The sequence below is a fragment of the Anolis sagrei genome, chromosome X (assembly GCF_037176765.1).
Source record: "Anolis sagrei isolate rAnoSag1 chromosome X, rAnoSag1.mat, whole genome shotgun sequence".
NCBI classification, from domain to species: Eukaryota; Metazoa; Chordata; class Lepidosauria; order Squamata; family Dactyloidae; genus Anolis; species Anolis sagrei.
In genome coordinates this window covers 3,434,206-3,506,294 of record NC_090034.1, presented here as the reverse complement: position 1 = coordinate 3,506,294, position 72,089 = coordinate 3,434,206, and the positions used below count along the sequence as shown (strand labels likewise).

Here is a 72,089-nt window from a genome sequence, read left to right as displayed (position 1 = left end):
AACAACAACAACAACAACAACAACAACAGAACTATAGAATCCTAGAGTTGGAAAAGAGCACATGGGCCATCTAGTCCAAGCCCATTCTGCCATGCAAGAAAAGCACAACCAAAGCACCTCAACAGATGGACATCCAGCTTCTGTTTAATAACAACAACAACAACAACAACAACAACAACAACAACAACAGAACTATAGAATCCTAGAGTTGGAAAAGAGCACATGGGCCATCTAGTCCAAGCCCATTCTGCCATGCAAGAAAAGCACAACCAAAGCACCTCAACAGATGGACATCCAGTTTCTGCTTAACAACAACAACAACAACAACAATAACAGAACTATAGAATCCTAGAGTTGGAAGAGAGCACATGGGCCATCTAGTCCAAGCCCATTCTGCCATGCAGGAAAAACACCATCAAAGTACCCCCAACAGGTGGCCAACCAGCTTCTGCATAACAACAACAACAACAACAACAACAACTGTTATCGAGGGCATCCCAGACCCCTGCCTTCAAGCTGATCTGACCAGCCGCAGGGAGTTCCACAGTTTCTGAATGCCAAGTTGGGCAAAACCTGATGAAATGTGCCCCAGCAGCAGCCTCAACCCAGGCATGTAGCCGGTGGGGGGGGGGGGGGGGCTCGGGGGGCTTCAGCCCCCCCCCCCCCAAATTCTCATGGTGGTTCATGAAAAGGTCTTACTGGTGCATTACTTAAACTGTTATGTTTATTCGTATCATGATCTGATCACCATACTCAATATATCCCATATGCATGATGGGGGTATTATTGGGGTAAGGATACAAAAGGTTTGCTAGGCTAGACCCTCTTTCACTCAGACTCAGCCCCCCCGAAACTCAGCGCCCCCCCCCCCCCCCCCGAAACGAAATCCTGGCTACGGGCCTGCCTCAACCAGGGACTCTTTGCAGCCGTGTGCTCTCTCCTTTCACTCCTTTTTCCCGGCCCAAACTATGTAACCAATCCCCCAATAAAGACTAATCAAATTGTAACTTCAAATTGTAACTTCAAATTGTAACTTCTCCAGACAGATACTTCGTGTCCCTTTCTTGCCTGAAACTGTGCACATGCATGAAATAACTTTTTCTGGGCTGCGGGAGACTGGGCTGCCTAAGATGCCTTCCTGGCGTCCCGGGGAGGCCGAATCTGCGCTCCTCCAAACCACGAATACGGAAACCCCTCGGGCCCCCGTATCCGCGAGATGGCAGATCGGCTCCATTTTGATGCCCTATTTCTCCTAGCTAAATTCTAACACTATCTGCTATCTCGCTTTTTGTATTTCGGGCCCCTTCACTCAGGGAGTAAGCTTTTGAATTTTAAGAATATAATTTAAGGAAACAGCTGATTGTCAAAATCCAACCTCGCTGCTGCCGCGCTGCCACTACCTTCTTTGTTTCTTCATTCTTCCGATCCTCCTGCCCTGGGGACTTGATGCGGTCACCCCATGGGGCTCCCAGGGAAAACTCTGGCCACCGGGCTTCTGTCCTTGGAAGGAGCTGTAGTTTTACAAGGACCAAGGACTGGCTTCGATCTCAGCACTGCAGGACTCCATCTTTTGGCTCAGTGGAAACCACCAAGCTCCTCTTTGTGATTTTTTTTACTCTCTGCCGTGTTCTTTGGACTTCATTTTTCATCATGAACTTGCCTTAACCCATGAACTTCCCAGGATGAACTCATATTGTGTTATGATTAAAATGACTTTTTATCAATTGCTCTAGTGGGTAGAGGGTGTGTGTGTCTAAATATGATTTTACTTATGATTTTTCTTATGATTCCTCTATGTATTTCCCCAATGCTTCTGACCCCACCCTGACCCTTTTTTGCCCCCTTTCCTTCCCCTTAAAAGAAGTTGCCTTGCCTCTGAAAAAGCAATCAGCAATCATGAAAGAACTCTTATCATAGGACATACTTGCATGGAAAATAGCACAGGAAATCCCTTTGACCTCGGAGTTGGACCATCAGAGAGGATTTTTGCTTGGCCAAGTTTTTAATCACCCAACAATGGGGGGAGATGGCCCTCGAAAGGTCCCTTCTTCCCAAACCTGTTTTTTTCTTTCAAACCCTTCCACAACGGACATCCACCCCAGCCTTCTCCTTTGTGTCCTATCTGATTGCGACAGGAAAACTCGGCTTAAGCAATCACTGCTTATCACAGACCCATCTCAAGACAATGAGAATAGTTTCTCTAGAAGGCCAATTCCAGACTTGAGAAGCTCCAGGACATTGGAATTCCATAATCCACTCAAGAAAGCATTTGCTGAAGCGGTGGGAACCTTCCTATTGGCTCTGGTGCTCCACAGCTGCTTGGCGATTGGCCAAGGTGCTGGGAGGTAGACTAGCCTCCTCCCCAGCTGTTAACGCACCAGCCAATCACAACAAAGACTGGCCAGGGGGCGGGAGCGGGAGATTTGAACCACACAACTCTGTATTTCTATAAAAATAGCATTTATTTCTGTAACCACATGCTCTGCTTGGTGAATGATTGCGGCATTGCATCCTATTGAGCTGAATCGCAAATAAAACATCTTGGTGGCGCTTCTTCAACTTTGGTGAGACTCTTTCTGGGAAATTAGGGAAATAAATATTACTTAAAAATCAGGCTTCTCTTTGCTCAAAGTAGCGTTCCCTCTTTGGTGGGTCCGCGGGGTCTCTCCTCCTGGGGCACACCCTCCTAAAGTTCCTATCGACTTCACAACAACAACAACCACAAAAGAAGGCACTCCATGGACAGTTTCTGGCAAAAATAGGGAGCCAAATTGACAAAGAAAAAACATGGATGTGGCTCCCAAATGGGACTCTGAAAAAGGAGACAAAGGAGGGCCTGATTCTGAGAGTTTTGATCGTAAATGCGGAAATACAATCAAGGCTCTCAACCCCTGGGCCATCCCCGTCATTAGATACATGGCTGGGATTGTGAACTGGACACAAGCAGAGCTGGATGGTCTGGACAGAAAAACAAGACAACTGATGACAATCCACTACTCGTCATACCCGCGTAGTGATGTTGACAGAATCTGAGAGCGTTCAGTAAGATTTGAAGACAGGCCAGCCTCACCCGGTCAAGGCTGTGTATTGTTCTTTAGCAACAAGGGAAAGTGAAACTGAAGTTTCCTGGGAGAAAAAGCCTTGAGAAGATGGGGAGGGCAAAGAGGGCACTAAGGAGTGTAGATTAGATCTCTGAAAGCAAGGCGTGGAAAGGAGGCAGACTAGATTTTCCCAGCGCCTCCAAGATAAGGCCTGGAAATCCAGGTGTTTTCGCCATGACTCCATGAGAGCCTGGACAGGCTTAACTTAGATGTTTTAGTTCCAAGCACTTCAGAGGAGACAACATTGCTAAAGGGGGAAAAAACAGTCCCTTGTTCGTGTTACCAAGTTCCCAAGTCCATCAAGATTCGTGTTCCATGTTCCTGCCTTTATTTATGTACCTTTGATGGTCTTTTTCCCACATGGCAGGGGCTTGGACTAAATGGTCCATGTGGTCTCATAGAATCCTAGAATCAAAGAGTGGGAAGAGACCTCCTGGGCCATCCAGTCCAACCCCATTCTGCCAAGAAGCAGGAATATTGCATTTAAATCACCCCTGACAGATGGCCATCCAGCCTCTGTTTAAAAGCTTCCAATGAAGGAGCCTCCACCACATTCCGGGGCAGAGAGTTCCACTGCTGAATGGCTCTCACAGTCAGGAAGTTCTTCCTCATGTTCAGATGGAATCTCCTCTCTTGTCGTTTGAAGCCTTTGTTCCGCGTCCTAGTCTCCAAGGAAGCAGAAAAGAAGCTTGCTCCCTCCTCCTCCCTGTGGCTTCCTCTCACGTATTTATACATGGCTATCATATCTCCTCTCAGCCATCTCTTCTTCGGGCTAAACATGCCCAGCTCCTTAAGCCGCTCCTCATAAGGCTTGTTCTCCAGACCTTTTATCATTTGAGTCGCCCTCCTCTGGGCACATTCCAGCTTAGAGTCAATATCTCTCTTGAATGGTGGTGCCCAGAATTGGACACAATATTCCAGGTGTGGTCTAACCAAAGCGGAATAGAGCATGGGGAGCATGACTTCCCTGGATCTAGACACTAGGCTCCTGTTGATGCAGGACAAAATCCCATTGGCTTCTAACTCTAGGATTCTATAGTTCTAAGGTAAAGGTTTTCCCCTGACATTAAGTCCAGTCGTGTCCAACTCTGGGACTCTGGTGCTCATCTCCATTTCTAAGAGCCAGCGTTGTCCATAGACACCTCCAAGGTCATGTGGCCAGCATGGAGCGCCATTCTATTATTATTATTATTATTATTATTATTAATAATAATAATAATAATAAGCAGAAGCTGGATGGCCATCTGGTGAGGTGCTTTGGTTGTGCATTTCTTGCATGGCAAAGGGTTGGACTAGATGACCCTTGGGAGAAGAAGAAGAAGAAGAAGAAGAAGAAGAAGAAGAAGAAGAAGAAGAAGAGAAGGCTGAGAGGAGACATGATGAGAGCCATGTATAAATATGTGAGAGGAAGCCACAGGGAGGAGGAGGGAGCAAGCTTGTTTTCTGCTTCCTTGGAGACTAGGATGCAATGGAACAATGGCTTCAAACTACAAGAGAGGAGATCCCACCTGAACATGAGGAAGAACTTCAATGAAAAAGTCATAAAATAGTGCATTTCATGTTAATGTATTGTCGAAGGCTTTCATGGCCGGAATCACTGGGTTGTTGTAGGTTTTTACAGGCTATATGGCCATGTTCTAGAGCAGTGGTTCTCAACCTGGGGTCCCCAGATGTTTTTGGACTTCAACTCCCAGAAATCCTAACAGCTGGTAAACTGGCTGGGATTCCTGGGAGTTGTAGGCCAAAAACACCTGGGGACCCACAGGTTGAGAACCACTGTTCTAGAGGCATTTTCTCCTGACATTTCGCCTGCATCTATGGCAAGCATCCTCAGAGGTAGTGAGGTCTGTTGGAACTAGGAAAAAAAGGATTTATATATCTGTGGAATGATGTCCAGGGTGGGACAAAGAACTCTTGTCTGCTGGAGCTAGGTGGGAATGTTTCAACTGACCACCTTGATTAGCATTTGAAGGCCTGGCAGTGCCTGGAGCAATCTTTTATGTTCATCCCAACAAACAAACATTACATTTTTATTTATATAGATTCAATTCCAAAGCAGCCATTTTAGGTCATAAGTTCGAAGCCAGCCCGGGTCGGAGTGAGCTCCCAACCATTAACAGTCTAGGTTGCTGCTGACCTATGCAGCCCAAAAGACAGTTGCATCTGTCAAGTAGGAAATTTTGCATTATAAGAACTTTCCCATCCACTCCTTTATTGCAGCTGAGCTCAGGTTCCTCTTCTTCTTCTTCTGGTTCCTGGCCTGACGTGGCTTGGGATGGGAACCCAGGATACGGCACAGCCTGAAGGGAAGTGGTTAGGTCCCTGCAGGGGTGGGGTTGCCCGGGGAGGCCCGAGACTGGCCAAGCCGTTTCGTGATTCAACTGAGGAAGGCAGCCAGCCGTGTCGGGGAAGCGGCGCTGCGCTAAAAATGGCCCACCGAAACCCCAAAACACCGAAGCCTCCTCCCCCGGGCAGACACGGCTGGAAACTCCTGCGGCTGAAATGCAGCCACTCAACCGGCTCCAGGTACAGAATGATTCAGCCGCCCCAAAGCCCGACACTTACAGGAACCGGATCCTGTTCTCAGCAGAGGACACGTTGGGAAAATCTAGGGCCAAAAGGCCAACGGTTGGATGTTTTTCCTGTCCCACCTGACTCTGTCCATCACAAGGACCTTACGTTGTCCGAGTAAGATTGTCCTCCAAGATTGGTGTCCTGGCGGTGGATCCGTAGGTGACCGTGAAGCCCTCTTCTTGACCTGCATCTTCTCCCGCAGTGAGGGCATCAGTTTCCAGGTGGAAGGCCATCCTGGTCAGGGTTGGCTTGACACGCCTTCCTCTTGACACATTTCTTTTTTTCGCCCTCCATTCGTGCCTCTTCAAATTCTACAGCACTGCTGGTCATAGTTGACCTCCAGTTAGAGTAGAGGACGGTGTGTCAAGCCAACCCCGACCAGGACCGCCTCCCACCTGGAAACCGATGCCCTCAAGGGCCAGGGCTTCCCAGTTCTCGGTGTCTATGCCAGAGTTTTTAAGGTTGGCTTTGAACCCATCGTTCAATCTCTTTTCCTGTTCACCGATGTTACTTTTCCGTTCAGAATAGAGAAACTGCTTTGGGAGCTTTTTTGTTGAGTTCCAGGACCAGAGAAGCAAATGGCGGAAACAGAAGAACGGCCTACCTCAGGGGAGCGTGCTTGCTCCATCCATGTTCAACATCTACACAAATGACCAGCCACTGCCAGAAGGGACAGAGAGCTTCATCTATGCTGATGATCGTGCCATCACCACCCAAGCAGGGAGATTTGAGATGGTAGAACAGAAGCTCTCCGAAGCTCTAGGTGCTCTTACTGCCTATTACAGGGAAAACTAGCTGATCCCTAACCCATCTAAAACACAGACATGTGCTTTTCATCTTAAGAACAGACAAGCATCCCGAGCTCTGTGGATGATCTGGGAAGGAATCCCACTGGAGCATTGCAGCGCACCCAAATACGGGAGTCACTTTGGACTGTGCTCTGACCTACAAGAAGCACTGCTTGAACATCATGCAAAAAGTGGGCGCTAGAAACAACATCATACGAAAGCTGACTGGCACAACCTGGGGATCACAACCAGACACAGTGAAGACATCTGCCCTTGCGCTATGCTACTCTGCTGCTGAGTACGCATGCCCAGTGTGGAACACATCTCACCACGCTCAAACAGTGGATGTGGCTCTTAATGAGACATGCCGCATTATTACGGTGTGTCTGCGCCCTACACCACTGGAGAAATTACTCTGTTTTGCTGGTATTGCACCCCCTGACATCCACCAGGAAGTAGCAGCCAATAGTGAAAGGACCAAGGCAGAGACATCTCCAGTTCATCCCCTGTTTGGGTATCGGCCAGCACAACAACGACTTAAATCTAGAAATAGTTTTCTAAGATTTACAGAGACACTCGCTGGAACACCCCAGCAAGTGAGAGTCCAAAAGTGGAGTCTCTCAATCAAATGAGAGACTCCCCCCTGGGCACACAGAGGACTGGCTGACTTGGAAGGCGCTGATCAGACTTCGCTCTGGGATCATGAGATGCAGAGCCAACCTTCGGAAATGGGGCCACAAAATGGAATCCACGACATGCGAGTGTGGAGAAGAGCAAACCACTGACCACCTGCTGCAATGCACCCTGAGCCCTGCCACATGCACAAGGGAGGACCTTCTTGCGGCAACACCAGAGGCACTCCAAGGGGCCAGATACTGGTCAAAGGACATTTCATCAACTACCAAGCTTGCAAACTCTGTTTTGTTTGTTTGTTAAAAAATTGCTAAAAATGTAATGCAATTGTCTGGTTGATACTGACATGATAAATAAATAAATAAATAAATATTTGGGAGATGGTGGTCAGACATTCAGACAACATGACCTTCAGTCCAGTGAAGTTGATCGCGGAGGACCATTCCTTCAATGCTGGTGGTCTTTGCTTCTTCTTCCAGCACTTGAGAGGCTTCAGCCCCCCCCCCCCCCGAAATTCTCATGGTGGTTTGCGAAAAGGCCTTCCTGGTGCATGATTTAAACTGTTATGTTTATTCATATCATGATCTGATCATCATACTCAATATATCCCATATGCATGGGGGTATTGGGGTAATGATACAAAAGGTTTGCTAGGGTAGACCCTCTTTCACGCAGACTCAGCCCCCCCCAAAAAACCCCCCTGAAAAAAACTCAGCCCCCCCCCCCCCCCCAAACGAAATCCTGGCTACTGGCCTGCTATGTACCAACAGAGACCGGTACAAGTTTGTTTGGGTTCATCTCTGCCTGCGTACCGGCAGAGACAGCTATATTAATTGAGCAAGTGTTTGCTATCAGCCTTTGTTTTATATTCTGTGGCTGAGTGCTATCTTTGTGTTTTATATTTTGGACTATGAAAATAGCCAGACAGTAAGTGCTGCTTTAATTAAACAGTTTGACACGAGCTAGGTGTTTGTTTGGGTTCATCTCTGCCTGCGTACTGGCAGAGACTGGTACATGTTTGTTTGGGTTCATCTCTGCTGGCGTACCGGCAGAGACCGGTACGTGTTTGTTTGGGTTCATCTCTGTCTGCGTACCGACAGAGACCAGTACGGGTTTGTTTGGGTTCATCTCTGTCTGCGTACCAGCAGAGACCAGTATGGGTTTGTTTGGGTTCATCTCTGCCTGCATACCGGCAGAGACAGCTATACCAATTGAGCAAGTGTTTGCTATCAGCCTTTGCTTTATATTCTGTGGCTGAGTGCTATCTTTGTGTTTTATATTTTGGACTATGAAAATAGCCAGACAGTAAGTGCTGCTTTAATTAAACAGTTTGACACAAGATGGGTGTTTGTTTGGGTTCATCTCTGCCTGTGTACCGACAGAAACCGGTACGTGTTTGTTTGGGTTCATCTCTGTCTGCGTACCGGCAGAGACCGGTACAGATTTGTTTGGGTTCATCTCTGCCTGTGTACTGGCAGAGACCGGTATGAGTTTGTTTGGGTTCATCTCTGCCTGCATACCGACAGAGACCAGTACGGGTTTGTTTGGGTTCATCTCTGCCTCCGTACCAGCAGAGACCGGTACAGGTTTGTTTGGGTTCATCTCTGCTTGTGTACCGGCAGAGACAGCTACATTAATTGAGCAAGTGTTTGTTATCAGGCTTTGTTTTATATTCTGTGGCTGAGTGCTATCTTTGTGTTTTATATTTTGGACTATGAAAACAGCCAGACAGTAAGTGCTGCTTTAATTAAACAGTTTGACATGAGTTAGGTGTTTGTTTGGGTTCATCTCTGCCTGCATACCAGCAGAGACCGGTACGTGTTTGTTTGGGTTAATCTCTGCCTGTGTATCTGCAGAGACCGGTACGTTTTTGTTTGGGTTCATCTCTGCCTGCGTACCAGCAGAGATCGGTACGTGTTTGTTTGGGTTCATCTCTGCCTGCGTACCAGCAGAGACAGGTATATTAATTGAGCAAGTGTTTGCTATCAGCCTTTGTTTATATTCTGTGACAGAGTGCTATTTTTATGTTTTATATTTTGGACTATGAAAACAGCCAGACAGTAAGTGCTGCTTTAATTAAACAGTTTGACATGAGTTAGGTGTTTGTTTGGGTTCATCTCTGCCTGCGTACTGGCAGAGACCGGTACGGGTTTGTTTGGGTTCATCTCTGCTTGCGTACCGGCAGAGACCGGTAGGGGTTTGTTTGGGTTCATCTCTGCTTGCGTACCGGCAGAGACCGGTACGTGTTTGTTTGGGTTCATCTCTGCTTGCGTACCGGCAGAGACCGGTAGGGGTTTGTTTGGGTTCATCTCTGCCTACGTACCGGCAGAGACCGGTAGGGGTTTGTTTGGGTTCATCTCTGCTTGCGTACCGGCAGAGACCGGTACGGGTTTGTTTGGGTTCACCTCTGCTTGCGTACCGGCAGAGACCGGTAGGGGTTTGTTTGGGTTCATCTCTGCCTACGTACCGGCAGAGACCGGTAGGGGTTTGTTTGGGTTCATCTCTGCCTGCGTACCGGCAGAGACCGGTAGGGGTTTGTTTGGGTTCATCTCTGCCTGTGTACCGGCAGAGACCGGTAGGGGTTTGTTTGGGTTCATCTCTGCCTGCGTACCGGCAGAGACCGGTAGGGGTTTGTTTGGGTTCATCTCTGCCTGCGTACCGGCAGAGACAGCTATATTAATTGAGCAAGTGGAGAAACTTGTGGGGCTCCTTTCACCCTCATTTTTACAGCTTTTGGGGTGAAGTTTGCTATGATTATAGAACACATTGACCACTGTTCGCCCATCAAGTTTCAGAATGTTTCATTTATCCATGGATGTTAGAAGAATTTCCAAATATTCTATACACAACATTAAAAGTGATCTCCTTGAAGTATCTACACAATGACAAGAAATTTCAGCAATATTCATATATCTAATAATGTTAGGGAAGTTTTTAAGGTTTTGATAAAAACTTGAATGTCTCCCTCTCCTACTAACCAATAGAATTCCAATCGAGGGATTTCTTCCCAGCCCAACACAGAGATTGACTTCCTCCTCTTTGCAGATTCAACCATTCATTGGAACTCTGGCTGGCTACTGCAACGGAGGGACACATCTCTCCCCTTTCCTGATAGGGCTTCTTGATGCTGAGCAGAATTCTGGGAAATGTAGTTCAGGACAGGGCCTTTAGAATTCCCCAGTATAGGGCTCCTCACCTTCTTAAACTACATTTCCCAGAATCCTGTGCTTTCTCCATCTCTTTCCCAGCTAACTCTGCTTTCTCCTTGCTGCTTCCTTCTCCTCGTGGTGAGAGGACATTCCTTTAAAGAGGAAAGGCAGCCTTTTTGGCTTTGCTTTGCTTCATTGCACTGAACATGACTCTGGGAGGCTTCCGAGGTTGACAAAATGCAAACAGAAAAAGTATTGGGCAAGTTTCGATTCTTAAGTTTTTCGCACGTGTAAGATATTGCGCTGTAAATATGAATTTAATGAATTTGATACGATTTATGATGACTAACAAAAGAATTGCACATCCCTAATGGCCAATCACCACTGAGTTCAAAGCCAGACCGGTTCAGAGTAAGCTCCCGACCATTTGTCTAGTTTGCTATTGACCTTTGCAGCCCAAAAGACACTTGCCTCCGTCAAGTCGGAAATTTAGGTTCCAATTATGTGGGGAGGCTAATTTAACTAATTTACGATGCCATAAAACTCTCCAGCAGCGTGCAAAAGAATGAGGAAGTACTCTATTGGTGTCACAAATGGATGATGAAGCGACAGCTCCCCCGGTGGCCAGAATTCAAAGCATACCCTTATGAAGCTGGAATGTTAAATAGCCTCTGTGTGTCTGTCCATATATGTTGTGTGTCTATGGCATTGAATGTTTGCCATTTATATGTACATTGAGTCCCTTGCGGGGTGAGAAGGGCGGAATAGAAATACTGTAAATAAATAAATATTGACTATGGCTGCTGGGAGTTGCAGTCCATCAACAAGATTGTGACATTTCCATCCCACTGCCTTCACCTTTCAGGTGGCCTCTTCCAGTCCTGGGAGGCCCCAGTTAAACCGCTGAGCTGCTGAACTCACTGACCAAAAGGTCAACAGTTCAAATCCAGGGAGAAGTGTGAGCTCCTGCTGTTAGCCCTAGCTTCTGCCAACCTATCAGTTCAAAAACGGAGCCCTCGGTGGCACAGTGGGTTAAAGCCTTGTGCTGGCAGGACTGAAGACCGAAAGATTGCAGGCTCGAATCCGGGGAGAGGCAGATGAGCTCCCTCTATCAGCTCCAGCTCCTCATGCAGGGACATGAGAGAAGCCTCCCACAAAGATGATAAAACATCAAATCATCCGGGCGTCCCCTGGACAACGTCCTTGCAGACGGCCAATTCTCTCACAACAGGAGTGTCGCTCTTCACACAACCAAAAAAAAAAGTTCAAAAACATGCAAATGTGAGTAGATCAATAGGTACCACTCCGTTGGGAAGGTAACAGTACTCCATGCAGTCATGCCAGCCACATGACCTTGGAGGCGTCTACGGACAACGCTGGCTCTTCAGCTTAGAAATTGAGATAAGCACCAGAGTCCCAGAGTTGGACACGACTAGACTTAACGTGAAGGGGAAACCTTTACTTTTACTACCTTCCAATTCTACAGTTGGAAATGGAACGAAGAGAACTCTCCGTGGTAGTTGTAGGTTTTTTTTGGGTTATATGGCCATGTTCTAGAGGCATTCTCTCCTGACGTTTTGCCTGCATCTATGGTAAGCATCCTCAAAAGTAGTGACGTCTGTTGGAACTAGGAAAAAGGGTTTATATATCTGTGGAATGACCAGGGTGGGACAAAGGACTCTTGTCTGTTGGAGGAAGGTGTGAATGTTTCCACTGACCACCTTGATTAGCATTTGATGGCCTCGCAGTTGTTTGGTGTGGCTTGTTAGTGCCTGGGGCAATCTTTTGTTGAGAGGTGATTAGATATCCCTGATTGCTTCCTCTCTGTTGTTTTGCTGTTGCCATGTCAGGCTACACAGAGAAGCCACTGAAATCCACAAGAAGTATGTGGACAATTTCAACAGAAAGGAGGAAACCATAAAAATGAACAAAATCTGGCTACCAGTATTAAAAAACTCTAAAATTACAAGAGCAAAACAGCAGAGAGGAAACAATCAGGGACATCTAATCACCTCTCAACAAAAGATTGCCCCAGGCACTAAAAAGCCACACCAAACAACTGCCACGCCATCAAATGCTAATCAAGGAGGTCAGTGGAAACATTCACACCTAGCTTCAACAGACAAGAGTTCTTTGTCTAATCACCTCTCAACAAACGATTGCCCCAGGCACTAATAAGCCACACCAAACAACTGCCAGGCCATCAAATGCTAATCAAGGTGGTCAGTGGAAACATTCACACCTAGCTCCAACAGACAAGAGTTCTTTGTCTAATCACCTCTCAACAAAAGATTGCCCCAGGCACTAACAAGCCACACCAAACAACTGCCAGGCCATCAAATGCTAATCAAGGTGGTCAGTGGAAACATTCACACCTAGCTCCAACAGACAAGAGTTCTTTGTCTAATCACCTCTCAACAAAAGATTGCCCCAGGCACTAACAAGCCACACCAAACAACTGCCAGGCCATCAAATGCTAATCAAGGTGGTCAGTGGAAACATTCACACCTAGCTCCAACAGACAAGAGTTCTTTGTCTAATCACCTCTCAACAAAAGATTGCCCCAGGCACTAACAAGCCACACCAAACAACTGCCAGGCCATCAAATGCTAATCAAGGTGGTCAGTGGAAACATTCACACCTAGCTCCAACAGACAAGAGTCCTTTGTCTAATCACCTCTCAACAAAAGATTTCTCCAGGCACTAACAAGCCACACCAAACAACTGCCAGGCCATCAAATGCTAATAAAGGTGGTCAGTGGAAACATTCACACCCAGCTCCAACAGACAAGAGTTCTTTGTCTAATCACCTCTCAACAAAAGATTGCCCCAGGCACTAACAAGCCACACCAAACAACTGCCAGGCCATCAATTGCTAAACAAGGTGGTCAGTGCAGACATTCACACCTAGCTCCAACAGACAAGAGTTCTTTGTCTAATCACCTCTCAACAAAAGATTGCCCCAGGCACTAATAAGCCACACCTAACAACTGCCAGGCCATCAAATGCTAATCAAGGTGGTCAGTGGAAACATTCACACCTAGCTCCAACAGACAAGAGTCCTTTGTCCCACCCTGGTCATTCCACAGATATATAAACCCTTTTTCCTAGTTCCAACAGACCTCACAACCTCTGAGGATGCTTGCCAGAGATGCAGGCAAAACGTCAGGAGAGAATGCCTCTAGAACATGGCCATATAGCCCGAAAAAACCTACAACAACCCAGTGATTCCGGCCATGAAAGCCTTCGACAATACTCTCCTTGGTAGTCCAAGTGTCGGTGCAACATAGATTCATCTAAAAGGAGTAGAACATTAGCAGCTTTATTAATTAAAAGGACTCCAGGTGGAAATGACTTTTTCCCCAACGATGGGGTCCAGGTTTTTAATCTCCCTTGAAACCTGGCCAATCATCACCAACTCAAACCTCAGCCATGGATCTGTGAGATGAGAAGTCTTCCTCGCTTGATACTCATAAGGATCTCCGTTGGCTCCTCACGCATTCCTTGAGGTCTCTTCTCCATCCTTGCTCCATTTAACCCAAAAGCCCAACAGGAACAACAAAAAGCCCACTGAGGAACAAAACACTTATCTCAGCAGACATCTTCTCCAGAGGCACCAGATCCTGTCTGATCTTTGGAAGCTAAGCAAAGCTAGCCCTGGGTTAGTATTGGATGGGAGACCACCAGGCACCGGCGGAGACTATATTTCAGAGGCAGGAACTGGGAAAAGCACCTTCGAGTCTTCCTTGTCTAAGAGACCTTTTTAAATTCATGGGGTCACCATAAATCACCACAATTCAAGAGAGATATTTACAAGCTGGAATGTGTCCAGAGGAGGGCGACTAAAATGATCAAGGGTCTGGAGAACAAGCCCTATGAGGAGCGGCTTAAGGAGCTGGGCATGTTTAGCCTGAAGAAGAGAAGGCTGAGAGGAGATATGATAGCCATGTATAAATATGTGAGGGGAAGTCACAGGGAGCAGATCAAGGGTCTGGAGAACAAGCCCTACGAGGAGCGGCTTAAGGAGCTGGGCATGTTTAGCCTGAAGAAGAGAAGGCTGAGAGGGGATATGATGATAGCCATGTATCAATATGTGAGAGGAAACCACAGGGAGGAGGGAGCAGATCAGGGGTCTGAAGAACAAGCCCTACGAGGAGCGGCTTAGGGAACTGGGCATGTTTAGCCTGAAGAAGGGAAGGCTGAGAGGAGATATGATAGCCATGTATAAATATGTGAGAGGAAGCCACAGGGAGGAGGAGGAGGGAGCAAGCTTGTTTTCTGCTTCCTTGGAGACTAGGACGCAAGGGAACAATGGCTTCAAACTACAAGAGAGGAGATTCCATCTGAACATTAGGAAGAACTTCCTGACTGTGAGAGCCGTTCAGCAGTGGAACTCTCTGCCCCGGAGTGTGGTGGAGGCTCCTTCTTTGGAAGCTTTTAAACAGAGGATGGATGGCCATCTGTCAGGGGTGATTTGAAGGCAATATTCCTGCTTCTTGGCAGAATGGGGTTGGACTGGATGATGGCCCATGAGGTCTCTTCCAACTCTTTGATTCTATGATTCTATTCTATGACTTCACTATGAGAATTGTCCATTTACGCTCACTCTTGGCTTTGTTGCTATTCCATAAGAAGGTCCTCTCCTCTCATTCCTTTTTGGGACTTCACATTGCTATACAGGACATTGTCTCACGTTGGCTTTGGTTTCATTATCGGTTGATGCTTTGCTGGTGTTAAAAACAGTTTTGGGGACGGAACACAAAACACTTGGGGCAAAAAAACAACACAAAAACAAATCCCACTTGCAATGGGTTTCTTTTAGGAATTTGGACACAGGAATGGGTCTCACCTTGCTCACCTTATCCCATGCATTCAATAGCAGAGTATACATTTCTGCTCCCTTGGCAGCCACCTCTCCGCAAAAGTCAACATTGACACTGAAACGCATCACCGCCTGAGCTCTGCGAGTGCAGCATTTTTCCGAATGAAGCAGAGAGTGTTTGAGGACCAGGACATCCGTAGGGAGCCCAAGGGGCTTGTTTAGAAAGTCATTGTCATCTCAACCCTGCTATGACAGCCACATCTCCACAAAAGTCAACATTGACACTGAAATGCATCACCGCCTGAGCTCTGCGAGTGCAGCATATTTCCGAATGAAGCAGAGAGTGTTTGAGGACGAGGACATTTGTAGGGAGACCAAGGGGCTTGTTTAGAAAGCTATTGTCCTCCCAATCTTGCTATGCCTTGATAGCCATGTATAAATATGTGAGAGGAAGCCACAGGGAGGAGGGAGCAAGCTTCCTTTCTGCTTCCCTGGAGATTAGGACAAGGAACAATGGCTTCAAACTACAAGAGAGGAGATTCCATCTGAACACAAGGAAGAACTTCCTGACTGTGAGAGGCGTTCAGTAGTGGAACTCTCTGCCCCGGAGTCTGGTGGAGGCTCCTTCTTTGGAAGCTTTTAAACAGAGGCTGGATGGCCATCTGTCAGGGGTGATTTGAATGCAATATTCCTGCTTCTTGGCAGAATGGGGATGGACTGGATATCCCATGAGGTCTCTTCCAACTCTTTGATTCTATGATTCTATGATTCTATGCCTGCGAGACGTGAAAGCCAAAGCCAAGGTCACAACAACATATGTTATACAACTCCAATATGCTGATGACAATGTCATCTGTGCGCATTCAGAAGAAGACCCACAAGCCACTCTAAACATCTTCGCAGAAGCATACAAGAAGCTCAGCCTCTCATTGAACATTGAGAAAACCAAAGTGCTCTTCCAGCATAAGGCACCAACCAATCCCTCTCCAATGCCAGAAATACAGCTTAATGGTGTAACGTTAGGAAATGTTGACCATTTCCGCTCCCTTGGCAGCCACCTCTCCACAAAAGTCAACATTGACACCGAAATACAACACTGCCTGAGCTCTGCGAGTGCAGCATTTTTCTGAATGAAGCAGAGAGTGTTTGAGGACAGGGACATCCATAGGGATACTAAGTTAAAGTTACTTGTTTACAAAGCTATTGTCCTCCCAACCCTGCTCTACGCCTGCGAAACATGGACTGTCTACAGATGTCAACATTGACACAGAAATGCAACATCGCCTGAGCTCTGCGAGTGCAGCATTTTTCTGAATGAAGCGGAGAGTGTTTGAGGACCGGAACATCCGTAGGGATACCAAGGTGCTTGTTTATAAAGCTATTGTCCTCCCAACCCTGCTATAAGCCTGCGAAACGTGGACTGTCTACAGATGTCAACATTGACACAGAAATACAACATCACCTGAGCTCTGCAAGTGCAGCATTTTTCCGAATGAAGCGGAGAGTGTTTGAAGACTGGGACATCCGTAGGGATACCAAGGTGCTTGTTTATAAAGCTATTGTCCTCCCAACCCTGCTCTATGCCTGCGAAACGTGGACTGTCTACAGACATCATACACAGCTCCTAGAATGATTCCATCAGTGTTGCCTCTGGAAAATCCTGAAAATCTCTTGAGAAGACAGGCGGACAAACGTCAGCGTGCTGGAAGAAGCAAAGACCACCAGCATTGACGCGATGGTCCTCCGCCATCAACTCCACTGGACCGGCCACGTTGTCCGGATGCCCGACCACCGTCTCCCAAAGCAGTTGCTCTACTCCGAACTCAAGAACGGGAAACAGAATGTTAACAGGCAGGAAAAGAGATTGAAAAATGGGCTCAAAGCCAACCTTAAAAACTCTGGCATAGACACTGAGAAGTGGGAAGCCCTGGCCCTTGAGCACTCCAGCTGGAGGTCAGCTGTGACCAGCAGTGCTGCAGAATTCGAGGAGGCATGAGTGGAGGGTGAAAGAGAGAAACGTGCCAAGAGGAAGGCGCGTCAAGCCAACCCTGACCGGGACTGCCTTCCATCTGGAAACCGATGCCCTCACTGCGGGAGAAGATGCAGGTCAAGAATAGTCACCTACTGACCCACCGCCAGGACACTGATCTTGGAAGACAATCCTATTCAGACAACGAGGGATCATCTAAGTAAGTAAGTAAAGTATACATATAATGTCCACTGGATCATCCCCTTATTTACCTTGACTCCTAAAAGCATTGATATTGAATGCAATAGGCATAGTAGAAGCACATTTGTCCTGTTTGGTTGTGCGTGTGTCTCTCTCACTGTGTGTCTGAATGGGACACCCAAAGGCATGTGCATGGTCCAAGGTCTACGTTATAGGAGGGATTCCCCCAAAAGGCCAGTGTTTTACGCAAATGGCTTCATGGGGCACGATCCTCAGTCCTGGGGAACGGCGCAGGTCATCTGAGGCATTGGCCTCAGAGTGAAGGTGGTCTCAGGGACGTTGAGGTCCAAGTCCATCTCCGTCAGTCCCGGCGGAGGCCGGAAAGTGAAGTTCTGCAACAGGCCGGTCACAAACAAAAAGAGCTCCATTTTGGCCAGGTTTTCCCCCATGCAATTGCGGCGGCCTGAGGAAGGAAAGAAAGTAGGAGAAATAGTATTACACTCAATGTGTTGTCCAAGGCTTTCTTGGCTGGAACCACCGGGTTGCTGTGAGTTCCAGAAGCATTCTCTCCTGATGTTTCACCCACATCTATGGCAGGCATCCTCAGAGGTTGTGAGGTGTGTTGGAAACTAGGCAAGTGGGGTTTATATATCTGTGGAATAATGTCCAGGGTGGGAGAAAGAACTCTTGTCTGTCTGGCCCATTGCAACATTCACACCTGCTTCAAAATAAAAATAAAAACAAAAATATGTAAATATATAAATATAAATAAAAATATATAAATAAAAATTTATAAATAAAATATATAAAAATAAAAAATAAAAAAAATAAAAAATATATAAATATAAATATAAAAAATAAAAATTAAAAATATTTTAAAATAAAAATATTTTAAAATAAATATACTTTAAAATAAATATACTTTAAAATTAAAATATTTTAAAATTAAAATATTTTAAAATTAAAATATTTTAAAATTAAAATATTTTAAAATTAAAATATTTTAAAATTAAAATATTTTAAAAGTTAAAAAAATTAAAAGTTAAAAAATTAAAAGTTAATTAAAAATTTAAAAAGTTAATTAAAAATTTAAAAATTTAAAAGTTTAAAAAAGTTTTAAAAAGTTTTCTAAAAAGTTTAAAAATTAGTTTAAAAAAAGTTTAAAAATTATTTTAAAAATTGTTTTAAAAAATTAGTTTAAAAATTGTTTTAAAAATTAGTTTAAGAATTGTTTTAAAAGTTAGTTTAAAATTGTTTTAAAAATTATTTTAAAAATTATTTTTAAATTATTTTAAAAGTTGTTTAAAAAGTTTTTAAAAAAATTTAAAAGATTTTTTAAAAATTATATATATATATATATATATATATATATATATAATAATAAAATAAAAAATAAAAAATAATGTTCGTTTGTGGGATTAACATAATTCCAAAACCATTGGATGAATTGACACCAAATTTGGACACAATACACTTATCGGGCCAATGTGTGACCATCACTCATAAAAACACTGAAAAACACAGCGGAAGGGACTTAAAAAGCGAAAAAACACATTACAACACATGCACAAAATCACATATATACACAAACACACACATATACACAGAAATATATACACACATATATGTACACACAAAACATATACACAGAAAGGGGGAAGGAAGGAAGGAAGGAAGGAAGGAAGGAAGGAAGGAAGGAGAACAGGAGAGAAAGAGGGGAAGAAGGAGAGAAGGAAAGAGAAGGAAAGAGAAGGAAAGAGAAGGAGGGAAGGAAGGAGGGAAGGAAGGAAGGAAGGAGAGAAGGAAGAAAGGAAGGAAGGAAGGAAGGAGAGAAGGAAGGAAGGAAGGAAGGAAGGAAGGAAGGAAGGAAGGAGAACAGGAGAGAAAGAGGGGAAGAAGGAGAGAAGGAAAGAGAAGGAGGGAAGGAAGGAGGGAAGGAAGGAAGGAGAGAAGGAAGGAAGGAAGGAAGGAGAGAAGGAAGGAAGGAGAGAAGGACGGAAGGAAGGAGAGAAGGACGGAAGGAAGGAGAGAAGGACGGAAGGAGAGAAGGACAGAAGGAGAGAAGGAAGGAAGGAGGGAAGGAAGGAAGGAAGGAGAGAAGGACGGAAGGAGAGAAGGACGGAAGGAGAGAAGGAAGGAAGGAGAGAAGGAAGTAAGGAGAGAAGGAAGGAAGGAGAAGGAAGGAAGGAGAGAAGGAAGGAAGGCGAGAAGGAAGGAAGGAAGGAGAGAAGGACGGAAGGAGAGAAGGACGGAAGGAGAAAAGGAAAGAAGGAGAGAAGGAAGGAAGGAGAGAAGGAAGGAAGGAGAGAAGGACGGAAGGAGAAAAGGAAAGAAGGAGAGAAGGAAGGAAGGAGAGAAGGAAGGAAGGAGAGAAGGAAGGAAGAAGAGAAGGAAGGAAAATGAAAGAAGGAAGGAAGGAGAGAAGGAACAAAAGAGAGAAAGGGAGGGAAGGAAAGGAAGGAAAGAGACAAGGAAGGATGGAACCAAAGAGCAAAGGAAGCGTGTAAAGAAACAGCTAGAGAAGGAAGAAAGAAGAAGGGAAAGAAAAAGAGGGAAAGAAGGAAAGAGGGAGGGAAGGTTGGCCACAGCAACGCATGGTGGGTACAGCTAGTATCTATATAAATAAAAATGTAATGTTTGTTTGTGGGGTTAACATAACTCCAAAACCACTGGCCGAATTGACACCAAATTTGGACACTACACCCCTATCAGGCCAAGGAGTGACCATCACTCATAAAAACACAGCAGAAAAGACTTTAAAAGCCAAAAATTAAAAATTACATTACAACGCATGCACAAAACCACATATATACACAAATATATACACACATATCCACATACATACACACACAAAACACATATACACAGACTGGGCCACAGCAACGCATGGCAGGGGATATCTAGTATGTATGTGTGGATACATACCTACTAGCTAGGTATAGGTATGGATATCTATATCTATATCTATATCTATATCTATATCTATATCTATACCTATACCTATACCTATATCTATATCTATATCTGTGGAATAATGTTCAGGGTAGGAGAAAGAACTCTTGCCTGTTTGAGGCAGGTGTGAATGTTGCCAAACAGACAAGAGTTCATATATATATATATATATATATACACTAGCCGTCCCCTGCCATGCGTTGCTGTGGCCCACATGGGGGTTCTGTGTGGGAGATTTGGTCCAATTCTATCGTCGGTGGTGTTCACAATGTTCTGTGATTGTAGGGGTACTATGAATCCCAGCAACTACAACTCCCAAATGTCAAGATTCTATTTTTCCCCAAACTCCACCAGTGTTCACATTTGAGCATATTGAGTATTCATGTAGAGTTTGGTCCAGATCCATCATTGTTAGAGCCCACAGTGCTTTCTGGATGTAGGTGAACTACAACTCCAAAACTCAAGATCAATACCCACCAAACCCTGTGTTTTCTGTTGGTCATGGGAGTTCTGTGTGCCATGTTTGGTTCAGTTCCATCATTGGAGGAGTTCAGAATGCTCTTTGATTGTAGATGAACTATAAATCCCAGCAACGACAACTCCCAAAGGACAACATCATTTTTTTTAATTGAAGGACATACATTGGATTGTTAGATGTCTTGTGTCCAAATTTGGTGTCAATTCGTCCAGTGGTTTTTGAGTTATGTTAATCCCACAAACGAACAGAACATTTTATTTATATAGATATATATGGCATGGTTCTAAAGTACTTAAAAAACTAAAGTTCTGGTGGTGAACACTAGGGGGCACTGATGCTTTGCTTCTACAGTGTTTCTAAAGTTCTGGTGGTGAAAATTTCAGAACTCTAACAAAACTTTCAAAATTTAATTATTATTTCATTATTGGTGATTTTTATGACAGAACCTATTAGGAACTGCCATTTATAATGACATTTTGAATGTTGTGTTAGAGTTCTGAAATTTTCACCACCAGAACTTTCGCAACACTGTAGAAGCAAAGCTCCAGCACCCCCCTAGTTTTCACCACCAGAACTTAGGTTCGATTCCGGGAAGCGGCATGAGCTTCTGCTGTCAGCCCTAGCTTCTGCCAACCTAGCAGTTCGAAAACATGCAAATGTGAGTAGATCAATAGGTACCACTCCGGCGGGAAGGTAACGGCGCTCCATGCAGTCATGCTGGCCACATGACCTTGGAGGTGTCTACGGACAACGCTGGCTCTTCGGCTTAGAAACGGAGATGAGCACCACACCCCAGAGTCAGACATGACTGGACTTAATGTCAGGGGACTACCTTTACCTAACACACACACATACTAGCCATCCCGTGCCATGCATTGCCGTGGCCCAGTCTGTGTATATGTGTTTTGTGTGTGTATATATGTGTATATATTTGAATGAAAAAAATAATTATTTAATTATATTAATGATTATAGTTAGAAACAATTTGCTGCCCCCTCCAACCTAATTTATTCATTTATCGGACAGGCCTACTAAAAATGCATCTACAACAGGCTAATTGATGCTATGGAATCCTGGACTTGTAATTTTACAAGTGGTGTCAAACTGCATTAATTCTACAGTGCAGGTGCACACAGCATTTTCTGCTTATAATAGTTCCAAACACGAATACTGTTTTCTGCGCAGAAAATTCAGCAAAAAGCAACCAAATTCAGCAAAAAGCAACCAAATAAAATAAGTCTCAAACTGCTTTCAAGGTCTGGACCTTGAGTCCTAACCAAAGAGGTCTGATTTGTATGCAGAAATCCTCGTTTTGATACCTAAAGAGAAGGTGACAAAGGCGTCCCGCTTGACAAACTTCCCGTCGGCATCAAGGAAGTGGTTCGGGTTGAATTTGTCTGGCGTCTCCCAGTGGCTTTTGTCAAGGAGCACCGAAGTGAGCGAAGGGATGATCATTGTCCCCTGGAAGACATAATACAAGAAGAGAAATTTACTTTCATCATGACTTATTTTCTTAAAATACAGTGATACCTTGACTTAAGAGTTCGATTCATTCTGTGACTGAGGTCTTAACTCAAAATGCTCATATCTCAAAGCAAATTTCCCCATTGAAATGCTATTAATCCATTCTAGGCACACACACCCCCCCCCCCCCATTTTTGTTACATGTATTTAAATAAGAAAATGCACTTTAAAATGTGTCCAGAGGAGGGCGACTAAAATGATAAAGGGTCTGGAGAACAAGCCCTATGAGGAGCGGCTTAAGGAGGTGGGCATGTTTAGCCTGAAGAAGAGAAGGCTGAGAGGAGATATGATAGCCATGCATAAATATGTGAGAGGAAGCCACAGGGAGGAGGGAGCAGATCAAGGGTCTGGAGAACAAGCCCTATGAGGAGCGGCTTAAGGAGGTGGGCATGTTTAGCCTGAAGAAGAGAAGGCTGAGAGGAGATATGATGAGGGCCAAGTATAAATATGTGAGAGGAAGCCACAGGGAGGAAGGAGCAGATCAAGGGTCTGGAGAACAAGCCCTATGAGGAGCGGCTTAAGGAGCTGGACATGTTTAGCCTGGAGAAGAGAAGGCTGAGAGGAGATATGATGAGGGCCAAGTATAAATATGTGAGAGGAAGCCACAGGGAGGAGGGAGCAGATCAAGGGTCTGGAGAACAAGCCCTATGAGGAGCGGCTTAAGGAGCTGGACATGTTTAGCCTGGAGAAGAGAAGGCTGAGAGGAGATATGATAGCCATGTATAAATATGTGAGAGGAAGCCACAGGGAGGAGGGAGCAAGCTTGTTTTCTGCTTCCCTGGAGACTACGACGCAGTGGAACAAAGGCTTCAAACTACAAGAGAGGAGATTCCATCTGAACATGAGGAAGAACTTCCTGACTGTGAGAGCCGTTCAGCAGTGGAACTCTCTGCCCCGGAGGGAGTGTGGTGGAGGCTCCTTCTTTGGAAGCTTTGAAACAGGGGCTGGATGGCCATCTGTCAGGGGTGATTTGAATGCAATATTCCTGCTTCTTGGCAGAATGGGGTTGGACTGGATGGCCCAGGAGGTCTCTTCCAACTCTTTGATTCTAGGATTCTATTCTATGATTCTAAAAAACGTATAAAGGCAAATACAGATGGAACAATAACAAACGAAGTGTGCCGTCGCACCTGGGGGCTATAACTCTTAATGAGAGCGGCATGGACGTGGCATCTTTCCCCAGGGGATTGCTTCTTGCCCTCCTATAGGAAACTGGAACTCCCAAAGACCAAAACACAACAGATAACTCGAAATGGTATTTATTGTTCACAATGAGTTATCTTTCTCAGGCATAAGCCTGATGTTTCAACAGGGATAAAGGAAATATACTTTACAATCTCTGGAGTCCAAGGAATTTGCAGCTGAGAAGCTTTTCCTGTTTCCTCTTTCCTCAATGGCTGTGAATATCGGAATAAACACAACCCCAGTCCAATGGTCTATGTTGAAGGGACAAGGCCTTCCTCTGGTGCCAAAAGAACCAGTTTGAAGGCGCTTGGGTCTCCTCAATGTTGTCCAGGACGATCTGGACATAAAGCATGAGTCCCAAGGGTAAAAAACCTTAGAATTGGTGCTGAGAGGTAATTTAAGCAGGGGCTTTTAGAGCCAAGTCTCTTACTCACGTCCATCCGATAGAAACTCTGATGACAGAATGAAAAAAGAGGGAAGTACTCCCCTCCTCCAGGAAGAGGTGGGGCCAAACAATTGAGTTTGAGAAAGCAATTCAACTGGTGCAAACAACACCAATTGACAGTCTCTGGTTGTCTTGGGTCCAAGGAGTTTTGCAACTGAGAAGCTTTTCCGGGTCCCTCTTTCTCAATGGCTGTGAATATCGGAATAATCACAACCCCAATTCCAATGGCCTATATTATGAAGGCACAAAGCCTTCCTCTGGTGCCAAAGAACTGGTTTGAAGGCACTTGAGACTTCTCAACATCGTCCAGGTTGATCTGAACATGAAGCATAAGTCTCAGAATTGGTGCTGAGAGGTAACTTAATCAAGGGCTTCAGAGCCAAGTCCCCCTCTCACGTCTATCTGATAGAAAGTTTGATGGTGGAATGGAAAAGGAAACACTGTCCTGCTCTCTAGGAAGAGGTGGGGTCAAACAACTGAGCAGGAGGAGCAATTCAACTGGTGCAAACAACATTGATTGACAGCTATAAATAACCAATCAATCCAACTATACATACACAGGGTAAAAAAGCAGGATTAAGCATGATACAACAGTTTAAATCTTGCAACTAACAGTTCTACACATAGGTGGCGCCACTCACGCCGTCACACGATGGATCAACTTTAAAATGGTAGAAGTACAAAGTGATGGCAAGGAAGCACAAAGCAGCATCAAGTGAAGAGGCAAAAACATAATTTTCTTCTTCCTCCTGTCCTCCTTCCAGCCTCCCTCCCTCTCTTGTTGTCTCTCTCTCTCTCCCTCCCTTCAAAAAGCTAAACATACCGGGAATAAAAACCACGTAAAATCCACTGACCCAAAGTTCCTCAAAGAGGACAAGAGCAAAGCGGACAGCAATCTGTCTCCCAAAGCGGACAAGAACACAAGGGATGGAGATGGCTCCCTTGAAGCCCTAAAGCCCTAGACTCTCATGCTAGATTTTCCCCTGGCCCTAGCTCTTAACTAAAAACAGTGTATGTATGTCAAAGCGAGTGCCAAGCAATGGCACTTAGCGCAAAATATTTGTAAGTTTGGATGCTCTTAAGATGAGGTTCCACTGTATTTACTGTCAGGATGTGTTTTAAATGTGCTTCTTTGTATTGCAAATATGGATGCCAATGTGAATGGAAAATGCTGTGCTGAAATGTTTAGAGTTGAGGCTGTGATTATGTGAACTTGAGAACTTGAGATAAGCTGTGTTCTGATGAGAACTTCAAGGGAGTTGCCAGCTTGAAGCAAGAGAAAGATAAACAACTGTGAAGGAGTGTTTTAGCTTTTGGTTTTACTATCTCTTCCTGTATGTCGCTCGCTGAAGTTGGATGTATTAACTGTGTGCTTAGTAAACTGAGTTTTCTTTTGTAACTTAAGCTTCCAGAGTCCTTATTTTGCAAAGCAGTGTCTGTCAGATCTAGCATTCCTTCCATCAAGCTCCGCCAAAGCTTGACATTTACACCCCATTCTCTCTGATAATTTGCACAATTTGGCTTGTTATGGAAACAAGGTTAGGTGAGAAAGTTTTAGTAGAGACACCTTTCCCCCATGATAACTCTTTCAGGAGTGAATTTCCCTTCCAAGGGGAAGATTTCTCTCACTTCCTGTTGTCTCACCTCTGTTCTTAACTAGATTTGTAAGTCAAATATGTAACTCAGGGACTGCTTGTATTTGCAGTTAACTTGGTTTACAACTCCTCTTCCCCCCCAAACCTGGGATTCAATGAAAATGAATGTGGTCATCTTGCGTTGCCAGGAATCCCTTCAATTCAGACCAAGCACCACTTTCAGCTTGCATGGCCATTCAATGTGGGAACTGTAGTTCAGAGCATGGAACGGGGCATCTATTTGGGGAAGGCTGACAAGACCTATAACCTGAGCCTGGAAAAGTTCCTTCCAGGGGAGCATTTGTACAGTTAAAGCTTGTGCGCCAGCTGCGCCCGTACCTTGGGAAGTCTGACTTGGCCACGGTAGTCCACGCTCTGGTTACATCCCGTTTAGACTACTGCAACGCTCTCTACGTGGGGTTGCCTTTGAAGACAACTCGGAAGCTTCAATTAGTCCAACGTTCGGCAGCCATGATTCTAACAGGAGCGGAGCGCAGGGAGCATACAACCCCCCTGTTGCGCCAACTCCACTGGCTACCGATCTGCTACCGGGCTGAATTCAAAGTGCTGGCGTTGGCCTTTAAAGCCCTAAACGGTTCCGGCCCAAGCTACCTATCTGACCGCATCTCTGCCTATGAACCCACCAGGACTTTGAGATCTTCCGGGGAGACCCTGCTCTCGATCCCGCCTGCTTCTCAAGCTCGGCTGGCGGGGACGAGAGATAGGGCCTTCTCGGTGGTGGCCCCGCGGCTGTGGAACGCCCTTCCCACGGACATTAGACTAGCTCCATCATTAATGGTTTTCCGCAAAAAAGTGAAAACCTGGTTGTTTGAGCAGGTGTTCAAATAATTAGTGCAATGATTGGTTAATGAACACTGGAATGGAACAATGGATGACGGATCTGGATCATGTTTTTAGTGATGAGACTCCAGTGAATGGCTATTGTTGTTAATTATATAGGACTGTATAAGGTGTTATGATGTTACTGTTTTTACTGTGTAGTGTACTATCATATTTTTGCTGTTCTGTTGTTAACCGCTGTGAGTCGCCTAAGGGCTGAGAACAGCGGTATACAAATAAAGTATAATAATAATAATAATAATAATAATAATAATAATAATAAGTGAGAAAGGTTTGGTAGAGACACCTTTCCCCCATGATAACTCTTTCAGGAGTGAATTTCCCTTCCCAGGGGAAGATTTCTCTCACTTCCTGTTGTCTCACCTCTGTCCTTAACTAGGAGTCATTTGTAAGTCAAATGTGTAACTCAGGGACTGCCTGTATTTGCAGTTAACTTGGTTTAAAACTCATGCAACTTCTGCTTCCTTGGAGACTAGGACGCAATGGAACAATGGCTTCAAACTACAAGAGAGGAGATTCCATCTGAAGATGAGGAAGAACTTCCTGACTGTGAGAGCCGTTCAGCAGTGGAACTCTCTGCCTCGGAGTGTGGTGGAGGCTCCTTCTTTGGAAGCTTTTAAGCAGGGGCTGGATGGCCATCTGTCAGGGGTGATTTGAATGCAATGTTCCTACTTCTTGGCAGAATGGAGTTGGACTGGATGGCCCAGGAGGTCTCTTCCAACTCTTTGATTCTATGATTCTATGATTAATCTTCCCCCAAACCTGGGATTCAATGAAAATGAACGTGGTCATCTTGAGTTGCCAGAAATCCCTTCAATTCAGACCAAGCAGCATCCTCAACTTGCATGGCCATCCAATGTGGGAACTATGGTTCAGGGCATGGAGCGGGGCATCTATTTGGGGAAGGCTGGCATGCCCTATAACCTGAGCCTGGAAAAGTTCCTTCTTTCTCAACTATGAAGGCTGCGGGATTCAAAGAGTTGCCCTAAGCAGTAGTTTCCCAACCTCAAAATAGTTGTAACTTTCGACAAGAGGAATCTTGAGTTCCAGGTTCTTGTGGGTTTTTTCAGGCTATAGGGCCATGTTCTAGAGGCATTTTCTCCTGACGTTTCGCCTGCATCTATGGCAAGCATCCTCAGAGGTAGTGAGGTCTGTTGGAATTAGGCCAATGGGTTTATATATCTGTGGAATGGCTGGGGTGGGACAAAGAGCTCTTGTCTGCTGGAGCCAGGTGTGAATGTTTCAACTGATCACCTTCATTAGCATTTGAAGGCCTGCCTGAGCCTGGGAAAATCTTTTGTTGAGAGGTGTTAAGATGTGCCTGGTTGTTTCCTCTCTGCTGTTTTGCTGTTGTAATTTTAGAGTTTTTTAATAAATAGTCAAGACAGAGACTCACCCAGAGGAAAAGTGTTCCTGCCATACATCAAGGGAACCACTGATCGCAGAGGGAAGCTGATGAGGAAACACAACATACAAACAATCTACAAACCCACCAAGAAAATCCAACCAATGCTACGTTCAGCAAAGGACAAGAGGGATCCTCTCACTTCTGCAGGAGTCTACCGTATACATGCACCTCTCAACAAAAGATTTTCCCAGGCTCAGCCAGGCCTTCAAATGCTAATGAAGGTGGTCAGTTGAAACATTCACACCTAGCTCCAGCAGAGAAGAGCTCTTTGCCCCACCCCAGCCATTCCACAGATATATAAACCCATTGTCCTAATTCCAACAGACCTCACTACCTCTGAGGATGCTTGCCATAGATGCAGGCGAAACGTCAGGAGAAATGCCTCTAGAACATGGCCCTATAGCCCGAAAAAACCCACAAGAACCTAGTGATTCCAGCCATGAAAGCCTTCGACAATAATCTTGAGTTCAATTCTTTTTGGAAGGAAGTACCTTTGGAAGAAAGTAGCCCCTGAAATGTGTGTCGACTGAGGTCGCGCGTGGGATGTGAGGCAGGAGAGTGATAAACCTCTGCACTTCGTGGATCACGGCGTTGGTGTATGGCAGGCGCTTCTGATCCTCGTATGTGACCCAGCCGCCTGGTTTCACAGTTTGCCTGATCTCCTCTTGAACCTTCTCTGAAACAAAACACAGAGCAAGGAAGAGTTAGGAGGGGGTTGCTTTAGGACTACAGCTACCAGACTCTGTTGTGGTCAGTTCTGACAGCGAGGATGAGGAAGAGGGTTAAGTTCCTGGGCCCAGTCCTGTTCAAAATCTTTATTAATGACTTAGACGAAGGGCTAGAAGGCAGGATCATCAAGTTTGCAGACGGGACCAAATGGGGAGGGAGAGCCAAGACTCCAGAGGACAGGAGCAGGATTCAAAACCATCTTAACAGATTAGAGAGATGAATGGCCAAAACTAACAAAATGAAGTTCAACAGTGACAAATGCAAGAGACTCCACTTAGGCAGGAAAAACGAAATGCAAAGATACAGAATGGGAGACAATGCCTGGCTCGAGAGCAGGACGTGTGAAATAGATCTTGGAGTCCTCGTGGACAGGAAGTTAAACATGAGCCAACAATGTGATGTGGCGGCAAAAAAAGCCAATGGGATTTTGGCCTGCATCAAGAGGAGCCTAGTGTCTAGATCCAGGGAAGTCCTGCTCCCCAAAGATCTTGGAGTCCTTGTGGACAACAAGTCAAACATGAGCCAACAATGTGATGTGGCGGCAAAAAAAGCCAATGGGATTTTGGCCTGCATCAATAGGAGCATAGTGTCTAGATCTAAGGAAGTAATGCTACCCCTCTATTCTGCTTTGGTTAGACCACTTTACCTGGAATATTGTGTCCTATTCTGGGCACCACAATTCAAGAGAGATATTGACAAGCTGGAATGCGTCCAGAGGAGAGCGACTAAAATAATCAAGGGTCTGGAGAACAAGCCCTATGAGGAGCGGCTTAAGGAGCTGGGCATGTTTAGCCTGAAGAAGAGAAGGCTGAGAGGAGATATGACGAAGGCCATGTATAAGTATGTGAGAGGAAGCCACAGGGAGGAGGAGGGAGCAAGCTTGTTTTCTGCTTCCTTGGAGACTAGGACGCAAAACAATGGCTTCAAACTACAAGAGAGGAGATTCCATCTGAACATGAGGAAGAACTTCCTGACTGTGAGAGCCGTTCATCAGTGGAACTCTCTGCCCCGGAGTGTGGTGGAGGCTCCTTCTTTGGAAGCTTTTAAACAGAGGCTGGATGGCCATCTGTCAGGGGTGATTTGAATGCAATATTCCTGCTTCTTGGCAGAATGGGGTTGGACTGGATGGCCCAGGAGGTCTCTTCCAACTCTTTGATTCTATGATTCTATAACTTCCTGACTTTGAGAGCCGTTCAGCAGTGAAACTCTCTGCCCTGGAGTGTGGTGGAGGCTCCTTCTTTGGAAGCTTTTAAGCAGAGGCTGGATGGCCATCTGTCAGGGTTGATTTGAATGCAATGTTCTTGCTTCTTGGCAGAATGGGGTTGGACTGGATGGCCCATGAGGTCTCTTCCAACTCTTTGATTCTATGATTCTATGATTAAGTGTTCCAGCTCAGTTGCAGCTGCAGAGAGAAGGAATACAAGGTCTCAGGTCCATCCATTTGGCAGAAAAGAGGGCCAACAATTGGGAACAGCTGCAAAACCAGCATAAATAGCTGGTGTTTGGGGCAGCCAGTTGCTGGCAGCAACGTCTTTGTTGATGCTGTGACGTCAAGACCTTGTGCGATTCCTTGGACCTTGTGTAACTGTATCTAGGATTTTGGCATTGAATTTCAGATTATACCTTGTTATGTGTTTATTAGGATATATTGGTTTGGAACTTTGGAATGTACTCAGGGTTTGCCCTACTGCTTATCCCTTGTTTTCCTGATTGACTGGTGATTTGATCCCGGACTGACTCTGGACTCCTCTTGTGGTGTTTGCCAATTGCTACAGAGACAATCTTGGGAGAAAGCTGACTTTGGGTAGAGATATAAGTGATTATGTTTTTATTACTCTTGTTCTGGTTTTATATCATGTTTAATGTTTTTAATGATGTTCTTGGACATCGAATTGTTGCCTCTCTAAACTGCCCTGAGTCGCCCGAAAGGCTGCGAAGGGCGGTATACAAATACAGTAAATAATAATAATAATAATAATAATAATAATAATCTATATAAATAAAAATGTAGTGTTCATTTGTGGGATTAACATAACTCAGAAACCACTGGACAAATTGACATGAAATTTTGACACAATACACCTAACAGTCCAATGAGTGTTCATCACCCCTAAAAATACAAAAAATGGACTCAAAACCCCCCAAAAATACATTATATATATACACACACACACTCACTCATATACATATACACATGCACACATACATACACATGCGTCTATATATATACCGAAGCACACACAATACACACACATATACACACATATACATATACACATGCACACACAAATATACACATGTACACATACATATACACACACACACTCATATACATATACACATGCACACATACATACACATGCGTATATACATATACCGAAGTACACACAAATATACACACACACACATACATCTACATACACACATATATACATATACACATGCACACACAAATATACACATGCACGCATTCATATACACATATATAAACACAAATATGCATATAAACAAGCACACACATATACGCAATATACATATACACATATAAACACACAAATATATACACATGTATACACATCTACACACACACATAAGCACACACATATACACACCCAGATAGATAGACAGATATAGATAGATAGATGTCCAATCTCGATAAAATAGTCAAGAGTAGAGACATCAGACTGGCAACACAGATCCATTGCCTAGTCCAAGCCATGGTCTTCCCTGGAGTTACCTACGGATGTGAGAGCTGGACCTTCGGGAAGGCTGAGCCAAGGAAGAGAGATGCTTTTGAGCTGTGGTGTTGGAGGAAAGTTCTGAGAGTGCCTTGGACTGCGAGAAGGTCCAACCAGTCCATCCTCCAGGAAAGAAAGCCCAACTGCTCACTGGAGGGAAGGAGACTAGAGGGAAAGCGGAAGTCCTTTGGCCACATCATGAGGAGACAGCAAAGCCTAGAGAAGGGAATGATGCTGGGGAAAGTGGAAGGCAAAAGGAAGAGGGGCCGACCAAGGACAACTCGGCCACGCGCTGTGAAGCATTTGCTCGGTTCTTCGCAGACAAAGTCGCTTTGATCCGTTCTGGGCTGGACGCCACATTAAATGCAGTCTCGGTGGATGTGACACAAGCACCTGCTTGTCCTATTTTGATGGATTCTTTTCAGTTTGTGAAACCCGAGGATGTGGACAAGATACTTGGAGGAATGAGGCCTACCACGTCCATCCTAGACCCCTGCCCATCCTGGCTTCTGAAAGAGGCCAGAGGGGGATTGGCTGAGTGGGTAACGGTGGTGGTTAATGCCTCCCTTCGGGAAGGCACGATTCCAGCGAGCCTAAAACAGGCTATTATAAAGCCGCTGTTGAAGAAACCATCACTGGACCCCCACCAAATTTGACAACTTTCGGCCTGTTTCCAATCTTCCCTTCTTGGGCAAAGTCATGGAAAGCGTGGTGGCCTCACAACTCCAGGTATTCTTGAGAGACACGGATTATCTGGATCCGGCACAGTCTGGCTTCAGACCGGGACATGGTACCGAGACGGTCTTGGTCGCCTTAGTGGATGATCTCCGCCGGGAGCTAGACAGGGGGAGTGTGTCCCTGTTGGTGCTCCTGGACCTCTCAGCGGCCTTCGATACCGTCGACCACGGTATTCTTCTGGGACGCCTTGCAGAGATGGGCCTTGGAGGCACCGCTTTGCGGTGGCTCCAGTCATTTCTGGAGGGTCGTACCCAGAAGGTGTTATTGGGGGACTCCTGTTCAACACCACAGCCGTTGACCTGTGGTGTTCCTCAGGGCTCCATACTGTCCCCCATGCTGTTTAACATCTACATGAAGCCGCTGGGTGAGATCATCCGGAGTTTCGGGGTGCGGTGTCATCTGTACGCAGATGACGTCCAACTCTGTCACTCCTTTCCACCTGCTACTAAGGAGGCTGTCGAAGTCCTGAACCGGTGCCTGGCCGCTGTGACGGTCTGGATGAGGGCGAACAAACTGAAATTAAATCCAGACAAGACAGAGGTACTCCTGGTCAGTCGCAAGGCCGAACAGGGTATAGGGTTACAGCCTGTGCTGGACGGGGTCGCACTCCCCTTGAAGGCACAGGTTCGCAGCTTGGGTGTGACCCTGGACTCATCACTGAGCCTGGACCCCCAGGTTTCGGCGGTGACCAGGGGAGCATTTGCACAGCTTCGGCTCGTGCGCCAGCTGCGCCCGTACCTTGGGAAGTCTGACTTGGCCACGGTGGTACACGCTTTGGTCACATCCCGCCTCGACTACTGCAACGCTCTCTACGTGGGGCTGCCCTTGAAGACGGCCCGGAAGCTCCAGCTAGTCCAGCGTGCGGCAGCCATGTTGTTAACCGGAGCGGGACGCAGGGAGCACACAACGCCCTTGCTGTCCCAGCTCCACTGGCTGCCGATTAGCTACCGGGCCCAATTTAAGGTGCTGGTGTTATCCTACAAAGCCCTAAACGGTTCCGGCCCAAAATACCTTGAGAACCGCATCTCGGCCTACGAGCCCACGAGGACCTTAAGATCATCCGGGGAGGCCCTTCTCTCGGTCCCGCCTGCCTCACAGGCACGCCTGGCGGGGACAAGAGAGCGGGCCTTCTCGGTGGTGGCCCCCCGGCTGTGGAACTCCCTCCCTGCTGAAATCAGACAGGCGCCTTCCCTCATGGCCTTCCGCAAGGGCCTGAAAACCTGGCTCTTTGAGAAGGCCTTCAACTAAGTGCTATGTTTTTGGAATGACCACCGGAATGGACCATGACTACGAGATTGATTATGACCCTAAACAAGACGAAGCGGATTTTTAGTTAAGTAGCTGTGTATTAGTAAGATGTGTGTTGTGGTCCTGATTTATTGTAACCTGTTGTCCTTTGTGTTCTATGTTCTGTACACCGCCACGAGTCGCCTTCGGGCTTGAGAGTGGCGGTTAACAAGTGCAAATAATAAATAAATAAATAATAAGATGGAGGGATGGCATCCTTGAAGTGACTGGACTGACCTTGAAGGAGCTGGGGGTGGGGACGGCCAACAGGGAGCTCTGGCGTGGGCTGGTCCAGGAGGTCACGAAGAGTCGGAGATGACTGAACGAATGAACAACAACAAAATAGATAGACAGATAGATAGATAGACGCAAACACACATATATACACAGATACACAAATATATACACACATATAAACACATATATACATACACACAAAACACATATATACAGATTAGGCCACAGCAACGCATAGCAGGGGACAGCTAGTAATAATAAATAAATAAGGAAGAAAAGATTATCCAGTGGAGCCATTCTACTTCAAGATCACTTTGCCTGTTTTGATTGATTTATGAAATCCTTTCTGAGTTGCTTATTAGATCATAAAGGACCCCATAAGGCAACCCACAAATTTAAAACTTTAACTTCAAAACAATTTCCTAACATGAAAATTCACATCAGTGTATAACTCTCCTTTTAAGGGAGCTTTCCATGGTACTGAACTCTGTCCTAACACTAGTTTCAGCACTCTGGACAGCTCTTTGAAAGTTTGAATTTACGGTCCAATTCACAGAAAGGCTGTAAACAACTGAGAAGGAGAAATGCCTGCTGCTCTGCAACTAATCACTCAGAGGCTGCATTAATTCACTCAGAGAAGTATCATAGAATCATAGAATCATAGAATCAAAGAGTTGGAAGAGACCTCATGGGCCATCCAGTCCAACCCCCTGCCAAGAAGCAGGAATATTGCATTCAAATCACCCCTGACAGATGGCCATCCAGACTCTGCTTCAAAGCTTCCAAAGAAGGAGCCTCCACCACACTCCGGGGCAGAGAGTTCCACTGCTGAACGGCTCTCACAGTCAGGAAGTTCTTCCTAATGTTCAGATGGAATCTCCTCTCTTGTAGTTTGAAGCCATTGTTCCATTACGTCCTAGTCTCCAAGGAAGCAGAAAACAAGCTTGCTCCCTCCTCCCTGTGGCTTCCTCTCACATATTTATACATGGCTATCATGTCTCCTCTCAGCCTTCTCTTCTTCAGGCTAAACATGCCCAGCCCCTTAAGCCGCTCCTCATAGGGCTTGTTCTCCAGACCCTTGATCATTTTAGTCGCCCTCTTCTGGACACATTCCAGCTTGTCAATATCTCTCTTGAATTGTGGTGCCCAGAATTGGACACAATATTCCAGATGTGGTCTAACCAAAGCAAAGTATCACTAGACCAGTGTTTCTCAACCTTCCTAATGCCGCGACCCCTTAATACAGTGCTTCATGTTGTGGTGACCCCCAACCATAACATTATTTTCGTTGCTACTTCATAACTGTAATGTTACTACTCTTATGAATCATAATGTAAATATCTGATATGCAGGATGTACTTTCATTCACTGGATGAAATTTGGCACAAAAAATACCCAATACACCCAAATTTGAATACTGGTGGGGTTGGGTGTGGATTGATTTTGTAATTTGAGAGTTGTAGTTGCAAGGATTTATAGTTCATCTACAATCAAAGAGCATTCTGAACTCCACCAACAATGGAATTGAACCAAACTTGGCACACAGAACTCCCATGACCAACAGAAAACACTAGAAGGGTTTGATGGGCATTGACATTGAGTTTTGGAGTTATAGTTCACCTAAGTCTAGAGATCACTATGGACTTCAACAATGATAGCTCTGGACCAAACCTAGTCCAGAACAAATACTACAGAACAAACAAATACTCAATATGCCCAAATGTTCACACTGGTGGAATTTAGGGAAAATAGACCTTGACATTTCAGAGCTGTAGTTGCTGGGATTTATAGTTCACCTACAATCAAAGAGCCTTCTGAACTCCAGCAACAATGGAATTGAACCAAACTTGGCACACAGAACTCCCATGACCATCAGAAAACACTGGAAGGGTTTGATGGGCATTGACATTGAGTTTTGGAGTTATAGTTCACCTAATTCTAGAGATCACTATGGACTTCAACAATGATAGCTCTGGACCAAACCTAGTCCAGAACAAATACTACAGAACAAACAAATACTCAATATGCCCAAATGTTCACACTGGTGGAATTTAGGGAAAATAGACCTTGACATTTCAGAGCTGTAGTTGCTGGGATTTATAATTCACCTACAATCAAAGAGCATTCTGTACTCCACCAATGATAGAATTGGACCAAACTTCCCACACAGAACCCCCATGACCAGCAGAAAATACTGTGTTTTCTAATGGTCTTTGGTGACCCCTCTGGCAACCCCTCGCAACCCCCCCAAGGGGTCCCGACCCCCAGGTTGAGAAACACTGGTCTAGAACTTGATCCAACTTCTACCTAGTTCTCTTCAAAGGTAAAATGAGTCATCAAGGTAAAAGGAGAAAGCTCACTTTGAATCTTTGGGTACTTCATCATCAGGAGAACCACCCATTGCATTGTAGTCGCTGCCGTCTCTGTTCCAGCCATGACAAGATCGAGGATGGATGCTACCACGTTGTCCTCATGAAAGAGGTTGTCCTTCTTGCCCATTTCCTGAAGTAGGAAGCATGGCAGAAATCATTATCATCATAATTCACGTCTCACCAATCTTCCAACAACATCCTTAAAATGAACATGGCCATATAGCCCTAGAACAGTGGTTCTCAACCTTCCTAATGCCGCGACCCCTTAGTACACGTCCTCATGTTGTGGTGACCCCCAACCATAACGTTATTTTTGTTGCTACTTCATAACTGTCATTTTGCTACTGTTAAGAGTCATAATGTAAACATGCAGGATGTATTTTCATTCACTGGACCAAATTTAGCACAAATACCTGATACGCCCAAAATTCGAATACTGGTGGGATTGGGGGTGATCGATTTTGTCATTTGGTAATGCTGAAGTTGGTGGGATTTATAGTTCACCTTAAATCAAAGAGCCTTCTGAACTCCATCAATGATGGAATTGAATCAAACATGGCACACAGAATTCCCATGACAAGAGAAAATACTGGGAAGTTCTGGAGGACATTGACCTTGAGTTTTTGGAGTTGTAGTTCACCTACATCCAGAGAACACTGTGGACTCAAGCAATGATGGATATGGATCAGACTTGGCACAAATACTCAATATGCCCAAATGTGAACACTGGTAGAGTTTGGAGAAAATAGACCTTGCCATTTGGGAGTTGTAGTTGTTGGGATGTATAGTTCACCCACAATGAAATAGCATTCTGAACCCCACCAACGATAGAATTGGACCAAACTTTCCACACAGAACCCCCATGACCAACAGAAAATACTATGTTTTCTGATGGTCTTTGGCGACCCCTCTGACAACCCCTCGTGACCCCCACAGGGGTCCCGACCCCCAGGTTGAGAAACACTGCCCTAGAATATAGCCATATGGCCCAAAAAACCTACAACAACCCATACTTAAAATGATACCAATTAAAAGCTAAACGAAAACTTCAATACAGGTATAATTATCACAATGACAGCAAAGCACACCTCATATCTATAGGGAATATGTTCCCAGTTACCTGATCCCACAGATACAACTGGAGGCCATTAAATTATCTAACTACTGGTCCTAACATACCATAAAAGGTAAAGGTAGTCCCCTGACATTAAGTCCAGTCATGTCTGACTCTGGGGTGTGGTGCTCATCTCCATTTCTAAGACGAAGAGCCAGCGTTGTCCGTAGACACCTCCAAGGTCATGTGGCCGGCATGACTGCATGGAGCGCCGTTACCTTCCCGTTGGAGCGGTACCTATTGATCTACTCACATTTGCATGTTTTCGAACTGCTAGGTTGGCAGAAGCTAGGGCTGACAGTGGAAGCTCACGCCGCTCCCCGGAATCGAACCTGCGACCTTTCGATCAACAAGCTCAGCAGCTCAGTGCTTTAATCCACTGCGCCACCGGGTTGGGAAGTGAAATCAAGGATATGGTTTCTGTGGTCATGGTGTGATGATGATGATGATGATGATGATAACAACAACAACTTAATAATATAATAGTAACAATAACAATAATTGTCGAAGGCTTTCATGGCCAGAATCACTGGGTTGTTGTAGGGTTTTTTGGACTATATGGCCATGTTCTAGAGGCATTCTCTCCTGACGTTTCGCCTGCATCTATGGCAAGCATCCTCAGAGGTAGTGAGGTCTGTTGGAAGTAGGAAAAAGGATTTATATATCTGTGGAATGACTAGGGTGGGACAAAGGACTCTTGTCTGCTGGAGCTAGGTGTGAATGTTTCAACTGACCACCTTGATTAGCATATAATAGCTTGACAGTGCCTGGAGCAAACTTTTGTTGAGAGGAGATTAGATCCAATTTCAACAGAAAGGAAGAAACCATGAAAATGAACAAAATCTGGCTACCAGTATTAAAAAACTCTAAAATTACAACAGCACAACAACAGAGAGGAAGCCAACAAGGACATCTAACACCTCTCAACAAAAGTTTGCTCCAGGCACTGCCAGGCAATCAAATGCTAATCAAGGTGATCAGTTGAAACATTCACACCTAGCTCCAGCAGACAAGAGTCCTTTGCCCCACCCTGGTCATTCCACAGATATATAAACACAGATATGTATCCACAGATATTTTTCCTAGTTCCAACAGACCTCATTACCTCTGAGGATGCCTGCTATAGATGCAGGCAAAACGTCAGGAGAGAATGCCTCTAGACCATGGCCGTATAGTACGAAAAAACCTACAACAACTAAATAACAACAATAATAACAAAGTTATTTATTTCACTGACACAAAATCACTGTATGTCACAGCAAACGAGATCTATATGCTGGATTTCGTTTCACAAAATCACAAGTCGAACACTTCCCATGCGCCTAGGACTGTGTGATGTATTTTCGAATGATGTGTGCAGATCCAAATCAGGTGGCCTTTTGCCATTGCGAGTTTGCCGATGTGTATTGTTTCCAAATGCCGGCTGAGATCTTTTGGCTCGGCACCCAGTGCACCAATTCCCACTGGGACCATCTGTACTGGTTTATGCCAAAGCCTTTGCAATTCGATTTTGAGGTCCTGATCACGGCTGAGTTTTTCCTCTTGTTTTTCCTCAATGCAAATGTCACCTGGAATGGCGACATCAATCATCCAAACTTTTTTTTCTTTTCCACCATCATGATGTCTGGTGCATTGTGTTCCAAAACTTGGTCAGTCTGGATTCAAAAGTCCCACTATATTGGTGTGCTCATTTTCCTCTCCCTTTGCAAGTTTATGATCCCTTTACCAGTTCTTGACTCTTGGCAGTGGTCCTTGTGACATACGTTCCAGTGAATCATTTGGGCCATAGAGTTGTGCCTCTGTTTGTAGTCCGTCTGTGCAATTTTCTTGCAACAGCTGAGGAGAAGACAGAGAGGAGAGATGATAGCCATGTATAAATATGTGAGAGGAAGCCACAGGGAGGAGGAGGGAGCAAGCTTGTTTACTCCTTCCATGGAGACTAGGACGCAAGGGAACAATGGCTTCAAACTACAAGAGAGGAGATTCCATCTGAACATGAGGAAGAACTTCCTGACTGTGAGAGCCGTTCAGCAGTGGAACTCTCTGCCCCAGAGTGTGGTGGAGGCTCCTTCTTTGGAAGCTTTTAAACAGAGGCTGGATGGCCATTTGTCGGGGGTGCTTTGAATGTCATTTTCCTGCTTCTTGGCAGAATGGGGTTGGACTGGATGGCCCACCAGGTCTCTTCATACTCTAGGATTCTATGTGAGAGCTGTTCAGCAGTGGAACTCTCTGTCCCGGATTGTGGTGGAGGCTCCTTCCTTGGAGGCTTTGAAGCAGAGCCTGGATGGCCATCTGTCAGGGGTGCTTTGAATGCAATTTTCCTGCTTCTTGGCAGAATGGGGTTGGACTGGATGGCCCACAAGGTCTCTTCATACGCTAGGGTTCTATGTTAGAACTGTTCAGCAATGGAACTCTCTGCCCCAGATTGTGGTGGAGGCTCCTTCTTTGGAGGCTTTGAAGGAGAGCCCGGATGGCCATCTGTCGGAGGTGCTTTGAATGCAATTTTCCTGCTTCTTGGCAGAATGGGGTTGGATGATGGCCCAGGAGGTCTCTTCCAACTCTAGGATTCTATGTGAGAGCTGTTCAGCAGTGGAACTCTCTACCCCGGACTGTGGTGGAGGCTCCTTCTTTGGAGGCTTTGAAGCAGAGCCTGGATGGCCATCTGTCAGGGGTGCTTTGAATGCAATTTTCCTGCTTCTTGGCAGAATGGGGTTGGACTGGGTGATTGCCCACCAGGTCTCTTTGAACTCTAGGATTCTATGTTAGAACTGTTCAGCAGTGGAACTCTCTGCCCCTGAGTGTGGTGGAGGCTCCTTCTTCAGAGGCTTTGAAGCAGAGGCTGGATGGCCATCTGTCAGGGGTGATTTGAATGCAATTTTCCTGCTTCTTGGCAGAATGGGGTTGGACTGGATGGTCCACCAGGTCTCTCTGAACTCTAGGATTCTATGTGAGATTCCATCTGAACAATGGGAAGAACTTCCTGACTGTGAGAGCCGTTCAGCAATGGAACTCCCTGCCCCAGAGTGTGGTGGAGGCTCCTTCTTTGGAGGCTTTGAAGGAGAGCCTGGATGGCCATCTGTCAGGGGTGCTTTGAATGCAATTTTCCTGCTTCTTGGCAGAATACTATTGGACTGGATGATGGCCCATGAGGTCTCTTCCAACTCTAGGGTTCTAGGGTTCTATGATTCTAATTTCAAGAGTCCAGAAGACCTTGTTTTAAGGTCCAAAGTTCCTCGTCTGCTCCTTAAGGGACAGAACCAATGGAAGGAGGAGGCTCCTATTGATATCTGGATCAACTTTGGAGTTCCCATTGTTGTGCAACCACGGAGATGTCCCTAATGTTAGATAACTTTTGGAAAGCTGGCATGAAGAACTACGAATTTCCAGACTGGATATGGCTTATGAACAATGAGCCCGGGCAAGGAAGAGCTCTTATCTTGGATCAGCCGCTGATTGGAGATAAGAGCGTTCCCTTGCTTAATAGTACGAACACCTCCTTTTCCCTCTCTGTCTGGAGCGTTATCTGCAACCCATCTCCACTGGGATGTCTGTGCAAATGAGGTGGCGAAAGAATGGGAAAACCTTGCCTCGTGTTTGCCTTGGCCGTGCCTTGGGTTGGGATCTTCCAGGCTTTGACACCCAAAAGAGCATGCCAGCCAAGAGGCTCGTCTCCATCTCTCTTGATGGCTCAATGTGACTTAAGCAACGAATGCGGCAGGTACTGGCTTGTTCAGTAGCCTCTCCTCCACAGTTCCATTTGGGCGGGAAGCCTTAGCATTGAATGGTTGTGTTGTTAAAGTGCAAAGTGTGGAACCCTGCACAGACGGTCAGTCAATGTGACTTAAGCAATGAATGCAGCAGGTACTGGCTTGTTCAGTAGACTCTCCTCTACAGTTCCATTTTTGTGGGAAGCCTTAGCATTGAATGGATGTGTTGTTAAAGTGCAAAGTATGGAACCCTGTGTAGATGGTCAGTCAGTGCGACTTAAGCAACGAACGCGGCAGGCACTGGCTTGTTCAATAGACTCTCCTCTACAGTTCCATTTTGGCAGGAAGGCTTAGCATTGAATGGTTGTGTTGTTAAAGTGCAAGGTATCGAACCCTGCGCAGACGGTGGGTCAATATGACTTAAACAACGAATGTGGCAGGTACTGGTTTGTTCAGTAGACTCTCCTGTACAGTTCCATTTTGGCAGGAAGACTTAGCAGAAAAAGTACTGCCTCCACTTTCGTAACTCCTCAACAGATGGCAGTACTGGTATGTGGCAGGCACTGGCTTGTTCAGTAGACTCTCCTCTACAGTTCCAATTTGGCGGGAAGCCTTAGTATTGAACGGTTGTGTTGTTAAAGTGCAAAGTGTGGAACCCTGTGCAGATGGTCGGTCAATGGGACTTAAGCAACAAATGCAGCAGGTCCTGGCTTGTTCAGTAGACTCTCCTCTACACATAGAAGATGGCTTTGAAAGGCAGCAGATCACAGGAGCTGTCTTCATAGAACTGTCAGCGGCTTATGATACTGTGAACCACCGCCTCCTCCTGAGAAAAATGTATAATATCACAAAGGACGACCACCTCACCCGCCTCATAGGAAACCTGCTACAAAACAGGAGCTTTTTTGTTGAGTTCCAGGGCCAGAGAAGCAGATGGCGGAAACAGAAGAACGGCCTGCCTCAGGGGAGCGTGCTTGCTCCATCCATGGTCAACAGCGACACAAATGACCAGCCACTGCTAGAAGGGACAGAGAGCTTCATCTATGCTGACGACTGTGCCATAACCGCTCAAGCAGGGAGCTTTGAGATGGTTGAACAGAAGCTCTCCGTAGCACTAGGTGCTCTTACTGCCTATTACAGGGAAAATCAGATGATCCCTAACCCATTAAAACACAGACATGTGCTTTTCATCTCAAGAGCAGACAAGCATCCCGAGCTCTAAGGATTACCTGGGAAGGAATCCCACTGGAGCGAGCATTGCAGCACACCCACATACCTAGGAGTCATTCTGGACTGTGCTCTGACCTACAAGAAGCACTGCCTGAATATCAAGCAAAAAGTGGGCGCTAGAAACAATATCATACGAAAGCTGACTGGCACAACCTGGGGATCACAACCAGACACAGTGAAGACATCTGCCCTTGCGCTATGCTACTCTGCTGCTGAGTACGCATGCCCAGTGTGGAACACATCTCACCACACTAAAACAGTGGATGTGGCTCTTAATGAGGCATGCCGCATTATCACAGGGTGCCTGCGCCCCACACCACTGGAGAAATTACACTGCTTAGCCGGTATTGCACCACCTGACATCCGCCGGGAAGTAGCAGCCAATAGTTAAAGGACCAAGGCAGAGACATCTCTGGCTCATCCCTTGTTTGGGGTGGCTCGTCCATTGTTTGGGGCGGCTCGTCCATTACGCAAAGTAAGCGGTTGCGGTACACTTTTTTTTTTGCCAGGGGTGCAGAGGTGCCTCTGTAAATGCCCCTCGACCACCATTTGAGGAGCGCCCCCTCAGCTCACAATAGCCCTAGCAGTCCGGGGGGAGCCTTGGCTTCCTTGCCTCACTGCTGGGCAATCCTCTTTCCGAAGGGGGCGGGCCCTTGAGCCTCGCCTAGCGCTTCTCGTTCCTGCTCCATATCAATGATTGGTGGTGGTGGGGGGGGGGTGCGCCAAAATACTGTTTGCTTACCATTGAAAATTACCTAGGGTCACCTCTGCGTATCAGCCAGCACGTCAATGACTTAAATCAAGAAATAGTTTTCTAAGATCTCCAGAGACACTCGCTGGAACACCTCAGCAAGTGAGAGTCCAAAAGCGGCAGGCTCAAACCCAGAACATCAATCCATGGTTGATACCCCCTGGGCACACAGAAGACTGGGCGACGTGGCGGGAGCTGAACAGACTGCGCTCTGGCACCACGAGATGCAGAGCCAACCTTCAGAAATGGGGCCACAAAGTGGAGTCCGCGACATGCGAGTGTGGAGAAGAGCCAACCACTGACCACCTGCTGCAATGCAACCTGAGCAGTGCCACATGATGCACAATGGAGGACCTCTTTGCGGCAACACCAGAGGCACTCCAAGTGGCCAGATACTGGTCTAAGGACATTTAATCAACTACCAAACTTGCAAACTTTGTGTTTTGTTTGTTTGTTTCTTTGTTTTCTTCTGTTAGAAATGTAATACAATGGTCTGGTTGCCCCTGACACGATAAATAAATAAATATAAATATCATATAAACACTGACCTCTTTCTGCTTGGAGACCAAGGCATCGGTGTAGCTCCTGAGGCTCTTGCCATTGTCTTCTTCTTCTTCCCTGCTTTTCTTAATGTAATCCCGTATGATGACGCGGATGTCTTCCACTTTTTTGAGCAACTTCTTGTGCGTCTTGAGAAAAATCCCAAGGAGCGGGTAGAAGTTGAACAGCTAGTTAGGAACAAAAAATAAAAGAGAGGAAAATATGAGTTGCTATGAAGAATCCAGGGTTGTTGTAAGTTTTTTCAGTCTATATGGCCATGTTCTAGAGGCATTCTCTCCTGATGTTTCGCCTGCATCTATGGCAAGCATCCTCAGAGGTAGTGAGGTCTCTTGGAACTAGGAAAAAGGGTTTATATATCTGTGGAATGACCAGGGTGGGACAAAGAACTCTTGTCTGTTGGAGCAAGGTGTGAATGTTTCAACTGACCACCTTGATGAGCATTTGATGGCCTGGCAGTGCCTGCAGCAATCTTTTGTTGAGAGGTGATTAGATGTCCTTGTTTGTTTCTTCTCTGTTGTTGTGCTGTTCTAATTTTAGAGTTTTTTAATACTGGTAGCCAGATTTTGTTCATTTTCATGGTTTCCTCCTTTCTGTTGAAATTGTCCACATGCTTCTTGTAGATTTCAATGGCTTCTCTGTGTAGTCTGACATGGTGGTTGTGAGAGTGGTCCAGCATTTCTGTGTTCTCAAATAATCTGCTGTGTCCAGGTTGGTTCCTCAGGTGCTCTGCTATGGCTGACTTCTCTGGTTGAAGTAGTCTACAGTGCCTTCCACATTCCTTGATGCGTGTCTGGGCATTGCTGCGTTTGGTGGTCCCTATGTAGACTTGTCCACAGCTGCATGGTATACAATGGTAGACTCCTGCAGAGGTGAGAGGATCCCTCTTGTCCTTTGCTGAACGGAGCATTGGTTGGATTTTCTTGGTGGGTCTGGAGATAGTTTGTATGTTGTGTTTCCTCATCAGCTTCCCTCTGCGGTCAGTGGTTCCCTTGATGTCTGGCAAGAACACTTTTCCTCTGGGTGGATCTTCGTCGAAACAAACAAGGACATCTAATCACCTCTCAACAAAAGATTGCTCCAGGCACTGCCAGGCCATCAAATGCTAATCAAGGTGGTCAGCTGAAACATTCACTCCTAGCTCCAGCAGACAAGAGTTCTTTGTCCCACTCTGGTCTTTCCACAGATATATAAACCCTTCTTCCTAGTTCCAACAGACCTCACTACCTCTGAGGATGCTTGCCATAGATGCAGGCGAAACGTCAGGAGAGAATGCCTCTAGAACATGGCCATATAGCCCGAAAAAACCTACAACAACCGAGTGATTCCGGCCATGAAAGCCTTCGACAATACATGAAGAATCCTGCTTTGGATGGGAGAGCCTTTCTAACTGTAAAGTGGGGCTCACGCTCCACCCTCTGCACTATGGAGGGAAAGATGCTTACATGCAAGAATGGAGATCCCAGGAGACACATCACGTCGTCGATGAGTTGTAGCAGAGTGAGGAACATTGGGTCCTTGTAGTCGAACCTCTCCCCAAAGAGAAGAACAAACGTGATGTTGGTCGGCGCAAGGTTGAAGTGTCTGAGACTGAAAGGTTCACCTTCGGGGAGGAAATGTCAGAAAGGAGGTCAGCAAAACAGATCTCAAGCAAGTCTTCACAGTAGCAGAAACTTAAGAGTTGGCAATATGTTCATCTTGCATTCATCACACAGCCAGTATTACTTCTTTTTTTAAATCAGGAGAAACAACATATTCAAAAACCAAGAGAGGGCTATGCATGACGGTGGGAAGTAGTTCAACTCGTGATGAGCTCCGTGCCTCTCCATTCTTGAAAAGGGGCTGAAGTGTGCTACAACTGAGAAATTTCTCAATGAGATGAGGTATATTGTGGAGTTCTCTCCTTGCAGGACACTTCTGCCTCTTTCCAACCACGGAGCGCTATGCATAACAACCAGAAGTAGTTTGACTCATGTGATGAGCTCCATGCGACTCCATGCTTGAAAAGAGGCTGAAGTGTCCTACAACTGAGACATTTCTCAATGTGATGAGGTCTATTGCAGAGTTCCCTCCTTTCAGGACACTTCTGCCTCTTTCCAACCACGGAGGGCTATGCATGACGGCCGGAAGTAGTTTAACTCATGTGATGAGCTCCATGCCTCTCCATTCTTGAAAAGAGGCTGAAGTGTGTTACAACTGAGACATTTCTCAATATGATGAGGTATATTGCAGAGTTCCCTCCTTTCAGGACACTTCTGCCTCTTTCCAACCATGGAGGGCTATGCATGATGGCCAGAAGTAGTTTAACTCATGGCTAGGACGCGGAACAATGGCTTCAAACTACAAGAGAGGAGATTCCATCTGAACATTAGGAAGAACTTCCTGACTGTGAGAGCCGTTCAGCAGTGGAACTCTCTGCCCCGGAGTGTGGTGGAGGCTCCTTCTTTGGAAGTTTTTAAACAGAGGCTGGATGGCCATATGTCGGGGGTGATTTGAATGCAATATTCCTGCTTCTTGGCAGGGGGTTGGACTGGATGGCCCATGAGGTCTCTTCCAACTCTTTGATTCTATGATTCTATGATTCTATGATTCTATGATTCATGTGATGAGCTCCATGCCTCTCCATTCTCGAAAAGAGGCTGAAGTGTGTTAAAACTGAGACATTTCTCAATGTGATGAGGTCTATTGCAGAATTCCCTCCTTCCAGGACACTTCTACCTCTTTCCAACCACGGAGCACTATGCATAATGGCCGGAAGTAGTTTGACTCATGTGATGAGCTCCATGCGACTCCATGCTTGAAAAGAGGCTGAAGTGTCCTACAACTGAGACATTTCTCAATGTGATGAGGTCTATTGCAGAGTTCCCTCCTTTCAGGACACTTCTGCCTCTTTCCAACCACGGAGGGCTATGCATGACGGCCGGAAGTAGTTTAACTCATGTGATGAGCTCCATGCCTCTCCATTCTTGAAAAGAGGCTGAAGTGTGTTACAACTGAGACATTTCTCAATATGATTAGGTCTATTGCAGTGTTCCCTCCTTTGTGGACACTTCTGCCTCTTTCCAATCACAGAGAGCTATGCATGATGGCCAGAAGTATTTTGACTCATGTGATGAGCTCCTTGCCTCTCCATTCTTGAAAAGAGGCTGAAGTGTGTTACAACTGAGAAATTTCTCAAAGTAATGAGGTCTATTGCAGAGTTCCCTCCTTTCAGGACACTTCTGCCTCTTTCCAACCACGGAGGGCTATGCATGATGGCCAGAAGTAGTTTAACTCATGTGATGAGCTCAGTGCCTCTCCATTCTTGAAAAGAGGCTGAAGTGTGTTAAAACTGAGACATTTCTCAATGTGATGAGAAATGAGCTCCGTTCTTCTCCATTCTTGAAAAGAGGATGAAGTGTCCTACAACTGAGAAATTTCTCAATGTGATGAGGTCTATTGCGGAGTCCCCTCCTTTCAGGACACTTCTGCCTCTTTCCAACCACGGAGGGCTATGCGTGATGGCTGGAAATAGTTTAGATCATGTGATGAGCTCCATGCCCCTCCATTCTTGAAAAGAGGCTGAAGTGTGTTACAACTGAGACATTTCTCAATGTGATGAGGTATATTGCGGAGTTCCCTCCTTTCAGGACACTTCTGCCTCTTTCCAACCACGGAGGGCTATGAATGATGGCCGGAAGTAGTTTAACTCATGTGATGAGCTCCATGTCTCTCCATTCTCGAAAAGAGGCTGAAGTGTGTTACAACTGAGACATTTCTCAATGTGATGAGATCTATTGCAGAGTTCCCTCCTTTGAGGACACTTCTGCCTCTTTCCAACCACAGAGCACTATGCATAATGACCAGAAGTAGTTTAACTCATGTGATGAGCTCCATGACTCTCTATGCTGGAAAAGATGCTGAAGTGTGTTACAGCTGAGACATTTCTCAATGTGATGAGGTCTATTGCGGAGTTCCCTCCTTTCAGGACACTTCTGCCTCTTTCCAATCATGGAGTGCTATGCATGATGGCCAGAAGTATTTTGACTCATGTGATGAGCTCCGTGCCTTTCCATTCTTCAAAAGAGGCTGAAGTGTGTTACAACTGAGACATTTCTTAGTGTGGTCCAGTGGATTGCAGAGTTCGCTGCTTTCAGGACACTTCTGCCTCTTTCCAATCATGGAGTGCTATGCATGATGGGCAGAAGTATTTTGACTCATGTGATGAGCTCCGTGCCTCTCCATACTTGAAAAGAGGCTGAAGTGTCCTACAACTGAGACATTTCTCAATATGATAAGGTCTATTGAAGAGTTCCCTCCTTTCAGGACACTTCTGCCTCTTTCCAACCATGGAGCGCTATGCATAATGACCAGAAGTAGTTTAACTCATGTGATGAGCTCCATGACTCTCCATGCTTGAAAAGAGGTGAAGTGTGTTATAGCTGAGACATTTCTAATTGTGATGAGGTCTACTGTGGAGTTCCCTCCTTTCAGGACACTTCTGCCTCTTTCCAACCATGGAGGGCTATGCATGATGGCCAGAAGTATTTTGACTCATGTGATGAGCTCCGTGCCGCTCCATTCTTGAAAAGAGGTTGAAGTGTGTTACAACTGAGATATTTCTCAATGTGATGAAGTCTATTGCAGTGTTCCCTCCTTTCAGGACACTTCTGCCTCTTTCCAACCACGGAGTGCTATGCATGATGGCCAGAAGTAGTTTAACTCATGTGATGAGCTCCATGCCTCTCCATGCTTGAAAAGAGGCTGGAGTGTGCTACAACTGAGAAATTTCTCAATGTGACGAGGTCTATTGCGGAGTTCCCTCCTTTCAGGACACTTCTGCCTCTTTCCAACCTCGGAGGGCTATGAATGACGGTCGGAAGTAGTTTAACTCATGTGATGAGCTCCATGCCTCTCTATTCTCGAAAAGAGGCTGAAGTGTGTTTCAACTGAGACATTTCTCAATGTGATGAGATCTATTGTGGAGTTACCTCCTTTCAGGACACTTCTGCCTTTTTCCAACCACGGAGTGCTATGCATAACGTCCGGAAGTAGTTTAACTCATGTGATGAGCTCCATGCCTCTCTATTCTCGAAAAGAGGCTGAAGTGTGTTTCAACTGAGACATTTCTCAATGTGATGAGATCTATTGTGGAGTTCCCTCCTTTCAGGACACTTCGGTCTCTTTCCAACCATGATGGCTATGCGTGATTGCTGGAAATAGTTTAACTCATGTGATGAGCTCCATGCCTCTCCATTCTTGAAAAGAGGCTGAAGTGTGTTACAACTGAGACATTTCTCAGTGTGATGAGGTCTATTGCAGAGTTCCCTCATTTCAGGACACTTCTGCCTCTTTCCATCACGGAGCACTATGCATGATGGCCAGGTGGCTGGCATACCTGGTAGCAGTATAGGGATTGCCCAGATATCCCTGGTTTCCCAGCTTACCATTGAAAGACTTGATGTCCTCCACAAGGAAGTTGAGTTCCTCCCGAATGTGCTCCTCCATGCGCGTCTTCCCCATTCCAAGGTTGCGCATGCTGGAGGCACTGAACCGCCGGGTTGCCCTCCATAGCTCTCCGGTTGAGAAGAAGATCCCTGTTGTTGAGGAACAGACGGAACCCAATTTCACTGGTTTATGGTTAAGGAAGGGTGGCTTCTCCCTCTACTTCCAAATGTAAACAGACGGACTTTAGTTCTCGTGCAAACCAGGAGATATAAGCAAAGAAGGCTTTGAATGGATTGGATGCATCTATACCAGGCATGGGCAAACTTCGGCCCTCTCTCCAAGTGTTTTGGACTTCAACTCCCACAATTCCCAACAACCTCAGACCCCTTTCTTTTCCTTTTTTGCTTATTTGGCTGAGGGGGGAAAGGAATGGGCCTGAGACTGTTAGGAATTGTGGGAGTTGAAGTCCAAAACACTTGGAGGGAGGACCCAAGTTTGCCCATGACTGATCTACACTGTAAAATTAATGCAGTTTGACATCCCTCGAACTATCCTGGCTCATGGGAGTTGTAGTCTAGTAGCCTTCTCTGCTGGTGCCGCACCACACTCTTATTATTCCAATGCATCCAGCTGGGGCAGTAAAACTGGTCCCAATCTGCATTAATTTGACAGTGTGGATGCAGCCCAGGGATCTCTAAGTCCTTCAAATGATTTGAGTCCCACAGAAAGCTGAATTAGTTGAGACAATTCAAAGGCAATTGAGTCTTTGGAGGGGGCTTTGTCAATGTTTTCGGAATGGGGACCGAACCCGTTCCCTCATTTACCCTTTCCGCCCTGGATCTGTTGAAATATCGGTATCACCGGCCTGTCTACGAATTCCTCCGCGAAGTTGACAAGAGCATCCTTCACCGCTTCGTAGCCGGTCAGGACCACCACTTTCTGGAATCCGAAATGGAGGGTGAACACTGGCCCGTACTTCTTGGCAAGCTGCAAAGGAGGCAGATATTTACTTTGCTCAGCAATTTACGACAACCGTTAACATAAGATACACTGTACTAGAGTTGTGTGTGGATCTGATTCCCTTCATTACATCTGTCCTTACGTTACGTTTCTTACCTTCAGGAGCAAGTAACGGGTCGCCCCTCTCAACACGAAAGCAAGTGGGAGCCAATCGTTGCCCCCCCCCCTCCGTTTTCATGAGCATGTGGCACTCCATTCCTCCTTGTCTTGGAAAGAGAGAGTGCGTGTGTGGTGTGCAGGCCCAGCGCATGCACTTACCTCCATCTGAGCACCTCCTCTAGTGTAAGAAAGTCAAAACTTGCCTCCTTACCTTGAGAGAGTGCATGTGTGACATGCAGGCCCAGCATGTGCACCTGCCTGCAGCCAGGTGCCTCCTCTAGAGTAAAAAAGTCAGAACTTGCCTTGGAAAAAGAGAGCGTGTGTGTGGCACGCAGGGCCAGAAAGCACATGCACCTGCCTGCAGCCAAGCGCCTTTCCTCTAGAGTAGGACAGGTAATAAACCTCTTTAACGTGTGTGCCTCCCTGCAGCCAAGCACCCCTCCTCTACAGTAAAACAGGTAAGAAGCTTCCTTAAAGTGTGTGCCTCCCTGCAGCCAAATGCCCCTCCTCTAGAGTAGAACAGGCAAGAAGCCTCCTTAAAGTGTGTGCCTATCTGCAGCAAAGAGGCTCTCCTCTAGAGAAGAACAGGTAAGAAGCCTCTTGAAAGTGCACACCTTCCTGCAGCCAAGCACCTCTCCTCTAGAGTAGAACAGGTAAGAAGCCTCTTTAAAGTGTGTGCCTACCTGCAGCCAAGTGCCTCTCCTCTAGAGTAGAACAGGTAAGAAGCCTTCTTAAAGTGCTTGCCTTCCTGCAGCCAAGTACCTTTCCTGTAGAGTAGAACAGGTAAGTAGCCTCCTTAAAGTGTGTGTCTACCTGCAGCCAAGTGCCTCTCCTCTAGAGTAGAACAGGTAAGAAGCCTCTTTAAAGTGCACACCTTCCTGCAGACAAGTGCCTCTCCTCTAGAGCAGAACAGGTAAGAAGCCTCCTTAAAGTGTGTGCCTACCTGCAGCCAAGTGCCTCTCCTCTAGAGTAGAACAGGTAAGAAGCCTCCTTAAAGTGTGCACCTCCCTGCAGCTGAGTGCCTCTCCTCTAAAGTAGAACAGGTAAGAAGCCTCTTTAAAGTGTGTGTCCTCCTGCAGCCAAGCACCCCTCCTCTAGAGTAGAACAGGTAAGTAGCCTCCTTAAAGTGTGTGCCTACCTGCAGCCAAGTGCCTCTCCTCTAGAGTAGAACAGGTAAGAAGCCTTCTTAAAGTGCTTGCCTCCTTGCAGCCAAGTACCTTTCCTGTAGAGTAGAACAGGTAAGTAGCCTCCTTAAAGTGTTTGTCTACCTACAGCCACGTGCCTTTCCTCTAGAGTAGAACAGGTAAGAAGCCTCTTTAAAGTGCACACCTTCCTGCAGACAAGTGCCTCTCCTCTAGAGCAGAACAGGTAAGAAGCCTCCTTAAAGTGTGTGCCTACCTGCACCCAAGTACCTCTCCTCTAGAGTAGAACAGGTAAGAAACATCTTTAAAGTGTACACCTTCCTGCAGCCGAGCACCTCTCCTCTAGAGTAGAACAGGTAAGAAGCCTTCTTAAAGTGTGCGCCTATCTGCAGCTGAGTGCCTCTCCTCTAGAGTAGAACAGGTAAGAAGCCTCTTGAAAGTGCACACCTTCCTGCAGCCGAGCGCCTCTCCTCTAGAGTAGGTCAGGTAAGAAGCCTCCTTGAAGTGTGCGCCTCCCTGCAGCTGAGTGTCTCTCCTCTAGAGAAGAACAGGTAAGAAGCCTCTTTAAAGTGCACACCTTCCTGCAGCCGAGCACCTCTCCTCTAGAGTAGAACAGGTAAGAAGCCTCTTGAAAGTGCACACCTTCCTGCAGCTGAGCGCCTCTCCTCTAGAGTAGGACAGGTAAGAAGCCTCCTTGAAGTGTGCGCCTCCCTGCAGCTGAGTGTCTCTCCTCTAGAGAAGAACAGGTAAGAAGCCTCTTTAAAGTGCACACCTTCCTGCAGCTGAGTGCCTCTCCTCTAGAGTAGAACAGGTAAGAAGCCTCTTGAAAGTGCACACCTTCCTGCAGCCGAGCGCCTCTCCTCTAGAGTAGGACAGGTAAGAAGCCTCCTTGAAGTGTGCGCCTCCCTGCAGCTGAGTGTCTCTCCTCTAGAGAAGAAAAGGTAAGAAGCCTCTTTAAAGTGCACACCTTCCTGCAGCCAAGCACCTCTCCTCTAGAGTAGAACAGGTAAGAAGCCTTCTTAAAGTGTGTGCCTACCTGCAGCCAAGTGCCTCTCCTCTAGAGCAGAACAAATAAGAAGCCTCCTTGGCACCTGCCTGCAGCCAAATGCTTCTCCTCTTGAGTAGAACAGGTAAGAAGCCTCTTTAAAGTGCATGCCTACCAGCAGCTGAGTGTCTCTCCTCTAGAGTAAATCAGCTTAAATGCCTAAAATGATGGGAAAGGAGCCTTGGAAACCCATAATGGGCCAATAGAAGATGGATCTTTCAGATCCCCAGAGTGAAAACATGAAACAGGTCAAGGTTTACCCCGAGTGCACAAACCTACACTGTATGGAAGGCGTTTACGGCTTTCGCTCTAAAGGTTTGCAGGCAAAGAAGTAAAACCCCAGTCTTATGGGCAAAGAGAAATGTTGCTTGGAGCACGTTCTATTGGACTTTGCACTAAATTCAAAGCAGAGGTAAGAAAAAAAAACCCATTTCCTTATCTCTATGAGATCTACAAACAACGGTGAACAATCTTTAGTGACCTGCGAGCAAGGCTTTTGTGCTCCTTGACCAGTAAATATATGTCCTGCCTTCTCTATTTAGATAAAGGATTACAAGATTTGGACTCGCTGTTTTAATATTGTTTGGAAAGGCTTTTATGCCCAACGAGGTGTTGTGATTTGGGCAGATTTTTTATTATGATTATTATTAGTGTTCAGAAGTCAAGGCATGAGGCGTGGTATGAGAAAAGGCGTAAATGGATAACTAAAGGAGCAGCTTTCATATATATATACAAGTCCCCAAAGCTCTGTTGTGTGAGCAAGGAACATAAGGAAGGGGTGCAGCTGAGCTGATAAGAGTTATATAGCTACAGGAAGGATTTATCCCGTAATATCCAGCTTTGCCCAGTTCAGAAATCCCCCATTTCCCACACCGCCAGTGGATTTTCCTTCCTTCCCATCAAGATGTTCTTCCTCTCTCTTTGAAATAGAGCAATTTACAACAGCCGCAGATAGTGAGATCCAAGTTGTGGATAGCGAAACCTGAACCGCGGATACTGAGTCCCAATAAGCGGCTACTGGTACCTGCTGTGCCCTTCCTCTCTCTTTGAAATAGAACAATTTACAACAGCCATGGATAGTGAGATCCGAGATGTGGATAGCAAAGCCTGAACTGCGGATACCGAGTCCCGATAAGCGGCTGCCGTACCCTTTCTCTCTCTTTGAAATAGAACAATTTACAACAGCCATGGATAGTGAGATCCGAGTTGTGGATAGCGAAACCCGAACCGCGGATACCGAGTCCCGATAAGCGGCTACCGGTACCTGCCGTGCCCTTCCTCTCTCTTTGAAATAGAACAATTTACAACAGCCACGGACAGTGAGATCCAAGTTGTGGATAGCGAAACCTGACCCGCGGATACCGAGTCCCGATAAGCGGCTACCGGTACCTGCCGTGCCTTTCCTCTCTCTTTGAAATAGAACAATTTACAGCAGTCATGGATAGTGAGATCCGAGGTGTAGATAGCGAAACCTGAACCGCGGATACCGAGTCCCGATAAGTGGCTACCGGTACCTGCCGTGCCCTTCCTATCTCTTTGGAATAGAACAATTTACAACTGCCATGGATAGTGAGATCAGAGCTGTGGATAGTGAAACCTGAACCGTGGATACTGAGTCCTGATAAGTGGCTACTGGCCCCTGCTGTGCCCTTCTTCTCTCATTGCAATAGAACAATTTACAGCAGCCATGGATAGTGAGATCCGAGTTGTGGATAGCGAAACCCGAACCGCGGATACCGAGTCCCGATAAGCGGCTACCCGTACCTGCCGTGCCTTCCTCTCTCTTTGAAATAGAACAATTTACAACAGCCATAGATAGTGAGATCCGAGCTGTGGATAGTGAAACCTGAACCGCAGATACCGAGTCCTGATAAGCGGATACCGGTACCTGCCGTGCCCTTCCTCTCTCTTTGAAATAGAACAATTTACAACAGCCATGGATAGTGAGATCCGAGTTGTGGATAGCAAAACCTGAACCGCGGATACCGAGTCCTGATAAGCGGCTACCGTACCTGCAGTGCCCTTCCTCTCTCTTTGAAATAGAGCAATTTACAACAGCCATGGATAGTGAGATCAGAACTGTGGATAGCGAAACCTGAACTGCAGATACCGAGTCCCGATAAGTTGCTACCGGTACCTGCCGTGCCCTTCCTCTCTCTTTGAAATAGAACAATTTACAACAGCCATGGATAGTGAGATCCGAGTTGTGGATAGCGAAACCCAAACCGTGGATACCGTGTCCCGATAAGCAGCTACCCGTACCTGCCGTACCTTCCTCTCTCTTTGAAATAGAACAATTTACAGCAGCCATGGATAGTGAGTTCCGAGCTATGGATAGCGAAACCTGAACCGCGGATACCGAGTCCCGATAAGCGGCTACCGGTACCTGCCGCGCCCTTCCTCTCTCTTTGAAACAGAACAATTTACAACAGATAGTGAGATCCGAGCTGTGGATACCGAAATCTGAACCGCGGATACCGAGTCCTGCAGATCACCTTGTGAGTCTGTGAGCCTGGTGAGTGACAAAGCCCTAAGTTCCCAATTAAAGCTCACCAAGTTGAAGAAGAAGCCACCGGCGTGTTTTATTCAATCAGCTGAAAGTGATGACGGCTCATGGTTATCCGCCAAAGTAAGCTGAGATGCCATCACAATGAAAAACAGGCCTTTTTATACAGTTTACTCCTTTGAAATTCCTGCTCCTGCCCCAGCTTGATATCTTGACTAGAGAGGCCTTCTCTGTGGTGGCCCCTCGACTCTGGAATTTGCTCCCCAGAGATATTAGGCAAGCCCCCATTCTGGCAATCTTCAGGAGGAGCCTGAAAACTTGACTGTTCCAATGTGCACCACCATGAAAGCCTTGGCAGACCGTGCAAAAAGAATCTGCGAAGCCCACCACCTCCAAGAGGAACTGAACCACCTCAACTGGGCTCTCCAGGCCAAGGGAGACTCCACCTCAGACATCAGAAGAGCTGCAAGACCACCGAGAAGAAGCCACGAGAGTCAAGACCAAGACCCACCCAGAGGGAAAGAGTTCTTGCCATACATCAAGGGAACCACTGACCGCAGAGGGAAGCTGATGAGGAAACACAACCTAAAAAGTATCTCCAGACCCACCAAGAACATCCAACCAATGCTTCATTCAGCAAAGGACAAGAAGGATCCTCTCACCTCTGCAGAAGTCTACCGTATCCCATGCAGCTGTGGACAAGAAGTCTACAGAGGGACCACCAAACATAGCATTGCCCAAACACACATCAAGGAACATGAAAGGCACTGCAGACTACTTCAACCAGAGAAGTCAGCCAGAGCAGAGCACACGATGAACCAACCTGGACACAGCATATTATTTGAGAACACAGAAATGCTGGACCACTCTCACAACCACCATGTCAGGCTACACAGAGAAGCCATTGAAATCCACAAGAAGCATGTGGACAACTTCAACAGAAAGGAGGAAAGCAGGAAAATGGACAAAATCTGGCTACCAGTATTAAAAAAAACTCTAAAATTGCAACAGCAAAACAGCAGAGAGGAAACAAACAAGGGCATCTAATCACCTCTCAACAAAAGATTGCCCCAGGCACTGCCAGGCCATCAAACGCTAATCAAGGTGGTCAGTTGAAACATTCACAGCTAGCTCCAGCAGATAAGAGTCCTTTGTCCTACCCTGGTCATTCCACAGATATATAAACCCTTTTTCCTAGTTCCAACAGACCTCACTACTTCTGAGGATGCTTTCCATAGATGCAGGTGAAACGTCAGGAGAAAATGCCTCTAGACCATGGCCATATAGCCCTGAAAAACCTACAACAACCCTGTGGCTGATTTGCTCGCTGGATGGGGCTGGGAAGTGCTGTACCATCCACCAGACTCCCCAGACGGAAGCTCTTGTGACGTTGACTTAATTCCTAAGATGGCATTCGCTTCAGATCTGTTCCAGAGATTCTTCTGGCAGGAGACTGCTCCATTCGAACCATGCTGCAACAGGTGTCCTACGACTTCCACGTCGTTGGAAACGGGTTGTACACAATGTAGGCGACTATATTGAAGGACTGTAAAACTTGGTGGCATGTATCACTTTTGTATTATAGGTAAATAATACAAATAATAGTTGCCACTATTAAAGTTCCAAACCTCGTATCTGTACTGTGGACAGTACCGAGAGCAGATTTGGGAGATTTTCTGGAAGGAGGAATGGAACGGAAGTCCACTCGATGCATCCCTTGCACTAACGCATTCCTGGGAGTCACTCTGGACCGTGCTCTGACCTACAAGAAGCACTGCCTGAACATCAAGCAAAAAGTGGGTGCTAGAAACAATATCATACGAAAGCTGACTGGCACAACCTGGGGATCACAACCAGACACAGTGAAGACATCTGCCCTTGCGCTATGCTACTCTGCTGCTGAGTACGCATGCCCAGTGTGGAACACATCTCACCACGCTAAAACATTGGATGTGGCTCTTAATGAGACATGCCGCATTATCACAGGGTGTCTGCGCACTACACCACTGGAGAAACTACATTGTCTAGCTGGTATTGCACCACCTGACATCCACCGGGAAAGAGCAGCCAATAGTGAAAGGACCAAGGCAGAGACATCTCCAGCTCATCCCTGGTTTGGGTATCAGCCAGCACATCAACGACTTAAATCTAGAAATAGTTTTCTAAGATCTACAGAGACACTCGCTGGAACACCCCAGCAAGCGAGAGTCCAAAAGTGGCAGGCTCAAACCCAGAACCTCAATCAATGGCTGATACCAAATGAGAGACTCCCTCCTGGGCACACAGAAGACGGGGCGACTTGGAAGGCACTGAACAGACTGCGCTCTGGCACCACGAGATGCAGAGCCAACCTCAAGAAATGGGGCTACAAAGTGGAATCCTTGGCATGCGAGTGCGGAGAAGAGCAAACCACTGAGCACCTGCTGCAATGCACCCTGAGCCCTGCCACATGCACAAGAGAGGACCTTCTTGCGGCAACACCAGAGGCACTCCAAGTGGCCAGATACTGGTCAAAGGACACTTAATCCACTACCAAGCTTGCAAATTCTGTGTTTTGTCTGTTTGTTTGTTTGCTTTTGTCAAAAATGTAATACAAATGTCTGGTTGCTGATGACACGACAAATAAATAAATATTATTATTATCAAAAGGAGGAATGGAACAGACGTCCACTCGATGTATCCCTTGCCCTAATGCATTCTCTTCTCCAAACAGTCCATCTGAATGAACGCTTTTGCCTTTTTGGAGACTTGAGACCTTACTTTTGTAGGCTTCATCTCCCAGTATCACCAACAAGCCTAGTCACTGGTCCTACTGGCCCAACTATTTGAAGAACTGTGTATGAATACATGCTCTCTTTCTATAGTGTATCATAGAATCCTAGAGTTGGAAAAGACCTCGTGGGTCTAGTCCAACCCCATTCTGCCAAGAAGCAGGAAAATCACATTCAAAGCACCCCCAACAGATGCCCTTCCAGCCTCTGCTTAAAAGCCTACAAAGAAGGAGCCTCCACCACATTCCTGGGCAGAGAGTTCCACTGTTGAACATCTCACCTGGAATAGAATCCTAGAGTTGGAGACGACCTGGTGGGTCATCATCCAGTCCAACCCCATTCTGCCAAGAAGCAGGAAAATCACAAAGCACCCCCGACAGATGGCCATCCAGCCTCTGCTTCAAAGCCTACAAAGAAGGAGCCTCCACCACATTCCTGGGCAGAGAGTTCCACTGTTGAACACCTCACCTAGAATAGAATCCTAGAATCCTAGAGTTGGAGGAGACCTGGTGGGCCATCATCCAGTCCAACCCCATTCTGCCAAGAAGCAGGAAAATCACATTCAAAGCACCCCCGACAGATGGCCATCCAGCCTCTGCTTCAAAGCCTACAAAGAAGGAGCCTCCACCACATTCCTGGGCAGAGAGTTCCACTGTTGAACACCTCACCTAGAATAGAATCCTAGAATCCTAGAGTTGGAGGAGACCTGGTGGGCCATCATCCAGTCCAACCCCATTCTGCCAAGAAGCAGGAAAATCACATTCAAAGCACCCCCGACAGATGGCCATCCAGCCTCTGCTTCAAAGCCTACAAAGAAGGAGCCTCCACCACATTCCTGGGCAGAGAGTTCCACTGTTGAACACCTCACCTAGAATAGAATCCTAGAATCCTAGAGTTGGAGGAGACCTGGTGGGCCATCATCCAGTCCAACCCCATTCTGCCAAGAACCAGGAAAATCACAAAGAATCCCTGACAGATGGCCATCCAGTCTCTGTTTCAAAGGCTACAAAGAAGGAGCCTCCACCACATTCCTGGGCAGAGAGTTCCACTGTTGAACATCTCACCTGGAATAGAATCCTAGAGTTGGAGGAGACCTGATGGGCCATCATCCATTCCAACCCCATTCTGCCAAGAAGCAGGAAAATCACATTCAAAGCACCCCCAACAGATGGCCATCCAGGCTCTGCTTCAAAGCCCACAAAGAAGGAGCCTCCACCACATTCCTGGGCAGAGAGTTCCACTGTTGAACACCTCACCTGGAATAGAATCCTAGAGTTGGAGGAGACCTGGTGGGCCATCATCCAGTCCAACCCCATTCTGCCAAGAAGCAGGAAAATAACATTCAAAGCACTCCCGACAGATGGCCATCCAGCCTCTGCTTCAAAGCCTCCAAAGAACTCTGAGGCAGAGAGTTCCACTGTTGAACAGCCCTTCTCACAGTCAGGAAGTGATATATATATATCTCCTGACATACATATCAGTTCTGCCATCATTTGAAAGAGGGAGATGACAAATGTCAACTTGGTCACCCAATTCCTCGCTACCCAAATTAGCAGGCAGTACGTCCTTAATCAGGTTTACCTGGGGTAGCAATACGGAATCTGCTTCACAGCGACCTGGGTTGCATCCATACTGTAGAATTAACACAGTTTGACGTCACTTTAACGACCATGGCTGTGGAATCATGGCTGTCATAGTTTGACAAGACCTTTAGCTATCTCTCTCAAAGAGCCTTGGTGCCTCGCTAAACTACAACTCCCAGGATTCTGTAGCATTCAATCATGGCAGATAAATGGGTGTCAAACTGCATTAATTTCACAGTTTAGATCAGGCATGGGCAAACTTGGGCCTTCCCTCCAGGTGTTTTGGACTCCCAACTCCCACTATTCCTAACACCCTTAGGTCTTCTCCTTTTCTGCTTAAGTGCAAAAGGAAAAGGAAAGTGCTCGAGGCTGCTAGGAATGGTGGGAGTTGTAGTCCAATACACCTTAAGGTCGGCAGTTCGAATCCCTGAGACAGGATAGCATGCCATGCGGAGACATGAGAGAAGCCTCCCAAAGGATGGTAACACATCCGGACATCCCCTGGGCAATGTCTCTATAGATGGCCAATTCTCTCATGCCAGAAACGACTTGCAGTTTCTGAAGTTGCTTCTCTCTCTCTCACACACACAAACCCATAGATGTGATTCCGCAACCACACAATCACAAAAAAGTTACTTAGGGTGCATCTAGGTAAAAGTTGTCCCCTGACATTAAGTCCAGTCGTATCCGACTCTGGGACTCTGGTGATCATTTCCATTTCTAAGTTGAAGAGGCGGCATTGTCCACAGACACCTCCAAGGTCATGTGGCCTGCATGACTGTATGGAGCATCCTTACCTTCCCGCTGGAGCAGTATCTATTGATCTACTCACATCAGGCATGTAGGCAGGGGGGAGAGAGGGCTTGAGGGGCTTCAGCCCCCCCCCCCCCGAAATTCTCAGGGTGGTCTGCGAGAAGGCCTTCCTGGTACATTATTTAAACAGTTATGTTTATTCATATCATGATCTGATCACCATGCTCAATATATACCATATGCATAGGGGTATTGGGATAGGTTTGCTAGGGTAGATCCTCAGCCCCCCCCCCCCCGAATCGAATTCAGCACCCCCCCCCCCAATCAAAATCCTGTCTATGAGCCTGACTCACATTTGCATGTTTTCAAACTGCTAGGTTGGCAGAAGCTGGGGCTAACAGTGGGAGCTCACCCTGAGACCTTTCGGTCAACAAGTTTAGCAGCTCAGTGGTTTAACCCATGCACCACCGGGGGCATCTACACTATGGAATTAATGCAGTTTGACATCACTTTAACCGCCGTGGCTGAATGCGATGGAATCGTGGAAGTGAAACACAGAGGAGGCTTAAAAGCTTGCATAACATTTCCAGGATCCCATAACACTGAGCCAATGGCCATTAAAGTGATGTCGAACTGCATTAATTCCATAGTGTAGATGCCCCCGGTGGCACAGTGGGTTAAACCACTGAGCTGCTGAGCTTGTTGACCAAAAGGTCTCGAGTTCGAATCCGGGGAGTAGGGTGAGCTCCCGCTGTTAGCCCCAGCTTCTCCCAACCTAGCAGTTTGAAAACATGCAAATATGAGTAGATCAAGAGGTACCGCTCCAGCGGGAAGGTAAGGGTGCTCCATGCAGTCTTACCTTACCATCTACAGCAGTGTTTCTCAACCTGGGGGTCGGGACCCCTGAGGGGGTCGCAAAGGGGTGTCAGAGGGGTCGCCAAAGACCATCAGAAAACACAGTATTTTCTGATGGTCATGGGGATTCCATATTGGAAGTTTGAACCAATTATCTCGTTGGTGGAGTTCAGAATATTCTTTGATTGTAGTGAACTATAAATCCCAGCAACTACAACTCCCAAAAGTCAAGGTCTGTTTTCTCCAGTCTCCACCAGCGTTCACATTTGCGCATATTGAGTATTTGTGCCAAGTTTGGTCCAGATCCACCATTGCGTGAGTCCACAGTGCTCTCTGGGTGTAGGTGAACTACAACTCCCAAACTCAAGGTCAATGCCCACCAAATCCTTCAAGTGTTTTCCATTGGTCATAGGAGTTCTGGGTGGCAAATTAGGTACAAATCCATCGCTGGTGGAGTTCAGAATGCTCTTTGATTATAGGTAGGTAAAGGTAGTCCCCTGACATTAAGTCCAGTCATGTCTGACTCTGGGGTGTGGTGCTCATCTCCATTTCTAAGCCGAAGAGCCGGCGTTGTCCGTAGACACCTCCAAGGTCATGTGGCCAGCATGACTGCATGGAGCACCGTTACCTTCCCGGCGGAGCGGTACCTATTGATCTACTCACATTTTCATGTTTTCGAACTGCTAGGTTGGCAGAAGCTAGGGCTGACAGCGGAAGCTCACGCTGCTCACCGGAATCGAACCTGTGACCTTTTGATCAACAAGCTCAGCAGCTCAGTGCTTTAACCCACTAAGCCACCGGGGGCTCCGCTTTGATTATAGGTGAACTATAAATCCCAGAAACTACAACTCCCAAAAGTCAAGGTCTGTTTTCTCCAGGCTCCACCAGCGTTCACATTTGCGCATATTGAGTATTTGTGCCAAGTTTGCTCCAGATCCACCATTGCGTGAGTCCACAGTGCTCTCGGGGTGTAGGTGAACTACAACTCCCAAACTCAAGGTCAATGCCCACCAAACCCTTCAAGTGTTTTCCATTGGTCATAGGAGTTCTGGGTGGCAAATTGGGTACAAAACCATCACAGGTGGAGTTCAGAATGCTCTTTGATTATAGGTGAACTATAAATCCCAGAAACTACAACTCCCAAATTACAAAATCAGTCCTCCCCCAACTCCACTAGCATTTACATGTGGGTGCATTGGGTATTTGTGCCCAGTTTGGTCCAGTGAATGAAAATACACCTTGCATATCTGATATTTACATTATGACTTACAACAGTAGTAAAGTGACTGTTATGAAGTAGCAACGAAAACAATGTTATGGTTGGGGTTCACCACCACATGAGGGACTGGATTCGGGGGTCACGGCATTAGGAAGGTTGAGAAACACTGATCTACAGTGTAGATAGAATCATAGAATCGTAGAATCATAGATTCAAAGAGTTGGAAGAGACCTCATGGGCCATCCAGTCCAACCCCATTCTGCCAAGAAGCAGGAATATTGCCTTCAAATCACCCCTGACAGATGGCCATCCAGCCTCTGCTTAAAAGCTTCCAAAGAAAGAGCCTCCACCACACTCCGGGGCAGAGAGTTCCACTGCTGAACGGCTCTCACAGTCAGGAAGTTCTTCCTAATGTTCAGATGGAATCTCCTCTCTTGTAGTTTGAAGCCATTGTTCCGCGTCCTAGTCTCCAAGGAAGCAGAAAACAAGCTTGCTCCCTCCTCCTCCCTGTGACTTCCTCTCACATATCTGAACATGGCTATCATGTCTCCTCTCAGCCTTCTCTTCTTCAGGCTAAACATGCCCAGTTCCCTAAGCCGCTCCTCATAGGGCTTGTTCTCCAGACCCTTGATCATTTGAGTCGCCCTCCTCTGACACATTCCAGCTTGTCAATATCTCCCTTGAATTGTGGTGCCCAGAATTGGACACAATATTCCAGGTAAAGTGGTCTAACCAAAGCAGAATAGAGCATGGGGAGCATTACTTCCTTAGATCTAGACACTAGGCTCCTCTTGATGCTCCTATGCTCTATGAGCATCAATAGGAGCATAGTGTCTAGATCTAAGGAAGTGTCTAGATGCCCCCCCCCCCTTAAGTTGCCTTATCTAAGGTTAACTTTCCGAATCATCGATGGTCCAAGTTTCCAGACGGTCAATCTCTGATGAATCGAATCTCTGAGATTGACAGTCGCAGATACTTGTGGATTGAGCCGAACTCATGGGAAGCTTTGCACGCTTGTCTCCTACCTTCAGGATGGTTTTGTCTTGCCTTTTGAAATCCAGCAAATGCAGGTTGCCGATGATGGGAAGAGGCGTGGGTCCTGGTGGCAACCCCAAAGCCGCCCTCCTGCTTGGCAAATAGAAGGAAGCCAAGGCGATGAGTGCGCACAGCAGCAGGCAAACGGGCACCGGGTAGAAGAGGAAGACATTGAGCCATGCCATCCTCAACTAGGAGTAAGAATAGCAATGATAATGAGAGAGAACGGGGTGGTGAGAGGGAGAGAGAGAGGGAGAAAGTGCTGGCAATGATCACCAACCAGTCCGTCTTCGCTTTATATTTCTGGCTGGCAATTGCCACCAATAAAAAAACACACACACACACACACAACCCAAGTGTGCAAAGAGTCGGAGCAAGTGCTGGGCAACCCCACCCTTTTTAAACACTTCTGGAGAATGCGGTCTAAGCAGTTCCTTGACTGGGAAGCCAGGGAGGTTTCAGGTTACAGGACTAGTCGCCTGTGGATGCAGAAATCCGCACGCCGGGGATTTATTAATTACCAGTCATTAACATTGATCATTCATTTCGGGAAGGGCGGGGTAAACCCATTGCCTTGCCAAGTGGCCTTTGGTGGCTTGCGTATCCATGAGTGTGGGGACTTTTGCCCCAGGTTTCACGTTGAAGGATCAGGCACTATCCAAGGTGCTGAAGTTATCAGGGGACCACCAGGTTCAAGTTCTGATTAAAACCCAGAGCTAATTGGGAGGCCAACATTTTGACTGAAAGCTGTAAACACCTACTGTACAGTGTGTCCTAGGGTAATGGCTGTTTTACTCTAGAGGAGAGGTGTTGAGCTGCAGGGAGTCATGTGCTTTAAGGAGGCGTCTTACTAGTTCTACTCTAGAGGAGAGGTGCTCAGCTTCAGGGAGTCATGTGCTTTAAGGAGGCGTCTTACTAGTTCTACTCTAGAGGAGAGGTGCTCAGCTGCAGGGAGTCATGTGCTTTAAGGAGGCGTCTTACTAGTTCTACTCTAGAGTAGAGGTGTTGAGCTGCAGGGAGTCATGTGCTTTAAGGAGGCGTCTTACCAGTTCTACTCTAGAGGAGAGGTGCTCAGCTGCAGGGAGTCATGTGCTTTAAGGAGCCGTCTTACCAGTTCTACTCTAGAGGAGAGGTGCTCAGCTGCAGGGAGTCATGTGCTTTAAGGAGGCGTCTTACTAGTTCTACTCTAGAGGAGAGGTGCTCAGCTGCAGGGAGTCATGTGCTTTAAGGAGGCGTCTTACCAGTTCTACTCTAGAGGAGAGGTGCTCAGCTGCAGGGAGTCATGTGCTTTAAGGAGCCGTCTTACCAGTTCTACTCTAGAGGAGAGGTGCTCAGCTGCAGGGAGTCATGTGCTTTAAGGAGGCGTCTTACTAGTTCTACTCTAGAGGAGAGGTGCTCAGCTGCAGGGAGTCATGTGCTTTAAGGAGGCGTCTTACTAGTTCTACTCTAGAGGAGAGGTGCTCAGCTGCAGAGAGTCATGTGCTTTAAGGGGGCGTCTTACTAGTTCTACTCTAGAGGAGAGGTGCTCAGCTTCAGGGAGTCATGTGCTTTAAGGAGGCGTCTTACTAGTTCTACTTTAGAGGAGAGGTGCTCAGCTGCAGGGAGTCATGTGCTTTAAGGAGCCGTCTTACCAGTTCTACTCTAGAGGAGAGGTGCTCAGCTGCAGGGAGTCATGTGCTTTAAGGAGCCGTCTTACCAGTTCTACTCTAGAGGAGAGGTGCTCAGCTGCAGGGAGTCATGTGCTTTAAGGAGGCGTCTTACCAGTTCTACTCTAGAGGAGAGGTGCTCAGCTGCAGGGAGTCATGTGCTTTAAGGAGGCGTCTTACTAGTTCTACTCTAGAGGAGAGGTGCTCAGCTGCAGGGAGTCATGTGCTTTAAGGAGGCATCTTACTAGTTCTACTCTAGAGGAGAGGTGCTCAGCTGCAGGGAGTCATGTGCTTTAAGGGGGCGTCTTACTAGTTCTACTCTAGAGGAGAGGTGCTCAGCTTCAGGGAGTCATGTGCTTTAAGGAGGCGTCTTACTAGTTCTACTTTAGAGGAGAGGTGCTCAGCTGCAGGGAGTCATGTGCTTTAAGGAGGCGTCTTACCAGTTCTACTCTAGAGGAGAGGTGCTCAGCTGCAGGGAGTCATGTGCTTTAAGGAGCCGTCTTACCAGTTCTACTCTAGAGGAGAGGTGCTCAGCTGCAGGGAGTCATGTGCTTTAAGGAGCCGTCTTACCAGTTCTACTCTAGAGGAGAGGTGCTTATCTGCAGGCAGGCATGCACATTTCTGGGCATGCATGCCACACGCACTCTCTCACTTTCCAAGGCAAGGAGCCAAGCTCTTACTTTCTTACTCTAGAGGAGGCACTTGACTGTAGGTAGGCACGCACGCTGGGCCTGCACACCACAGACACACTCTCTCTTTCCAAGACAAGGAGCCAAGCTCTTACTTTCTTACTCTAGAGGAGGCACTTGGCTGCCGTCAGTCACTCACACTGGGCCTGCACGCCACACACCTACTCTCTCAAGGCAAGGAAGCTGTTAGGAACTGTGGGAGTCCAAAACACCTGTAGGGAGGGACAAAGTTTACCCACCCTAATCTACACTGTTGAATTAATGCAGTTTTACATCCCTCGAACTATCCTAGCTCATGAGAGTTGTAGTCTGGTAACCTTCTCTGCTGAAGAGTGCTGGAGCCACACCAAAGTCCCATTATTCTATCAGATCCAGCTGGGGCAGTTAAACTGGTGCCTGTTTTGGCTCACTTTGAGCCTGAATTTTCTGAGCATGAGTTTCCTCAGGACGAGGAGGATGATGGGTTACAGATTTTTGAACATGTCCCTGTTGTTGAGGCAGATAGTGTCGATTCTGAAAAAGAGACGGCATTTCTGTTTCCCAGAGAAAGGAATGTTGTTTTAGATCATGATTTAAGTGAATCTTCACAGCTGCAGGTGGAGGAGTTGGCCGCTCCATCTGGGAGCTCAGTGCCTCTCGGTTCCCAGGGTGACCAGTCCCAGGATAATGAGTTATCCAGCCTTGAAGGTGATGGAGATTTGATTAGGGAGGACCGTTTGCAATTAAGGATACACCGAAGTGCTCGGTTTGCCAACAAACGGTAAGTTCGAGGTCAACATAATGCTTTCATGCTAGGGAAACATATTGAACGATCCTTTGTCAGTGCAATGTTGCTTACACCCTGTTAACTTCTCTGGAATTACCTCGGCTTTTGGGGAAATCTTTTAGCTCTTTGGGATTTGGTTTTGATCTTGGTTTTTGGGGACCTTGTCATGCTGCCATGGATTCTTGTTTAACCAATGCTAATGGATTATACTTCATGTTATTTGCCTTTGGATCTTGGAAACTTTGCCTTTGCATTTAAGACTCTGTTTTGCCTATTGAACTTTTGCAACGTTATTTCTATGTTTATGATTTCGCTTTTTCTTCAGTAAACTACAAAACCTACAGCCTTGGTGTGTGGTGGTGTTTTGAGCAAGGTGAATCTATCCTGAGCTGCGACAGTACCAATCTGACTCCTGATTCTGACTCCTGCAGCTAAGACAACTTGTTCCCCTACCACGTCATTAATTCCGTGATTATCTTCACATTTTGGTTCATCCCACCCAGAGGAAAGCTTTGGCGACTGCAAGAAGTAAGGTGCTGCCATCATTGGCTCTTTTGGATAGTAGAGCTAAAAACATGAACCATGCCACATCACCATTCTTTGTTTGTTTGCCCCAAATACGATAATATATGGATGAAATAGAGGAATTCTATTTTTTCACAGTGTTCTCAATGGCAAGGGTGTTATAAAATTCCATACTTTCTGAACAACTCAGATGCATTCTTTTGTGAAGCTGTTGCAAATTTTAGTCTTGAGATCAGTAATGTTTGCGTATGTTTTCCTTTGTATCACTGACTTCCTCTTGTTGTAAATACCTGTGCTGTGACTTTGTTGTTGTATACCAATAAAGGCTGTGTGCGTGCGATTCTGGGAGCTGTAGCCCCCCAGATAGTAACTTTCCCAAACTCCAGCGAAGTACAAAGCATTGCTACTACATACACAGCACAGAATGATGGATATTTAGAGAACTAGAAGGTTTAAAGCAGTGGTTCCCAACCTTATGTTAACCAGGGACCACTTTGACCAGGGACCACTCTCCAACAAAAGGGTTATGAATAAGTTTTTGGTCAAGTTTAGATTTGGTTTGGTTATTTGGGGTGCTGATTCAGAAAACTGCATTGGATAGACCACATCAGCTCTAGTTTCTGATACAGAAAACATGCCATCCAATAGTTGTCATCTGTTCACCCCCAGCAAACCATATTTAATGTTCCTAATTCCAATAGACCTCACCACCTCTGAGGATGCTTGCCATAGATGCAGGCGAAACGTCAGGAGAAAATGCCTCTAGAACATGGCCATATAGCCCGAAAAAAACCCACAAGAACCTAGTGATTCCAGCCATGAAAGCCTTCGACAATACGTAGTCTCAGAACTAAGAGAGAGTTTCGCAAGACCACTCACTCTCGTTGCAACGGTGTTGTAACGGTAAGGCTGCGGATCACATTTTAGTTCTTTGGGACCACTGGTAGTCCATGGACCACAGGTTGGGAACCACTGGTTTAAAGGCATGAGAACTATGCAATATTCCTGCTTCTTGGCAGGGGGTTGGACTGGATGGCCCATGAGGTCTCTTCCAACTCTTTGATTCTATGATTCTATGATTCTACTCTTACACCGGGTTGCACACTCAGTTGGTTATGTCTCTGGGTGCATCTACATTGATGACATAATGCGGTTTGGCAACACCTTAAATCATGGGATTTGCATTTTGTTGAGGTGCCAGCACTCTTTGGCAGGGGAGGCTGAAGACTTAGTAAAACCACAACTCCCACAATTGTATAGCACTGAAAGTGCAGAATGCAGGTTGAGACTCCCTTATCCAAAATACTTGGAATGAGCAGTGTTTGGAATCTTGGATTTAGTTTTGAATATTTGGATAGTGGATAATGACATATCTTGGAGATGGAAGCTAGGTCTAAGCACAAAATTCATTGAAATTTCATATACACCTTGTATAAAAACCCTAAAGATAACTTTATATTTTTAACATTTTAGTGCAGAAACTAAAGTTTAGGTCCATTGAACCATTGGAAAGCAAAGGTCATGCTCTCTCTGCAACTTATGGAAACTTGCTACAAAACAGGAGCTTTTTTGTTGAGTTCCAGGGCCAGAGAAGCAGAGGGCGGAAACAGAAGAACGGCCTGCCTCAGGGGAGCGTGCTTGCTCCATCCATGTTCAACATCTACACAAATGACCTACCACTGCCAGAAGGGGCAGAGAGTTTCATCTATGCTGATGATCGTGCCATCACCGCTCAAGCAGGGAGCTTTGAGATGGTAGAACAGAAGCTCTCCGAAGCTTGAGTTGCTCTTACTGCCTATTACAGGGAAAACCAGCTGATCCCTAATCCATCGAAAACACAGACATACGCTTTTCACCTTAAGAACAGACAAGCATCCCGAGCTCTGAGGATTATTACCTGGGAAGGGATCCCACTGGAGCATTGCAGCGCACCCAAATACCTGGGAATCACTCTGGACCGTGCTCTGGCCTACAAGAAGCACTGCCTGAACATCAAGCAAAAAGTGGGCGCTAGAAACAATATCATATGAAAGCTGACTGGCACAACCTGGGGATCACAACCAGACACAGTGAAGACATCTGCCCTTGCGCTATGCTAGTCTGCTGCTGAGTACGCATGCCCAGTGTGGAACACATCCCACCACGCTAAAACAGTAGATGTGGCTCTTAATGAGACATGCCGCATTATCACGGGGTGTCTTCTCCAGTGGTGTAGGGTACAGACACCCCGTGATAATGTGGCATGTCAGTATTGCACCACCTGACATCCGCCAGGAAGTAGCAGCCAATAGTGAAAGGACCAAGGCAGAGAGATCTCCAGCTCATCCCCTGTTTGGCTATCAGCCAGCATGTCAACGACGTAAATCAAGAAATAGTTTCTAAGGTCTACAGAGACACTCGCTGGAACACCTCAGCAAGCGAGAGTCCAAAAGTGGCAGGCTCAAACCCAGAACCTCAACCAGTGGCTGATACCAAATGAGAGACTCCCCCCTGGGCACACAGAAGACTGAACAGACTGCGCTCTGGCACCAGGAGATGCAGAGCCAACCTCAAGAAATGGGGCCACAAAGTAGAATCCACGACATGCGAGTGTGGAGAAGAGCAAACCACTGACCACCTGCTGCAATGCACCCTGAGCCCTGCCACATGCACAAGGGAGGACCTTCTTATACTAACACCAGAGGCAAAGTGACCAGATACTGGTCAAAGGACATTTAATTAACTACCAAGCTTTCAAACTTTGTGTTTTGTTTGTTTGTTTGTTAAAAATGCAATACAACTGTTTGGTTTGCTCCTGACACAATGGATGGATAGATAGATAGATAGATAGATAGATGGAGACACTTTTGGATTTTGGAGCCTTTCAGATTGTTGAAGTCCAGCTAAGGGATGCTCAGGCCGGACTTCTTGGAATGTCGACATTGAGCCTTTCTAAGTGCTGAACAATCAAAGGTGTTTAATCGCCGATTATCGACACTTTCTGTTTCGACACTTTCTATTTCACACTTTCCATCTGATTTCTTCATTTTGTATGTAGGTCATGCCCAGCGGCTTTTTTTTGGCTGCAGTTAGCGCTTCAGCCCAATATGATTTATCTCTTGGCAATGCTTGTCTTGGAAGGTTTCGTCGGGCGTTTAAACGTGGAGGACACGCTTCTCGTCGCCCGCATCCACCGCTCTCCAAGGAATGCAGACAAACCGAATTCCTGGCTTTGTGAATCTGGAAGCCAGAGCGGCTGATGATGGGCACGAAAAGCTACCAGTTCTCCCCTCTCCCCAAATGGAAAGGCACAGGGATTGTCGCAAAGTGGAGAATCATAGAATCAAAGAGTTGGAAGAGACCTCATGGGCCATCCAGTCCAACCCCCTGCCTGAGAAGGTCTGCAGGAATCTCATGTCTCTCTGGAAGTGGTTTAAGAACTCTGTGTAGCTGGGAATTCCTTTCCTTTCTGTTCTATCTTGATGAAAACCTGAGGAGTCAGCTGAGTACGAAGAGTCTGGAAGCTGTTTTTATTGATTGACTAGCCGTCCCCTGCCACGCATTGCTGTGGCCCACATGGGGGTTCTGTGTGGGAGGTTTGGCCCCATTCTATCGTTGGTGGGGTCCAGAATGCTCTGTGACTGTAGGTGAACTATAAATCCCAGCAACTACAATTCCCAAATGTCAAGATTCTATTTTCCCCAAACTCCACCAGTGTTCACATTTGGGCATATGGAGTATTCATGTAGAGTTTGGCCCAGATTCATCATTGTTTGAGTCCACAGTGCTCTCTGGATGCAGGTGAACTACAACTCCAAAACCAAAGGGCACTGCCCACCAAACCCTTCCAGTATTTTCTGCTGGTCATGGGAGAACTGTGTGCCAAGTTTGGTTCAATTCCATCATTGGTGGGGTTCAGAATGCTCTTTGATTGTAGGTGAACTATAAATCCCAGCAACTACAACTCCCAAATGTCAAGGTCTATTTCCCCCAAACTCCATCTGCCCACCAAACCCTTCTAGTGTTTTCTGTTGCTCATGGGAGTCCTGTGTGCCAAGTTTGGTTCAATTCCATCATTGGTGGGGTTCAGAATGCTCTGTGATTGTAGGTGAACTATAAATCCCAGCAACTACAACTCCCAAATGTCAAGATTTTATTTTCCCCAAACTCCACCAGTGTTCACATTTACGCATATTGAGTATTTGTGTAGAGTTTGGTCCAGATCCATCATTGTTTGAGTCCACATTGATCTATGGGTGTAGGTGAACTACAACTCCAAAACCAAAGGACACTGCCCACCAAACCCTTCCAGTATTTTCCGTTGGTCATGGGAGTTCTGTGTGCCAAGTTTGGTTCAATTCCATCGTTGGTGGGGTTCAGAATGCTCTTTGATTGTAGCTGAACTATAAATCCCAGCAACTACAACTCCCAAATGACAAAATCAATTTTTTGAGTGAAGGACATACATTGGGTTGTTAGGTGTCTTGTGTCCAAATTTGGTGTCAATTCATCCAGTTGTTTTTGAGTTCTGTTAATCCCACAAACTAATATTACATTTTTATTTATATAGATTGATTGAATTTCTGTATTGTCTCCAAACTCAAATAAGCTTCCAAGACAATGAACAAAAAGACAAAAACTATTATAAATACACATTGAAGTATGGATGTTTCTCCACATTTGCCCATCATTCTTTGTGGATTAGAAATCTCTAGGTCCTCCAGGCTAACTTTCTCCAACCATGCTGGAGAACCTAGACAGCTCTAGAACAAAGGTCTTCTAGGTCCTCCAATGTGGTTCTCTGGCCGGCTTCCCACAGAAGTTGGTGACAGACCTGGAAACCTCTAGAGCAGTGGTTCTCAACCTGGGGTCCCCAGAGGTTTTTGGTCTTCAACTCCCAGAAATCCTAACAGCTGGTAAACTGGCTGGGATTTCTGGGAGTTGTAGGCCAAAAACATCTGGGGACCCCAGGTTGAGAACCACTGCTCTAGAGCGATGTGGTCTCTGATCTCCAGGTTTTTACTTTCACGGTGGTCCTGTGCCCCGAACATCAGTGAATGTGGAGGACTGGCTTCTCAAAAACACTTCTCAATAGGAACATAGTATCTAGATCTAGGGAAGTCCTGCTCCCCATGCTCTATTCCGCCTTGGTTAGACCACATCTGGAATATTGTGTCCAATTCTGGGCACCACAATTCAAGAGAGATATTGACAAGCTGGAATGTGTTCAGAGGAGGGTGACTAAAATGATCAAGGGTCTGGAGAACAGGCCCTATGAGGAGTGGCTTAAAGAGCTGAGTGTGTTTAGCCTGAAGAAGAGAAGGCTGAGAGGAGATATGATAGCCATGTATAAATATGTGAGAGGAAGTCACTGGGAGGAGGGAGCAAGCTTGTTTTCTGCTTCCCTGAGGACATGTAGCAATGGCTTCAAACTACAAGAGAGGAGATTCCACCTGAACATGAGGAAGAACTTCCTGACTGTGGGAGCCGTTCAGCAGTGGAACTCTCTGCCCCGGAGTGTGGTGGAGGCTCCTTCTTTGGAAGCTTTTAAACAGAGGCTGGATGGCCATCTGTCAGGGGTGCTTTGAATGCAATATTCCTGCTTCTTGGCAGAATGGAGTTGGACTGGATTGCCTAGGAGGTCTCTTCCAACTCTAGGATTCTAGGATTCTCAAAAACACCCCAAAGCAGTCTAGAACAATCCTAGAATTCAGTCTCGAAACAGCATTGAAAATCATGCGGGACATCGCCAAAGTTCATCAGAAAGCTCCACAGAGAGAGGTCCTTCTTGCTTTTGCAGCCAGATGTCTATAAATAGGAAATTTAAGCAGCCTGGTTTGGAAG

The 72,089-nt window shown here is 46.3% G+C and overlaps 1 protein-coding gene across 1 annotated transcript; it reads right to left on the bottom strand.

The window, feature by feature from the left end:
- Positions 1-17,509: 17,509 nt before the first annotated feature.
- LOC132780021 (cytochrome P450 2W1-like) lies at positions 17,510-62,991 on the bottom strand. The gene is made up of 9 exons (XM_067460958.1): positions 62,631-62,991; positions 49,437-49,599; positions 48,612-48,761; positions 44,631-44,788; positions 43,176-43,355; positions 35,814-35,955; positions 28,216-28,400; positions 21,987-22,128; positions 17,510-17,700 (listed from the first exon to the last, which is right to left on the bottom strand). Exons 1-9 carry the CDS (start codon positions 62,823-62,825, stop codon positions 17,510-17,512), a joined length of 1,506 nt encoding a protein of 501 aa, XP_067317059.1. The 5' UTR covers positions 62,826-62,991.
- Positions 62,992-72,089: the final 9,098 nt, after the last annotated feature.

Coding starts and splice junctions, on each gene's coding strand:
- LOC132780021 (XM_067460958.1), bottom strand. CDS start 62,825: ATGGCATGGCTCAATGTCTTCCTCTTCTACCCGGTGCCCGTTTGCCTG. Junction 48,762..49,436: donor ACAGATCCAGGGCGGAAAGG/GTAAATGAGGGA, acceptor CCTCAACAACAG/GGATCTTCTTCTCAACCGGA. Junction 28,401..35,813: donor GAAGTACCCAAAGATTCAAA/GTGAGCTTTCTC, acceptor GTTTTGTTTCAG/AGAAGGTTCAAGAGGAGATC.